Source organism: Thrips palmi, unplaced genomic scaffold (genome assembly GCF_012932325.1).
Source record: "Thrips palmi isolate BJ-2018 unplaced genomic scaffold, TpBJ-2018v1 HiC_scaffold_18, whole genome shotgun sequence".
NCBI lineage: Eukaryota > Metazoa > Arthropoda > Insecta > Thysanoptera > Thripidae > Thrips > Thrips palmi.
Window position 1 is genome coordinate 10,758,672 of NW_023144627.1, and position 57,860 is coordinate 10,816,531.

General features: G+C 56.0%; 2 protein-coding genes and 3 non-coding genes across 6 annotated transcripts; 1 reads left to right on the forward strand and 4 right to left on the reverse strand.

Moving 5' to 3' along the window:
- Nucleotides 1-14,552: 14,552 nt before the first annotated feature.
- LOC117645115 (aminomethyltransferase, mitochondrial) lies at nt 14,553-18,993 on the reverse strand. Its single transcript, XM_034385034.1, has 4 exons — nt 18,825-18,993; nt 16,233-17,244; nt 15,781-15,927; nt 14,553-15,130 (listed from the first exon to the last, which is right to left on the reverse strand). Exons 2-4 carry the CDS (start codon nt 17,242-17,244, stop codon nt 14,925-14,927), a joined length of 1,365 nt encoding a protein of 454 aa, XP_034240925.1. The 5' UTR covers nt 18,825-18,993; the 3' UTR covers nt 14,553-14,924.
- Nucleotides 18,994-22,723: 3,730 nt separating this feature from the next.
- Nucleotides 22,724-27,105, reverse strand: LOC117645045 (E3 ubiquitin-protein ligase RNF115). Of its 2 annotated transcripts, none has more exons than XM_034384935.1 (8): nt 26,914-27,105; nt 25,988-26,104; nt 25,693-25,790; nt 25,497-25,607; nt 25,251-25,411; nt 25,031-25,146; nt 24,762-24,943; nt 22,724-24,671 (listed from the first exon to the last, which is right to left on the reverse strand). In XM_034384935.1, exons 1-8 carry the CDS (start codon nt 26,989-26,991, stop codon nt 24,512-24,514), a joined length of 1,023 nt encoding a protein of 340 aa, XP_034240826.1. In that variant the 5' UTR covers nt 26,992-27,105; the 3' UTR covers nt 22,724-24,511. The 2 variants fall into 2 exon arrangements, with proteins under 2 accessions (XP_034240826.1, XP_034240825.1); XM_034384934.1 differs by having other exon boundaries at nt 25,497-25,616.
- Nucleotides 27,106-44,143: 17,038 nt separating this feature from the next.
- On the forward strand, nt 44,144-44,216 carry Trnav-aac. Its single transcript has one exon. It is a non-coding gene; the product is annotated as a tRNA-Val (tRNA).
- Nucleotides 44,217-44,551: 335 nt separating this feature from the next.
- Nucleotides 44,552-44,624, reverse strand: Trnar-ccu. Its single transcript has one exon. It is a non-coding gene; the product is annotated as a tRNA-Arg (tRNA).
- A 4,521-nt stretch (nt 44,625-49,145) lies between these two features.
- On the reverse strand, nt 49,146-49,218 carry Trnav-aac. Its single transcript has one exon. It is a non-coding gene; the product is annotated as a tRNA-Val (tRNA).
- Nucleotides 49,219-57,860: the final 8,642 nt, after the last annotated feature.

A 57,860-nucleotide genomic window follows, 5' to 3' on the forward strand; every position in this document is an offset into this window, starting at 1 on the left:
CGCATTACCAGGGCTGTGGGGGCGGCGCCTGGAGGGGGAGAGAGAGAGAGAGAGAGAGAGAGAGAGAGAGGCCCTCCCCTCCACGCCCCCACGGCGATGATCACAATGGAGACACGTTTTCTCTCTCTTAGCGTCGCACAGCTATTTCATTTGTGGGCGCTTTTCGCTCGGGGCAGGCTTTGGCCTTTCATTCGATGTTGTGCGGTTTCGAGGCCGGCCCACACAACCCGCCCTTTCCCCGGGCCCGCAGCGCTAGCGCCAGCAGCCCCCAGCGGGGCCCCGCGGCAGCAGCAGGGCCCGCTCGACTCCCTTTCAACTTTTTCCATCATCCGCATCCATCGCGGGCCGTTTAGCAGTGCTGCCAACGCCGACAGCCAAAAGGCGGTATGAAAAATTTACGCCACGTCCCCGGGAGGGACCGGGGTAGGCCTCCTTCGGTTTGTTGTTGCACTAATGTCACAGGGGCACTAAGTTCGCGGGTGTCCTTTTTTCATAGGTGCACTTATTTTACAGGTGCACTAATTTTGCTGGTGCACTAATTTTGCTGGTGCACTAAGTTCACACTAGGTGCACTTATTTCACATGTGCTGTGCATTAATTTTGCAGGTGCACTAAGTTCACGTGCACTTATTTCACAGGTGCACTTATTTTACAGGTGCAATAATTTTCTAGGTGCATTAAGTTCACAGGGTGTATTTATTTCACAGTGGCGCTAATTTCACAGGTGCGCGCAAGTCTGCACCCCGCTAAGCCACCTGGGTCTTCCTTTTTCTCTCTTTTCCTGTTCGTGGGTTGGTAATGCGGAAATTTGAACCCTGCCGGCCCTGCATCAGCATGCTGATCCTCCTCCTTGCACAATGGGCCCATGCGTGGCGTGGCGTGGCGTGGCGTGGCATGGCGGGGCCCACGTGTGGCCCACGCGTGCGGCGTGATTGCGGGCAAGACAAAGCGCGATGCTGATTGGCTGGCGAGCCGAGCGCCGATCACTATCGGCAGTTCACGCTCGCCGCGCCGTGACACTGTACGCTGTCCTGCTGTCTTCGTCGCTCTCAGGCGAGCTGTCGTGCCCGAGCGAGGGTGTGTTTCCCGTACGTCAACATGACGCAAGTTTGCCGTGAAACGTGAAAAAAATTCTGCAATGTCTGGGAAAATGTTTTAAATATTGACGCTGTTTTTACTTGCTCGTGGTTTTAATTTTTACCCATTCCCACTGCGTGGCCCGTTCGGGTGGAAATCTGTTGACACATCTGGGCGTCTCGTGTGCTAACACAGGGCCCGAATCAAACACATGATAGTACCAGATAGTTCCGAGGGCAACCCAGTTTTGCGCCCTTCTGTGATTCTAGTCCTTCCTTGAACATATCACAGATCAAAGAGTGTCTGGAGCCAAGACACCGGGTGTCGTGTTGCTGGTCCCACCTAAAATAGAAGTGTCAGAATTGATCCACCTTCGTCCCCTTTTTGTCCCGGGATGAGGGACTTCAAGGCAAATCCCATATCGCAACGAAGTTCCTTCGTACTGAGTGAGATTCTTCTGCCGGTGTCCTTGCATTCGTCGCACTGGTGTGTCTTTGCTCCGCGGTGGGCGAGGATGCCCGAGCACACTGTGTTAACTATTTTCGCTGTTTTGTCGCGTTAACCGTTGGTGTTGTGCCGAGGGGGAGGGAGGGGTCGGGGGAGTGTCCTCCGCTGCTCATTTCGTGACAGTCGCGCGAGGATTCCACAACAGCTGGTGACGAGACAGAGCCGGAGCAGCGGAGCAGCGGCCCTCGACAAAAGAGGAACAGAGGAGCGGCAGCCCGCCGTGTTTTTAATCTATTCTCCACGGTCATATTTGTGACGCGAGCGCGAACACCAAAGTCGAAAGTCGGAGCGGAGCAGCGATGATCAACTTGATGAATTCCATCCCGCGGCCCAAACTCATCACTGTGCCTGCTGCTCCTTTTTGCGCTTTTTTCGCTTGGTTTTGCTTTTTTTGGTCCCCCTCGTCTGCCTGCCTTTGCCGCGCTCGCACACATTGTGGATGCTCAGTCGTCGTCGTATCGCGTTAGAGGCGGAGAGAGAGAGAGAGAAAGAGAGAGAGAGACAGACAGACAGACAGACAGACAGACAGACAGACAGTCAGACAGACAGACAGACAGACAGACAGACAGACAGACAGACAGACAGACAATTCAATCAATTCAATTCAATTCAATTCGTATTTATTAAGAAAAACTTAAACAAGGCACTTACAGATAGAAACATTAACATAGTAATAAACTGCCTAAAAATAGAAAAAGACAACCCCTAAGCATGACTGCTTGTCAGGGGTGGATTTACTGTCTTTCTGTCATAACAAACAATAAAAACAAACAAACAAAGACAGACAGTCAGACAGACAGACAGACAGACAGAGACAGAGAGAGGGGGGACGCTTCTCCCCTTTTGTCGTCCTGGTTTTGGTTTGGCTTTCTTAAGCCGCCCTCAAGACTCTCTCTCTCCTCCCGCGGCAACGTTGTCGGCCGGACAATCGCGTGTCATCGAATTAGACGCCTCCCGCATTCAAATCTCCCGCCCGGCCGACCCGGGGCCGACCTGGCTTTGGCTGGCTCTGGCTCTGGCTTTGGCACCGCACTGTAAGCAAGGCAAGCGGGCCGCCTGCGAGCTCCGAGGTAGGCCGGCCCGCCACGCCTGGCCGTGGGCTGCCGCGCCTGCGTTGCCTACTCCGCGTTGCGCAGGGGCCAGGCCCTGGCCAGGCAGCGCCATTCGTTTTCCAGTGCCCGTCCCCCTCCCCTCCATCCCTCTCCTCCCCCTCCCCTCTATCCCTCCCTGAGCGGGGCGGGCCGCGCGGCGTGTACTTTTCACGTCCCTGTGTTTATGCTGTTAATTACGGAAAAGTGCCTCTTTTAGCAACAAATAAAAGGCGGTCCCTGATTAACGCGCGGATGAAAGCGGGGAGGGGGAAGGGGGGGGGGGAAGGACGGAGGAGAGGAAAACGGATGTAGCGGAACGGCGAGAAGGAAGGGCGTTCCCTGAAATCGGAAAGGGGAGAAAAGTGCGCGGCAGTTTGAAAACGATAGGTGGGACAGAGACAGACAGGCAGACAGACAGACAGAAAGACAGACAGACAGACAGACAGACAGACAGACAGACAGACAGACAGACAGACAGACAGAGATAGAGACAGATAGATGATGTAAAATACGGGGAAAGGGAATTAGAAAATCCCAGCAGGGAGGCTGAGCTCGTGGAGAACACGGCCGAAACGGACAACAATAACACAAAAAAATGGGTATGAAGTCACTGTAGGGGGAGACATAGTAGAAGAGAAAGAGAGAGCGAACACCTTCCGGCGGGAGCGCCACACAAGAGAAAGAGAGACACTATGCACCTTCTGGCGGCACATCCCTCCCTCCCTCCCTCCCCCCCCCCTCCCTCCCTCCCTCTCCCTTCCCATCCGGACGAGTAAGCCTGTAGGCTACTATGTGGGTCAAACAATGTGTTGGAGCGTGGGGCTTTGTTGCACTGCTGCTCCTGTATGCATTTTAATCGATGAGGGGGGGAGGGGCCCCCGGGGGGAGGGGGAGGGGGCTTGCAGTGCAGTGGGAAGGGCTTGCTGAAGTGAGCAGATTCGTATGATTAAAGAGAAACCACACTAAAAAGGGAGAAGGTAAAGTGTAAGAATCCAAAAGAATACTCACCTGCAGCGTATGCCAGCTACGGTGACAACCCTGCTAGTTACGTCGGTACCTTTGTCTCGAGTATGAAGAGGGTGAATAAGAAGCCCAGGGCCTGTTCGCGGAGCCCCCGCCCCGCCGCCCGCCCCGCCCCGCCCCAGCCCGCTCCGCCCCGCCCCGCCCCGCCATTCTTACGGGAAGCTCTCTCCATTTATGTTTCCGTCATTCTTTCCATTCTGTTCTCCACATTATTATTCTCCCTTATTTCGGCGACGAGTTTTCTGAATTAGATGAAAGAGGCGACATCAGAAGGGGCACGTTGATGCTCTCCTTGATACACCAGCCGCCCCGCCCCAGCCCCCACCCCCGCCTCGCTGCCACCTTTGACGCCATCTTTTGTTTCTGCATCCCTAAGACCATTATATCGCGCACCCCAAGACACGCAACAAAACAAAAAGAAAAACACACAGAACAGGGATACGAAGCCAGATCTCGTTCTTGGAAAATATTCGTACCGGCGAGAACTGGACGCGTAGGCAACCCTTCCAACACTGGTGCCTGTCGAACGAACTGTTTTGCCTGTGGCAACACTGCCCGAGTGGAGTCCGGCCGCTCGGCGTCTCGGCGTCTCCAAGTTGGTTGGGTCCAGGCTGCGTTCCATGTTCCAGAGCCGGGCGCTGCTTACCATTGTGTCATCGAGTTCTACAGTTCCGGAGTTGGCGCGCCTGATCGGATACACCAACCTTCCGTGGCAGCCCTGCCTTCGGGTCGCGCCTCACAGTGGGCCAGAAGACCGGTGGAGGCGGCCAAAACTACAGACGCGTTTTAAGCTCCAGAGTCGCTAAATGGGACTCGAACCGAACGTGTGACCCCTCCAATGGATTCCTCGTTCGGAGAGCAATCCATTGGTGGGATCACACGTTCGGTTCGAGTCCCATTTAGCGACTCTGGAGCTCAAAACGCGTCTGGAGTTTTGGCCGCCTCCACGGCCCTCTGGCCCACTGTGCGGCGCCAGCGCCACTGCCGGGGAACCGGGGAGAGCAGGTGTGCCAACGCTCAAGTAATACATTAAAGCGCCGTCGGATTATAAAGTGTCGGACAATGGAACGGCCCGGCCCGCCTCCGCGGAGCACGTTAAAATATTGACTGTAGATCGACTGCCGACGCGAAGCGCCAAAGTCGATTATTTTATCACTGTCGCGGGAGTCGGCGGAGGCGGGGCAGCAGGAAGGGGCACTACTCTAAAGTCGGGAAGAAAAGAACAAGGGCTCAGCTCTGGCTCCTATTCGCTGCTTGCGTCGCCTGCTCGCTGCTATACACCCCTGGCTGTACCTAGCCCCGCCCCGCCCCGCCCAGCGCAGCACGGCGCAGCGCTGTCAACTCGGGACAATGGCATAAGTCGCTGATTCTTTCTGCTTCAGAAACCTTGTATGAGCGTCCCGTGCCGTGAGAGAGAGATAGAGACAGAGGGAGTCGCGAGACGCGCGCCAGGACGAGGCGAAGAAAGGGAGTACCGGGGCCGCTACGGGCGTGCTGGCACTGTGCTGGCGCTGTGCTGGCGTGCCGGGGGTGCGCGCTGGGGCGTACCGCTGCAGGTGTCGTCTCACCTCGCCCTCGCGCGGTCGCGGGCAGGCTGCACAGTGGGCCAGAAGACCGGCGGAGGCCGCCAAAACTCTAGGCGCGTTTTGAGCTCCAGAGTCGCTAAATGGGACTCGAACCGAGCGTGTGACCCCACCAATGGACTGCTCTCCGAACGAGGAATCCATTGGTGGGGTCACACGCTCGGTTTGAGTACTGTTTAGTGACTCTGGAGCTCAAAACGCGTCTAGAAGTTTGGCCGCCTACACCGGTCCTCTGGCCCACTGTGGGCTGGGGCGTGGCTCGGCGGCCGGGTGGCAGCGTCGACGGCGGCCTCGGCGGCGCGGCGGCACGGCCAGGCACGGCGCGCACGGAGACGCACCGACGGCTTGCAGTGGAGTGATTGCGCAAGGCGCTTCAAGGTGCACACCAACACCAACAGCACCACGCCGTCCGTGTTTCCGATCGGGACGGGATGCTTTGCCCTCACACACTAGAACTATTTTAACTTTGGGCCGACGCTGCAAACTTAGTTTTGTCGAAACGACTCTAACAATTAGTTTTACTTATGTAGACGTTTGATCAATTCGACTAAAATATTTGCCTATGTCCCAGCTTAAAAATGTCAAAAAAGTCTGGAATTTCTTCGTTGACTCAGCTGCAAGATCTTGCGAAGCCAATCCCTCTCGCACTCATGGGGCCTGCCGCTCCACCCGCGTGTGTGCGAGGGAGAGGAACACAGCGGACAGCCCGGCCAGGTGCAAAAATCGTCTGCAGAGCGACGCGCTGCCTGGCTGCCTGGCTGCCTCGCCTTCCTCCGGCCGGGGTCGCGCCTCCGGCTACACGACTCTCACTTGCGATGACAAGCATGCAGGAATTAACGTCACATCAATCTCGGTAAGTAGAGCCCTCGCCTCGCAGGCGGCCAGGCAGGCAGGCAGGCTGGCGGCCAGACAGGCACGGTGCGCGGCGGGGCGCGGCGGGGCGCGAGGTGCCTTGCTGGCGTCGCTGCAGATTCATTCGTTTCTGCCTTGACGGCGTTCGCTGTCGCGTTCGCTTTCGCGCTGGCGCTCCGCTCCGCCCCGCCCGACCTGCCCGACCTGCCCGACGCGGAGCGGACAACGACAATGCGCGAATGCGACTCGCTTCTGACTTCATCTGAAGAGTGGATGGCCGAGGACGCGCAGAGCGGGCAGGACGATGAACGGGGCGGAACAAGGGCCTAACGAACAAAGGGGGAGCGCTTACGGACAGCTCCATCTCGGATACGGCGATCGCGACATGGGGACTGTTTGTCGTCGTCCGGAGAAAAGGTTTTCTCAATTTAAATGAAAGACATTTTTTCGAACAATGGGTAGGTGTGCGTGGATAGAGAGTGAGAGGGAGGGAGGTAGGGAGGGAGGGAGGAAGGGAGGGAGGTAGGGAGGGTGCGAGGGAGAAAGGGAGGGAGGGAGAGAGCCAAACCGCCCCGCTGTATATTTCGACTCTCTCACTCTCTGACACCCAGTTTAGTCCTTTCGAAGAAATCTGCATTTTTTCGAAGTAGTGTGAGCGCGCGACCGTTGGCACGGTCGCCACCCGGGTTAAAGGGCCCAGGGCCGGACTGGCTAAGTCAGGGCCCCGGTCGCAGTGTGACGTCAAGGGCCCCCTTTTCCGATATGCGTCCATTGTTTTAAATTTACTAGCCAGGGGAGGGTAAGCCGTGTTTGGTGACTTTGAGCGGCCACTGTCAGGCCCGGACTGGCCCGGGCCGCGGGGGCGCGATCGCGCCCGGGGCCTCGCGCGAAGCGCGGGGCCTTTCGGCCGCGGGCCACGGGGCCTTTCCACCGCGGGGCCTTCTTGGCCGCGGCAAAGTCGCGGTCTTTAACTATTTACGTACTTAAATCAAAGGGGTACCCATTTGAAAATTTCTCAAGATTTCGCAGAATTTTGCGTCAAAATTATGCTGGATTCCGCGAGATTTTGTTGGTATTCCACGAAATTTCTGCCGATTTTACGCATGATTTCGGCAAATCAAGCGCATTTTTTGGCCAACTTTGGTCCCAAAATCGTTGCGGTCAAAGGCAAAATCGTTGTGGTCAACGTCTTCCCGAGACAGGGCATGAAAGAGTGGGGTCTTAAGAATACTAGAACGTCGAGGGAGGCCTTTTACGTCAACTAGATTGGACACAGTGGCCGCCCAAAGTCAGCAAAATCAGCAAATTTCCGAGACTCGACCACTTTTTGACCAACTTTGGTCCCAAAATCGTTGCGGTCAAAGGCAAAATCGTTGTGGTCAACGTCTTCCCGATACAGGGCATGAAAGAGTAGGGTCATAAGAGTACTAGGGCGTCGAGGGAGGCCTTTTACGTCAACTAGATTGGACACAGTGGCCGCTCAAAGTCACCAAACACGGCTTACCCTCCCCTGGCTAGTAAATTTAAAACAATGGACGCATATCGGAAAAGGGGGCCCTTGACGTCACACTGCGACCGGGGCCCTGACTTAGCCAGTCCGGCCCTGGCCACTGTGTCCAATCTAGTTGACGTAAAAGGCCTCCCTCGAAGCCCTAGTATTCTTATGACCCTACTCTTTCATGCCCTGTATCGGGAAGACGTTGACCACAACGATTTTGCCTTTGACCGCAACGATTTTGGGACCAAAGTTGGTCAAAAAGTGGTCGAGTCTCGGAAATTTGCTGATTTTGCTGACTTTGGGCGGCCACTGTGTCCAATCTAGTTGACGTAAAAGGCCTCCCTCGACGTTCTAGTATTCTTAAGACCCCACTCTTTCATGCCCTGTCTCGGGAAGACGTTGACCACAACGATTTTGCCTTTGACCGCAACGATTTTGGGACCAAAGTTGGCCAAAAAATGCGCTTGATTTGCCGAAATCATGCGTAAAATCGGCAGAAATTTCGTGGAATACCAACAAAATCTCGCGGAATCCAGCATAATTTTGACGCAAAATTCTGCGAAATCTTGAGAAATTTTCAAATGGGTACCCCTTTGATTTAAGTACGTAAATAGTTAAAGACCGCGACTTTGCCGCGGCCAAGAAGGCCCCGCGGTGGAAAGGCCCCGTGGCCCGCGGCCGAAAGGCCCCGCGCTTCGCGCGAGGCCCCGGGCGCGATCGCGCCCCCGCGGCCCGGGCCAGTCCGGGCCTGAAAGGGCCCAGGATCCCGATATCGCCGTCGCAGCTGTTGTCGTCGTCGGCGAAGACGGTGAAGACGACCGGGGGAGCGGCCAGTGGGGGTGCTTCGCCTTCCGAGGGAGCGGCAGATGCTCGCCCTCCTCGGGGAAGAGCCGCGCTAACGCTCACCGCGATCATAGAATCAGTCAGCCGCTCTGTCGTTGAAGACGCACGAACCAAATGTTACACATCATGGCGGGAAACTTAACAACTGACGATCGGACACAGGCGATTGCTTTCTAACTAGTTACAACGTTAACCTAGGTCGCCACCGCGAGCGCGCGGCGGCTCGGCGCGCGCAGCGCCATCTCGCGGCGACTCGCGGAACCTCGTCCGCGCGCGAGGCCACTTTGAGCGGTGACAGTATTTTGAGCTCACTTTAGAAAACACTTCGTTATTTACTTACTATCGTCAACAAACTAAATAGTTTGACCTTAACAATGCTCTTGAAGACGTCGCAAGGTTCTTACAGAGGGCTTCCGTCGCTTCCGTTTTCCGACACCACAGTTTAAGTCTCTGACGACTCAGGTCGTACATCAAATTCAAATTGGTACTCAATTTGAATGGAGAGGTGGCTTGTTTGCAAACGTTGACGACAGCATTGGCCTCGTTACCCACTGGCTCTTGCCAGCGAGGGTCAGTGCGAGGTCGGGTGGGGCGGGGCGGGGCGGGCAGGGCGGGGTGAGTCTGCCGGCAGCCTCGTGACCTTGCCGTCGTCCTCCCCTCCCAGGCTCGCACCGGGATGCATTTACCGTCCCATTATCGGAAGCCCCAATCAAATTAATGCACGATTTTCTGCTGATGGCCCGGCAAGGGGTTGAAGGGTGGGGGAAGGGGGGGGGCAGGAAGCAGCATGTTGTTTGTGTACGCTCGCCGCATGTGGCCCGTCACCGAGGGGTGGATTCGAGTACGGCGTCCACGCGCGCTCTCTCTCTCTCTCTCTCTCTCTCTCTGACACACACACATACACACGCACACAAACACACACACGCACGCACACATCAACATGCACACTCTCCCCTTTAGCTCACTCCTCGGAGGGTGACTCCAACAAGATTAATCCTGGGTGGCCGCTATTAACATGATTCATCCTGAGCTCACACGGCACGGCGTCACACAGCGATGTCGAAACGAGTGAAATAAAAACGGATGGGATTTGTTTTCGCTCTTCAGGTTCTGTGATTACATGAGTTAGGTTTAGGACGGAAAGCTAATGCTACTCGGAGTGGGTGTCCATTTCTGTGAGGACCAATCGCGGCGCCCCCAGGCCAGGGCACGGCAGCCTCTCTGTCTCCGTCGCACTCATGGGGCGTCCCGTAGGGGTGCGAGAGAGACAGAGTGACGAAACGGCCAGGGGCGCCGGAAGTGGGGTGCAGGGTGGGCAGGCTGCCCCCCCTGGAATTTGGCAGGGGGGGCATCGCCCCCCCCCCTGGACTTTGGTGGGAAGCTGCGAAAATCGAGCCTAGGGTCAGTTGGAGCAATTATAGGACACGGGGTAAAAATGGGACAGCATATTCCAAGGGGTACCCGACTCAAGATAATCATTGCGCGTCTAGTTGGTAACCAGTGAAATAATCAACATCATCCAATGAAATGACAATCATACTTGCGGGGATTCAATCACTTTTGACAATTTTTGCGAGACCACTGCTCCAACTATCAGCGGTCAAAGCCTTCCCGAGGCGGGGCATGAAAGAGTAGGGTCTTTAGGATAGTAAGGCGTCGAGGGAGGCCTTTGACCGCAACTAAATTGGATGCAGTGACCGCTCAAAGTCAGCGAAAACGATGATTTTTTGAAATTCTTTCACTTTTTGACCATTTTTGCGAGACCACTGCTCCTAAACTATCAGCGGTCAAAGCCTTCCCGAGGCGGGGCCTGAAAGAGTAGGGTCTTAAGAATAGTAAGGCGTCGAGGGAGGCCTTTGACCGCAACTAAATTGGATGCAGAGACAGTTCAAAGTCAGCAAAAACGGTGATTTTCTGAAATTCATTCACTTTTTGACCATTTTTGCGAGACCACTGCTCCCAAACTATCAGCGGTCAAAGCCTTCCCGAGGCGGGGCATGAAAGAGTAGGGTCTTTAGAATAGTAAGGCGTCGAGGGAGGCCTTTGACCGCAACTAAATTGGATGCAGTGACCGCTCAAAGTCAGCAAAAACGATGATTTTCTGAAATTCATTCACTTTTTGACCATTTTTGCGAGACCACTGCTCCTAAACTATCAGCGGTCAAAGCCTTCCCGAGGCGGTGCATGAAAGAGTAGGGTCTTTTTAAGCACCTTTTTTGGTGGGGGAGGGGGGTAATTAGGAACGTAGGATTTAAAATTGTTTGCCCCCCCTGAGGAAATACACTTCCGGCGCCCCTGGAAACGGCGCCGTTCGCGGGATCGCACGGCCGCACAGTGGGCAAGAAGACCGGTGCACAGTGGTTTAAAATGCGATTTTCGGGGGAATAAGTCCTAGCAAGCGTCTCGTGCGACCAAATGCTACCAGAATTGAACTGAATCATCTGTAGGCAATAGGCAAAGACCAGTTCAAAGGAAAAAGTGGTCCGATAAAAATTTGATTTATAATGCTAAAATAATGAAAAAAATAGCAAAATTAGAAGAAAAATGACAGAATTGACAAAAAGTGCAAAACTAAAAAATGCTCAAAATACTTAGTTTTAACTTCTAAGCCGCATTAAACCATTTTGTTACTAAGAAAAACAAAATATTTGAAAAGAAAAACAATTGCACTGATGTATTTTTCATTTTGAATGGTGCACACCAGAAGCGATTATCCCCAAAACTAATCAATTTTGCACGTTTTTGTGGTGTTGGTCCCCTTGCGTTTCGTGTTGCGGACGAGTGCGGAAAAGTTATCATCGGGGCATCTTAATATACATGTAAGGGAAGCGCCTCGCACCAATAACTCCGCCCCATCGGGCCCCATCGATGTCCGAAACTCCAAAAGTGTGTTTTTTAATGTGTTGAACGCATTTGTAGCAAAAACCCGCCACCGTGAGCCAAACCGCGAACGAAATGTTGCGCTATGTGCTGCTTTCCTTTGATTAATGATGAAACGAAAAGAAAAACACGCCAACATACCAGTACCATCGCCCTGATTGGAAAAATAAGGGTAGGAAACATCTAAGAAAATTAGGTGAATTTGATCAAAATACAAAAGACTAAAATCAAACCCTTCCCAGTGGCTCCCAGCGTCATATAAGAATCTATAAACGTCATTTTATATTGTATTGGAGTATTATAGTTCGTGTCCACCCCCCAGAATGCCCCCCACGACACTTTTGAAAAATCGCTTTATTCCCCCTAAAACAGGATTTTAAACCACTGTGCGGTGGAGCGGCCAAAATCCTAGACGTCTTTTGAGCTCAAGAGTCGCTAAACAGGACTCGAACCGAGCGTGTGACCCCACCAATGGATTCCTCGTTCGGAGAGCAATCCATTGGTGGGGTCACACGTTCGGTTCGAGTCCCATTTAGCGACTCTGGAGCTCAAAACGCGTCTTTGGAGTTTTGGCCGCTTCACCGGTCTTCTGGCCCACTGTGGGCCGGTCCCCGGTCCTGTCCCATGGAGCTTGCGGTCGACGAGGTCCGAGGGTTGGGGCGTTCGCGCTGCCCCTCGCCTCGAACCTCCAGACCGCCCCGCTCACAGCGCAGCACAGAGCACAGCGGCGTAAAGGCTGCCGCTGCCCGCTCGCCCCGCCTTCAGTGGCCTTCAGCTCGCCGTCGGGCCTTCAGGCCAGCCACTATTCCGACGACCCGTTCACGCAGCGTTTGATGCATTCACAAACTCGGTTGCTTTGCCGATCAAGCGGCGCTAGGCGCTTCCAGCGGGCTGCTACACTGCTTTGGGCTTTGGGCTTTGGGCTTTGGGCCCTCGGTGTCCGTGGCCTCGGCCCCGGGGACGGCTCGGCCGCACAGTGGGCCAGAAGACCGGTGGAGGCGGACAGAACTCTAGACGCGTTTTGAGCTACAGAGTCGCTAAATGGGACTCGATCCGAACGTGTGACCCCACCAATGGATTGCTCTCCGAACGAGGAATCCATTGGTGGGGTCACACGCTCGGTTCGAGTCCCATTTAGCGACTCTGGGGCTCAAAACGCGTCTAGAGTTTTGTCCGCCTCCACCGGTCTTCTGGCCCACTAGCGCCGCCCCGGCAGGGATGACCCCTTTCCCGCCAGGCACTTTGTTCCACCAGTGTACCAACACGATAAAGCGGAAATCCCGCGCGTAGTGGATTAGCTACAAAATAAATAAACAAAATAATAGTGAGAGAGAAGAAAAAAAATGGGCAGAGATGCAAATGGAGCGACTGATGGGGTTGCTGTGAGGCCTCTGGCCGGGCCCGCCAGAGAGCAGCACTCAATCACTGTGATTGAATGGGATGCTGAAATGAATAAAATGAAGAAAATGAATAAAGCGAAAGGGCGGCCCGGCGGCAGCGCGGCAGTGCGGCGAGCAACTTTTGGCGAAGCCAATTGAATTACTTTTGCACGGCAGTCTCGAGGCTTCGCTAGCGCCGCCAGCGCGCACGCACGCGCCATCACATTAGGGGCCACGTCGAGAGATCGACATCGAGAGATCGACATGAATGGGGAGAGGCAGTCAGGTTGTCGATGTACGCGGCGCCTGCCAGCCAGTCTTGGCTCGCCATTTATGTTCAATTTTATAAACAGGAGCCAAGGGCAAATTCCAAAACAATTCCTTTCCGCCGTTTCCTTTTTTAATTTTTTTTTTTTATTTTTTTTTTGTGCATTGTGCTTTCTAACGTGCTCATATGGCGTGAGGAGAGAGAGAGGCGAGTGATAATGACTCCGTCTCTGTCGCGCTGCTTGGGGAGTGCGAGCGAGTTGATTAATTAGATGCATCCTGGTGGTGACGCGTGGTTGGCGGGCCGTTCAAAGCAAAACACAAAGCCCCCGGTGCACACTGGGCCCACTGGGGGCCTTTTGCCCCTTTTTTTCCGGCCCGTTCGCCGAAACCGAATTGGAGCGTGTTTCTTTTCCTGCGGCTTTCCGGGCCGGCCGGCCAGCGAGTTGCGCTACTCCGCTATTCCGAAGCCGAATGGCACTGAATGGGGGGACGCCGGGCACGCCGCGGCACGCCGAGCCGGGACGGGACGGGGTACAGTGTAGGAGCGGAGCGTGTACTGCCCGGAGCGAGGCGCGCCGCGCGCAGCACGGACAGACCTCAGCTGCGAGGTCCTAATGAAAATCTGGTTTCCCTGAATTAACACGAGCCGGGCCGGGTGGGTGGGGCGGGGCGGGGCGGGGCGGGGCGGGGCGGGGCGGGGCGGGGCGGGGCGGGGTGGGCGCGTGGAGGGGCGTGGTCGGGCGGCCGGAGGGGCGGGGCCTGTGGCGCCACGGCGTGCAGCTTCCTGCACTTGGTGGCCTGCACACCGCTGCAACGCGCTGCAACGCGCGCGCTTGCCGACGCCGTGCCCAGCGACTGCACCAAGACCTCACTAACGCGCCAAGGGTGCAAAAAATATGTATCTAACTAAAAATCACAAGTTTATTGATTTTTCTTGTTGCTAGGCAAGGCAGAGTGCCTGGTAAAAATTGATGTTAGAAAAATAAAAAGGAAAAAATAACCAAAGAAAAAGGGGGTTAAAACAAATTTAGAATATGAGAGTTCTGAAAAAAGAATTCCAGCGACTGCCAGGAGGGTCATGTCTCAAACCGCATCACTGATATTGCGTACAGTTTGCTGCAATTTTTGGCGGGACGGATTAAATTGCCTGATTTGGCGTTTATCCGGGTTGGAGGCGATGGAAGTAAGGCAGCGCCGTGGTGAAAGGGGCGCTGCGGGGAGGGGGTGGGGGGAGGTAAATGGGTTGAGCGCTGTGCCGTGGTATTCACAGCGATGAATAGCGGAGGGAGAGAGAGAGAGAGAGAGAGAGAGAGAGAGAGAGAGAGAGAGAGAGAGAGAGAGCGAGGGCTAGCGGCATGAATTAGCCTTCGGTTTCAGAGCAAGAAGGACAAGGATAGACGGACAGACAGACGTGAAGGGGGACCACCCGAGCGTGCACAAGCTTAATTAGGGGTAAAGTATCCCCAGCTTAACCAGCCGACTCAATGACGCTAAGTCGTCCTGCTAGGATAAACATGTGTTTAGGGAATGATTAAGTGCAAACACCAAATTTTCTTCTCTTTTTTTAGAAAAACATATAATGCAAAACGGTTTTACGCGAACATCAAACATCACTCGCATGAGACAATCCTCTTATTTTTTCCGATTCGGTTTAGCTTAGAAACTTAGAAATAATCGACTATGTACAAGGACTTATTCTACGCGTTTGTTGACTTAGAATACAAAAACAGGTGGCGGGGGTAGCAGTCCGGTGTGGCGCTGGCGGCGCGAACGCAAAGTCAATCAGAAGGAAGAGAGCGAAATGGTGCACTACGGTCCACCATTCGCTACTAGATCACAGACGATTCAGTCGCTCCCGCACTGTTAGGCTTGAGGAGCAGGCACTTGTTGGCGTGGCCGGGCGGGGCCGGGCGGGGCGGCCTCACTTGGGCGGCATGTAGTAGTGCGCCTGCACGAAGGGCATCTTGGTGACCTTGGCGCGGACGTACTTGTTGCGGACCAGGAGGTGCACCTCGGTGCCCACCTTGTTGTGCGGCGTCTGCACGTAGCCCATGGCGATGGAGTGGCCCAGCGACGGGGACGGGCAGCCCGACGTCACCTCGCCGATGGCGTCCTCAGCCTCCTTGCCTGCCAGACGGAGAGGAAAATCAATGTCGGATCATTTCGGAAACGGCACCCTCGCACAGTGGGCCAGTAGACCGGTGGAGGCGGCCAAAACTCTAGACGCGGTTTGAGCTCCAGAGTCGCTAAGCAGGACTCGAACCGAGCGTGTGACCCCACCAATGGATCCCTCGTTCGGAGAGCAATCAATTAGTGGAGTCACACGTTCGGTACGAGTCCCATTTAACGGCTCTGAAGCTCAAAACGCGTCCAGAGTTTTTGCCGCCTTCACTACTCTGCCTCTGAGACAGCGCGATATTTGGCCGCGGGGGAGTCTTTTCTGACGTGGAGTATCGCCGGCTCGGATGCCCATGCCATATCGGCCGTGAGGTATTCACACACACTCATTCTCTCTCTCTCACACACACACACACTCGCGGTGATAAGCCGCCGGCGTTATAAAGACTGCAGCAGCTTATCGGTGGCGTGTCGCAACGTTCGGGCGTCCGTCCGTTCGGCATGGGCCGCAAACAATGTCATCAACATCCGATCCGTCCGGCCGGCCGGTCCGCCGATACGGTCCTCTACGTGGACGTCGTGGACGCTTCGGGGGCGTCGCGTTTCCACCTTGGACCTCCGGCCAGGCCAGGCCGAGGGCCAGGCGGACTGCCCTGTACCTTTGGCGTAGATGGCGGTGTGGCCGCGCGCCGGCGGGCCGCGCTCCACGGGCACCAGGCCGACGCGGCGCCGCAGCGTGCCCTCCTTGAGCTGCTTCAGGATGACGGACGCGCCGGGGAAGTCGGCGGCCTCGCGGCGTCGCTTGGCTGCGGAATGGAGGTTGGCGTTAGCGCGCGTTGAGGCAGTCGCACAGTGGACCAGAAGACCGGCGGAGACGGTCAAAACTCAAGACGCGTTTTGAGCCCCAGAGTCACTAAGTGGGACTCGAACCGAACGTGTGACCCCACCAATGGATTGCTCTCCGAACGAGGAATCCATTGGTGGGGTCACACGCTCGGTTCGGCTCCTGTTTAGCGACTCTGGAGCTCAAAACGCGTCTAGAGTTTTGGCCGCCTCCACCGGTCTTCTGGCCCACTGTGAGTCGTGGAAGCAGTGCAGGTCAGGGCCGTACCCACGAGCCAGGCCAGGCCGGCCTCCACGGGCGTGGTGGTGGCGTCGATGTCGCTGCCGTACAGACAGAGGCCCGCCTCCAGGCGCAGGGAGTCGCGCGCGCCGAGGCCGGCCAGCTGCACCGCGGCCGTCTTGGCGTCCAGCAGGGCCTGCGCCACCTTCAGCGCGTGCTCCGAGGCCATGGAGATCTCGACGCCGTCCTCGCCGGTGTAGCCGCAGCGCGTGACGCGGCACGGCACGCCGGCCACCTTGGCGGACACGGTGCGCATGAAGTAGAGCTTGTCCAGGTCGGCGCCCTCCAGCAGCGGGGCCAGGGCCTTGGCGGCGCCCGGGCCCTGCAGCGCGAGCAGGGACTGCTCCTCGGGCTCCATGAACCGGAGGGTGACGTCCTTGCCGGCGGCGCGCAGCCTCTCCTCGGCCTGCAGCATGAGCTTCTGGTCGTGCTGCCGCCGGCCCGCGTTGGACACCACGAACAGCTTGCCCTCCGACGTGCTGCACACGATCAGGTCGTCCAGGATGCCGCCCGTCGTGGGGTCCGTGAACACGGTGAGCGTGCCCGAGTCCGGCGCCAGGCCCTGCACGTCGGCCGTGGTGAGGGACTCCATGAAGGCGGCGCGGTCCTTGCCGTGCACCTCGGTCTGCAGCATGTGCGACACGTCGAACAGCGAGGCGCTGCCCGCGGCGCGGGTGTGGAGGTGCGAGTCGCCGATGCTGACGGCGCCGTACTGCACGGGCAGCACGAAGCCGGCGAAGGGCACCATCTTGCCGTTGTGCTCCACGTGGAAGTCGTAGAGGGCCGTGCGCCCGGGCTGCGTCGGCGGCGGCAAGACCGACGACGCGTGCCGCTTGCTCTTGACGGCGTAGATGGCGTGCAGGCCGCGCCGCGGCTGGCGGGGGGCGGCGGGGGCCGCGGGGGCCGCGAGGGCGGGGGCGGCGGGGGCCAGGACCGCGGGGAGCGCCGGGAGCGGGCCGAGCACGGCGCCACCGCGGAGGCGAGCACACGACGCCAACATCTGCACGACAAAAACAACAAAACGTTCCAGTCATGTCCTCTGTGTTTCAGCCGTTCCCACCCGGAATCATCTTTCTTAAAATAAAACAAACTGCCTGCCAGAGATCCACGAGAATGTAAGTCCCGCGAGAAAGCCCGCCCCTCGTCACCAAGCACATCAATGAGTTGCATAACCAAGTTGTTTTGTTTTCAATCACTGTGCACAGCTGGGCACACTCGCGCGATGTGGTAACTTTAGATCGTTGTGTTTTTTGTTTGTCATTTTGGCGCGTGTTCTTTTTTTACTTTGAAATCTTTTTTCAAATCTTCCTTATCAAACCTTCCTCTTCTGCAACTCATTAAAAATGATAACACGTGCTTTGCTCGAACGCCCCGGTTGGAACACGAGTGCCATTCTCTGCGTGTGTGAGTGTGTGTACAGTAGGCGGGGCACACAGTCGCTCCAGCCGGCCGCAGTGGGACTGGCACTAGGTCAACACACTGCAATCTGCCTGCATTTCTTACCGTCTCCGATTCGAGTTCAACAGCCCCGGTCTTTTTCTAGCCCGAGTCCGGCTAAATCGAGATTACCCTAAGGGGGGCCGACGGCGTGGCTAATCGGCTAGTCGTAGGCCGACGATCCCACCGCCAGTGCCACGCCACTGCCAACGCCACGCCACTGCCGACGGGCGCGCGATTGCGGCCTTTCCATTTTACTTCCAAATCGCACACCGCGCAGGCCGCTGAAGCCACATCTGGCTGACGCCGGAGTTGACACACAGGTACACCCGTGTGTACACACACACGGACGCGGTCCGCACAGTAGGTGGTTGCCGAACTGTTGGAGCGAGATAACGCGGGACGGCAACGCGATTTGAAATTCACGGGCAAGGCCTTGCCGCTGGTTGGCTGCCGGCGGGGCGCCGCGCGGCGAGGCGCCAATGGGAGGCGAGGGCGCCACGCGCCACGCGGCCTGCCCGTGCCGCCAGCCCGGGCTGGCAACGCTTGCAACGCCATCCAGATCAATGAAATTCCACCCCGCGCCCTCCCAAATTTTGTCGGCAGGTGCACTGTAATTGTTCTGTTGAATACTCTCTATAGTATTATAGCGAAAATTCTCTATGTATATTATGGTGGTGCAGCTGACATACCATTGAGAATTCACTGTACCTTATAGATATGTTGATGAATTTCGTTCCACCATAATATGGTGGTGCTGCCTTACGTTGCGAGGTGAGTCAATTCCACCTAGTACCCTCCACGGAAATAACAAGTGCAGCATCCGGACGAAAAGCGAGAGCAAGGTGCCTCACAAAATAAAAATCGCAACTGCACCCAAAAACTCAAAATTTCAAATTAACTTCGACCATAAGGTTTTTCAAGCAAACGCAATTGGCACAGTGATCAAATCGGGCCGAATTATTTCTTTTGTCAGGAACCCCAGAAGAGGAATTCTATCCTTATGCCCAAGTTTCCTTCCACCACATGCCTCAACCTGGCTCAAATCGGCTCAAATTCAAAACCGAAATCCGGCCCGAAAAAGTGCACCACTCGTCTTCCGCCATGACGCGACACCGCAGTGGTGCACACGCACTCCCTCACCTTCGAGACGGTATCAGCTGGACTGGACGGACAGTGGCGGTGCAGCTGGGCGTCGGGGCGGGGCGGGGGTCTTGCTTCTCGCACTCCGCGTCGTCTAAGAGGATGTGGATCCGCGTCGCGTCGAGGCTTCGGTCCGTTTGGAGCGGCACTGGCGGAGCGCGGAGCTGGCGAATGGCGCGGACCGGCGGCGGGGACCTCGCCAGCTGATCGCCGGGGCGCGGGGCGGCGGGGGCCAGGGCAGGCTGGACGTGTGAGTGTGTGAGAGTGTGTGTGTGGGCCTATCACGAGAAGACCGGCTGGGTGAACTCCCGTAGGTACACGGCAGCGCGGCTGCCGCTGTGATAAGGACTTGTTGTTGTTGTTTTGCTTCACTTCTTGTTTCGCGAGGGGAATCGTTGCTCTGTGTCACCTGGAGACGAGGCGGCGGCGCGCCGGTTGGAGTCCAATGTACACTCTGCGCCGACCATTTTTCAATGTTTTTATTCTGAAAAACTGACTGATTTGATCGAATGTGCAAGCGTGAAGTGGAAGGTTCCTCTCGCAAGGCGCCCGGCGCACACGGGTCACCGCGGTACGCGTGAAAAGTTCGGCGGTGTTTCGGCGCCCCGGCAATGCCATCACACCGCCCTGGCGGCGAAGCCATTTTCCAGCGGCATTTTCCAGGTTTTCCAGGATTTCCTGTTGCGGCGCGGGAAAGCGCGCTGGAGTCTGTTGTTGGTTGGAGGCACGACGGCCACCTCGAGGCTTCAAGGCCGGGCGCGGCTACTGTACGCCGACTACTGTACGCCCCGCGCCAATCGTCGCGCCACCGCGCCCAAAACAGCATCGCCGTCCTGGTGGCCGCCGTGGCGCACCCACCCGGCGGCGCCGTCCCTCACAAACAACACATTTATCAGTGTCGACACTCCGATGGCCGCGATGCCCACCGAGGCCGTCGTCATCGCGGTGCACTCCGGGCTGTCTCCTCCTGCACCTGCCGAAGCAGGACGCGAAGCTGGCCGCCGCGAAGCTGACGGCGGTCTGGCGGTCCAGCCCGCCAGGACGTCGAGCTGGCCCCCACCATGGAGACGGCCGCCTGGCAGGATGGGCAAACAAGCTGGCCGCACTATAAATAGCGCGTCGCTGCGGTGGCGGCGCGTGTCACCAAAGGAAGACTGGGGCGGCGAAAACAGGCGAAACAAACATGGACAGTGCCGCCTAACCTCGCCTAACCTAATCAACCCAACCGTACCTCACCGCCCTCTTCACCCTGCCAAAAAAATCGCGCTTGGAGTTTGGAAATCCGCGAATCCGCGGATCCAAGGCCGTTGCCAGCCGTCAGCAGGCTGCTGCTGTCCAATCCAAACGCCAGGCTGCTGACTTTTGGTCCACGCGGCGCGACGCGGCGCAGCCAGTTGTTTTGCAGAGCGAAATCACTGAGGAGTTGTTAGTGGTTGAAGCGAAATGGGAAGCGCTCGACGCGCAGAGAGAGGGAGAGAGAGAGAGAGAGGGAAAGAGAGCGAGAGAGATTCGTGGGAATACACACCTCTCTGTCCCCGCCCCGTCTTCCAATGACTTCATTTCGTCTCTCCCCCACCCCTTCCAGCCCGCCCCGCCCAGCGCGGCCCTCCGAGACCCCCGCGGAGGCATAATCACAGCCAAATAATCATCTTCAGCGGTTTTAATCACTCTTCCCTCTCCGCGGACCCCCTCCCCCTCCCCCTCCCCCTCGCCGCTCTATTCAGCGCCACGCTTTGTTGCTGCGGTGTGCTGGCCTCCCATAACAGCATCATCCCCGTGTTGGCCTAATGATGTGTCGTGAGTCGAGTCTGGGTGACGCGTCACGCGACACGCCTCACCCTGCCGTCAGATTCCGAACACTGCTTCGTCGCTCTGTCTCTCTCGCACCCCTACGGACCGCCCCATGAGTGCGAGAGAGACAGAGCGACGAAAGCAGTGCTCGGAATCACGGCTGCCCCGCCCGGGCAGCCCTGCGTGGCCCGGGGGTGACACGCCCGCTGCTGCAGACTGAGTCCAATTCGTCGCTCTGTCTCTCTCGCACCCATGGGGCGTCCCGTGCAGGTGCGAGAGAGACAGCGGCGAAAGCAGTGCCTCGCGAGTAGACGAACAACCGGTTCGAGTCTGGGAGGCGCCTGCTGCGTGTCTGGGTAGGCAACCCTTCCGACGCAGCTGCGTGACGGGATGGGACTAGCCATTACCATTACCATTAAGGGCTAGACCACACATGATCGTATGCCATTTCGGGGCGTTGGCGTCAGCCAGCAGGCTGGTTCCGAGCACTGCTCTCTTAGCGCTGTCTCTCTCGCGCTCATGGGACGTTCCGTATTGGTGCGAGAGAGACAGCGTCGAAAGCAGTGCTCAGCCTGCAGTGCCATGCATGCAGAGGATGGAGCCCCTCTGTCTCTCTCGCTCCCCCTCATCGACGCCACCGCGCCACCGCAACGGAGGTACTAATCGATTTCCAGGCTTTGAGGAGCACACCGCATCCCCCCGGGCCACCCGGGCCCCTCGCGAAGGGTGAGTGGGAAGGATGACGGCAGTGAAAGGAGAGAGAGAGAGAGAGAGAGAGAGAGAGAGAGAGAGAGAGAGAGAGAGAGAGAGATGGAGGGAAAAAGAGAGACAGAGCGCCCGGCCGCACCGCCGCCGGAGCACGAAAATTAGGATGAAACATCACAAACGAAACGTCTGGCCACAAAAGCCACGGAAAACCGAATAATATCCGAGAGCAACCACCACCGCCACTGCGAGGCACTGCGAGGGGTAGCAGGCAGGCAGGCAGGGGAAAAGGGAAGGGAAGGGCGGAGGGCAGACAATGGCGAGGCTTTTATTGTCTTGCGGTCCGTCCCGGGCCGTCCAGCGGGCCGATTACGAACGGGGTGTGTCTCTCTCGCACTCAAGGGGCGTCCCGTAGGACGGTAGGGTTGCGAGGGAGAGACAGGACACCCCGCCCGGAATCAGCCCGCAGACCTGCTTTAGCTCTGTTTTAGCTTTTAGCTCTGCTTTGGCCTCGTTCCACTCGTTCCTGCTTCCTTGTCTCGCTTTTGAGCGATGGCTGGATGGCTCCTGCTCGCCAGTGGCGTGGCAGCGTGGCCGCCCCGCCACTGTGATCGTGATCCCCCTCAATGCTCTGGCCGCGGGAAATGGCGGCAAAATGGCAGCCAAATGGCGGGATGGTGTCGCGGCGGGGCTGCCGGCGGGCGATGCCAAAGAGGACCCCTTTCAGTCCGCGGGCAAACTCGATGGCTCGTGCCTCGCCCTTCACCCTCCATGCCTCCAGTGGCCCAGTGGAACCTCTGCAGGTGAGAGCATCGGGATGGAGAGTCCCATTAGAGTCACAGGAAGACCCGTGGAGCAGACTCCAACTTGAAAGCTTATAGGGGTTCGAAGGCCCGACAGAGCGCAGCACCGTCGACCCCATTAAGTTGTCGCTTGTTGTCCAAGGGATTTGTAAATTCCTTCGCTAAGCGTTTTACGCTATTACGCTTATCGGGGTTGAGTTTTTTATGCTCAAGTGAATTTTAGAGAGCTCAGACGACACATGTTTCGGCATGTCAGCGATCTTTAGTCGGCGGCGTCGTCTGCTCTCCCATGCTCCCGACGATGTGACAGTACCGTGGACAATCTATTCTCGTAGTTCCAAGGGTGGCCACCACGCCTGGGCAGGCGGCGCTGAGCTTTGCCTTCGAACCCCTATGGAACTGTTCTGAACTTTCGAATGAGTCCAACTCGTATGGAGATTCCCCACGCGTCAGCAAGACAGACTCCCGCTGCTTGTCGCTACCCCGCGCAGCCAGAGACTGCTCCCCCTCCTGGAGTCTCTCCGTCGCTACCCCGCGCCCCAAGCAATCGCAGCGTAAAGGAAAAAGGGAAATGAATGACAGAAAGAAAGAAAAGCCCGATTGGTTAGCAGACCGCTTTAATCATCATCAGGGGTAATTTTTTTTTCAATATCAAGACTTTTTTTCATAATGCAAGTGAGACAAACTTTAACGTCAACCACCAACAACAGTCTGCACATCGGGTTTCTGACTGAATAAGAATCCTTCAAGCAAAGGGAAACCAACTTTCAGGATGTCTGAATGAGCGGACTGTTGTTGCTAGACAAGTAGACAAGAACACCAACAAATAAATTAAGTTTACTGTCTGTAGTGACAGAAAAGCACACAAAACCTAAAGCTACTTTCCTCCCAAGCCTTCAGATTCAGGTCCTCTTGCATATCACATTCCAGTACTTTAAATTTATTATTATTAATACAAATGAACTCAGTCTGCACAAGTTTTCAAATGAAGGTTTCAATTTTCTTTCAACACCCAAATTAAATTAAAAAAAAAAAACAGGAACGTAAAAGAATGATTCCCAGTATTGAAACTGAACTTCTTTTATAAAATAGAGAAGAACAAAAAAAATATAAAAGAACGAGTACCAGCATGAAAACCCAACTTCTTTTTCTCACAAAATCCATCCAGAGGAACATTCTTGGGGTACAACTTTGCAGATAACAGCAACTTTTGCATGAAATCAATAGGCCATCAATTTATGATAATTACTAACATTCATATTGATTCATAATGCTACAGTTCTGTTCTTGTAAAAAGACAAAATGCAGAGACCACATTTAAGATAATTACAGAACAGGAAGAAAAGTACCTATAAATGGAAAATGGAATGGAATTAGATTAGATACAGAAACATTTCAGCTCTTCAATTTCCATGCACATTTTCAGGGTCAAATATCACTATTACAATAATTTTGATCACAAACGTGTTTTCTCATATCGTCCAATCAAAATATAAAAGTGATTTTCACATCTACAGGAATAATCCAACAGCAAGAAAAGATCAAGTAGTGCCATAAGAAGAAGTCTTTCTTCATGTAGTCAAAAGTGATCTGAAGTGCCAGCAAATGGTCTTTAATGGATGATTCACTCAAAATATAAAAGTGAAACATGGCCTATTATTACAAACAACAGACCAGCATAGTTTACAAGTCTGGACACGGCAAACTACAAAATAACATAAAAATGACAATACAATCACATCATCAAACCATTCCAGTGCAAAAATGTAATTGCAATGAAAACTCAATAATTTATCACCACCAACAGGCTAGCCGCCAGCTGACATTGTCTTTTCAGAAGACAAGCTTTTCAGCACTAAAATAGGTAGTCAATCATTTGGGTAAAATAAACACATTTCACCCTTTGATTATGAGTAAGTTACAATATTTATCTTGACTTGAGGCATATATACATCTGTCAATTCTGTTATAAAGCAATTCAAACTGAATCACAATAATGCAAACCCTAGGAATAAGTAATTTAGGAAGTTTCATTACAAACTTTCCTCATTTCTCAAAACATGAAACCAAAATTAGAAAGTGTTGAAAAGAATTTTATCTAGAAAACCATATCAAGAAGATATATGCTCTTCCTGACAGCAATTGAACTTACTGGAAACAAAAAATCAACCTGTTTACATATAGTCTGACCAGCAGAGTACAAGACAATAGGCAACAACACTGTTTCCATTAAATTACACGCTTTGAAACAACTATTGTGCTTTGTTGTGACTTACAATCTGAGCTTAAAAATTTCACAAAGTTGGTGCCAAAAGAAATTTTTTTACAACAATCCATAACTCTGGTCGTCTGTGGGACACATTAGTGATACAAATTGATAATCTTTACCTAATCCACATCGAGATCATCCATGTGTGGAGCTTGACTGTTTGTACCACTCACATCTGTTGAAGTGCTACCAGCGGGGCCTGCTAGGGCTGCCGCAACCTCATTCATTGCTTGACCCATTGAGGAGGGCTGCCCACTCGAACCCGACATGTTGCCTAGCCTAGAATAATAGAAGAGAATGACCTCATTACGATAAGTTCAAACAAACGGCAAATTAAGAGAAGAGTTTGGGAACTTAATTCTGGAATACCTGGACCGTATGTTATCAAATTGCTGATTTATGTGACGTAGCTGATCTGCCCGACTTTGTGATACAGCAGGGAAGTGAGCAGCAAGGTTCCTAAGGGTCTCTGACCTTCTGCCAGTGTCTTCTGTTGTGGCCTGCTCTGCCTCTGAGCTAAGGGGTTTCCTGCAGACTGGGCATGTACCATGCTGGGGGAAAAATGAGAGTCAGGACAGTTTGAACACACCGTGTGCTAGAATAGTTGCGCTTTGAATGCACATTTCAATGATACTTACCAATTCGAGCCAGGGAATTATGCAACCCTCATGATAAACATGGGTGCAAACCAGTTGACGAACAGGCTCATCCAATTTGAAATTTTCCCAACAGACTGAACACTGAAGTGATGTGTCTACAAAAATTATGATGAGATTACCACTTATAATCTGACAATGAGTAAAGCAAATGCACAGGTCAGAATGTGCTTGTTGACAGACAAGTCCGTTCCCCACTTACCAACTTGTTCCTGTGAAATATAAACCACAGGAATCTCTGAAATTTTTTCCTTGGCTAGAGGTGGTGGTCCAGTGGATTCAATCTGGTTCAATAGCTGAGTAACAATCGCATCAAAGTTCTCTCGTCCCCACGCATAATCTCCAGGATTACCCACCAAAAACCTGTACACATTTCAAACCAATCAATTATAGAGTAAGTTACACCAATGATTTTGTGGAGCAAGCTCAACTAAAACTCATAACTTACTCAGGACTAAAAGCTCCACCACGGCCTACTTGCAGATTGCCATGAGTACCCATGTCACCATTCAAATTCATCACAAAGAGGTGCATAAGATTTTCAAAAGCATGTCGAGGTCTGGTGTTCCTGACAAAAATAGTCAAACATGAGAAAAGAACAAAAGATGTAAGTCCCAGAGACACTCAGTTGGATAATCTTTTACCTTCTAGTTCGTCTTTCTCCATCTCTACCTCGACGCCGTCTTCGGTTCTCCAAGGATGGTTCTCCATTCATCCCCATGAGAAAAACATCTTGGAGTATCTAAATATGGAACATTTAAAACATGACACTTCCCAACAACACAGACCTAAAACATCATGGAGGATCTAAATAAGCAACATGTAAAACACGTCACTTCCCCCCACCAAAACCAAAATAATAATACCCTTATTCCAACCCAAATTACTCGAAAAATGTAAATAGAACAAATATCATTGAGAGATAGTGAGAGATCTTACCTCCCATGGTTGGACCACATCAAACTCATCGTCACTATCATCAGCTTGGTCTCCTGCAGGTGAAGATCCATCAAGGGCCTCAATGAATCCAGAGCAACATCGAGGACATGTATAATCCTGAAAAATAATTTATTTGTTTCAATATCATGGAGGCTTTCAGGGAAGGAGACAGATGCTAGCATATGGAAGAAACTTTCATTCAAACTATCATTAAAATATCTTTGGGCATTGTTTACATTTGTTTCAATGAGAAAGAACATGACATTAAATGAATGATACCAAAATAAAAACATAAGACACAAGTAAAACATGTGCTTCTTTTACTTGGAAAGAGGGAGCTGCAGTAGAATCCTATATGCGAAAGATGATAGAGCGGACTTTAGGGTAACAAAGTAACAAAAAAAAAACATCATTTGTGTTGTGATGAATACAGAAAAAAAGGCAGGGGATTTGAGATTAGGACTAGGTTCAGCTGGAAAACTATTAGGGATACATGAGTATTTAGTTTAAAAGGCAGACTTGGTAAACATAAACAAAATAATGAAAGGTGAAATTGGCAAAGGCCTAACCTAGAAAAAAAATGGTCCTTTGACAGTGAGTGTTTGACGTGCTCGCCAAATTTGATACACCCCGATGGTGTAGGTGAAAGGCGAGGAAAAGAGGAATGGGTTTTGCGAAAAGTGGGAGAAGTATGACACTTAGAGGGTTATCAAGGCTGCTTCCTTCGATAGCAGGAGCCATCACATGATTTTGGCCGCATAATCTCAACGTTACAGGTAAGCATAGGAATTTTTACTGGAGCTAACGTCAAAGCAAGTGGCTTTGATTGTTAGCATCGTTATCATAATAACTTGAAGGGTGAGGCGCAATGCCCATCACAAAGGTGTAGGCTTGTATATAAATAGACCTGATAAAAGTATTCTTACCGGTAAAACGCTACCAATTTCACAACTACATTTATGGCAGAAAAATCGGTTGGGGTCTTCAACGACTGCCTCGGCCATTTTGAACGTCAAATCGTTTTCTAGGGATCCAAGATATTTCCAAACATTACAAATAGAGATAGACGTGATAGCTGACTGCTAGCCCAAATCCCAAAACGGTAACGGTGTGAAGTTCGATATCTCGATTTCTCCTGGCTATTACCAACCCTTATTCAAATCCAAAGTTATGCATGTGCATCGCAAAACGCTCAAATGTCCAGCCATTTTATTTATTTTGTTACAAGAACAGAAAACACATAATGTTATATCAAAACTGTGAGTTTTGTGAGAGCGTGTTGGTAAAAAAAAGTTTTTATGGCGTTGCAAGGTTTGTGCAGGTTGAATCGAAGGGACAGCTGATGTCGTCAGTCGTCTATGTTTCACAGATAGCCAAAATCGAATCACGAGCACGTGTCAGAATATTGACTTCTGGTCTCAAGAATGAATTGGAAACAATTTGTGTCCCCTTCACTACCTTTACTCTGCTGTCATGGTCATTTCGTAACTTACGGTGGTGCTGCCCCTGGCGGCGAACGGCGGAACTTGCACTTTCCGTCTGCCGCGCGAGAATTCAAATACCGCAAAACCGAGCAGTGCAGGGGACTGGTCACTTTGTACGGGGAAAAGAACGAGGAATCTTCTACTACGAAAACTGGAGTAACTTTTCATTTCCCACAACGGCACAACATACATAGAGAGAGGGGCGGAGAGGGGGGAGGGGAGCAAAAGCGCTGGGGAAAGGTGTATCTGGAACCAATCTGAAAAACTTAAACGCACATCAAACTATTTCTTTTTTCAGAAAAAGTAAAAAAGCAACGTAATTTTCCTGTCGGAAAACAAAAACAAAAGAGAGGGTGCTACCCTTGGTGGGTGCTGGCGTGGCGTCGACGAGACGGTGAGTGGTGCTGCTGGTGTCTGCTGGTGTCTGCGGGTCTGGTCCTCGTCCCAGACGATGTCGCCTACGTGACCCTAGCAGGTTGCGTGCCTGGTCTCCTCGAGACGGCCCGCCACGCCATGCCACGCCCCGGAGCCCCGGCCGGGCAGCCTCGATTCGTCCGGCGGGACGCTTTGGGCGGGAAGGACCGAGGGAAGGACCCGCTTCCGCTGCACTCGTATACGTGCTGGAACCGCCGGGGAAATAGTTCTTCGTGAGATGTTCGCAAATCACGAGAGAGAGAGAGAGAGAGAGAGAGAGAGAGAGAGAGAGAGAGAGAGAGAGAGAGAGAGAGAGAGAGAGAGAGAGAGAGAGAGGAAACGCGTGCAGCACGCTGATCAAGTGCGTGGCGAGGCAGCCGTGCTTGCCGCACGCAGCACTCAGGCGAGCGACTCCGACGCTGCCTCTCTCGCACCCCTACGGGGCCCTACGGGACGCTCCACCAGAGCGAGAGAGACAGCGACGAATGGAGTAGCGAGGATAACGCGGAAGATCTCGGCCGCGGATCGCAAACGAGCAAGCCATGACTTTGAGGCTGGCTACCTCTGGCTCCCCGGCTCCCCCTGGTCTGCTCCTCCCGGTCTGCCACCTCACTGTGCTGGACTGTGTGCACTGTGTGCGATGCGAGGAGTGATGCGACGCGACGGACGCAACGCGTAGCAAGGCGGTGCGTGGAGGAACGCACCGCACGCACGTGTGGAGCGTGCACGCACGCCGGCGCGAAACCACCAGCATTCGTGTGCCAACCTTACATTTCTCCTGGAAATAGTTTTGATGCTCTTTTCGTCTCTCCCACACACGCCGCTGACTTGTTTCATTCGGAGGGATCGTTAACTCCTTGCTACTGTTGCGCTGAAGCAACGCCCGCAGCGACCCCGGCGCAGGACTCCCGTAGACCAGCTGCTTGAACATGTTTCCGAATTTTTGAAAGGGATTTTCAGAGGGCGCCTAAAGTGGCGCTCTAAAGGCGATGGCTGTCTTCACCGGTGGCAATCCTGCTCCTGTTCCGTTCGCGCAAGCCCGACGTGTCGTCCCTCGTGTCGCGTGCCGCGAAGAGGACCGCGTGGCCACTCTAGCCTCGCTGACGCCGCTAACGCTGGCCACGTGGACACCTAGGTGGCGTGTCCGCTTTTTGTCGCCAGCCAGCATCACCAGAATCTAGAGCCGCGTGGTCGCTTCGTTTGTCTCTCTCCGTCCCCGTCGTGAAGTGCTTTCGGGCGGGACGCGGGAGCGAGCGAGAGGCACGCTGCCCCCTCCCCCTCCTGTCCGGCGCCAGCTCTGGCTCAGGTTCCCCCACCACTGGGACATGTTCGGTATCGTTCGCCCCGCCCTCAGGGAAGAGGCGATAGGCTGGTGGAAAAAGTCCGACACGCGACGCTGCAGGCGCGGGTTCGACTCGCGGCCGGAGCCTTCTGAGTTGACCGTATGATGAACATTCCCTGCTAATTTGTACCGCTCCAGTCCGACTGTTCGTGGGGATGGCAACGATCTGAGGTCACTTCTCTTTTCGCTGTTTGGAGTCCGAGGCACATCTATCCACCGCTCCAACCGGGTTCGGAAAATGCCTTTTTCTTCGGGGTCTGGCGTGAAGGGTTGCCCGCCACGTCCGGTCCCCTCCGCTCGGGCCCCTAGCAGTCCATCCCCTCAAAGAGGAAGAACGGGGTTCGAATAGTCTGCGTAGTCACGTCCAAAATGCGAGGAGATAAATTATCGCGATCTGCTGCCTCAACTAAGGCCCAGGGCTCGGCTGTGGAAGAGAGAGAGAGAGAGAGAGAGAGAGAGAGAGAGAGAGAGAGAGAGAGAGAGAGAGATGGAGAGAGAGAGAGAGGGGGGGGGCACGCCCGGTCATTTCGCTTGAATGAATAGCTCGGTAGCGCGAGGCACGGCGGGGCCCGTCGGGGCATTACTACCACTCATCTGCCGGAGCGTCCGCGACCAAGCGCGTGGCGTAGCGTGGCGCCAAGCGCAGCGGCAAGCCGTGGCCAAGCGCCCCCAGGGAAATCAGCTGCCCGGGGCACGTGGCGAAGCAGGCGAAGCAACGCCCGGCCTCGGCACGCCGGCGCACGCCGCTACCCTCTGCCCCGCTCATCAGCTGGCCAGCTGGCCTCGGCCTGTGCCGCCACGCCTCGGTGACTCCGTGACACAGTTGGCCTCGGCCCCGGCCTCGGACAAGGCCTGGGGCACGGCCTGGGCCACGGCCTGGGACACGGCCTCGCGCACGGCGCCAGTACCAGATTCCCCCTGATTGGCGACGCGGGCGAAACTTGGCCGTCTACTTTGCAACCCTTTCCGTACCTGGTCTGCTTTTATGAGCCATTACGTGAGTTACTGCCACGCCGCGGCCCCGCCAACTTTACAAGACACGCTGGCAGGGCGCGTATGCCAGCCGGGCGTAGCCAGGCCACCCACGCACAGCGCCGCTCAGCGCCGCTCAGCGCACAGCACGCGGCCTTGGGAGGGCTTGGCGTCGCCCTAGCCTCGCCCAGCCTCGCCTAGCCTCGCCCAGGGGGCGTCGGGCGTCGTCAGAGCGTGCGGAGCGTCTGCCTGCTTATTGTTAATTTCGGAAAACTCGCCGGAAGGGGGTGGGGGTGAGAACACTGGGGTGGCATTAGCAAGGCCGTGGGAAGGGGGGGGGGGGGCGTGAATCTACGCGCCAAATAGGATTTCTCAGAGACTGAAGACGGCGATGATGAAGAAGGCGATCTCGTTCTTCACAGTGGCGTTTTTCTCGCGCCGGTCGAGGTAACTGAGGCCTGAAGCGTGATTCAGTGAGCCGCCGTATTACAAGATAAATTACAGCGGCGCGATGTGCTCCCCTGTTGTTGTTTTTGTTGTTTCGCGAAAGAGTTGCGGACGGGCCGGAAACAGCCTGGCAGTGCGCGGCCGGGCCGAGGCCGGGCACGCTGCGCTGCGTGCGCCCCGTCGGCCTGCGCCCCCGCTCGAGTAGAAAACTTTTGTTCGCCAACTGTCTACCTTCGGCCGTAATTATTGTCGGAAACGCGATACTGATGTAGTGAAATAAAAATGGGGCAGGAAATGCGGGGAGAGAAATGCAGCGTAACTCTTCGACTCTCCTCGGGGGTATACGTAACCCGCTCCAGACCAGCAGGGTGCTTTGCCCAGCTTTGCCAGCGTATCGGAAAAACAACTGCAGAGAAAACCCAGACTCGGGGAAGTTCTGAATTTATGCGATCCACGGGTACCAACTCCGTTAACAACTCTGAAAAAAAAGGCAGAAAACGTAAAGGCTGCTAGATTCTCTGAGAGAAAAAGGCTTGTCTCGACTAATGAAGAAGAAGCTAGTGAACCAAAACGACTGGAGAGGCGCCCTCACGGACCCCAAGCCTGCAGCGACCCCGGCCATGCCTCGGACCAAAGTGATCTTGGCGTCTAATCGGCCGTGAAGACGTGATAGTGTCCTGCCTGGAGCGCCTGGAGCGCCTGGAGCGCCTGGAGCGCCTGGAGCGCCTGGAGCCAGCGCCACTGGAAGAGGGCGGTAGTACGTGATGCTGCACTGTCCCTGCAGTTCAGTCGGAGGGAGGGCCGGGGGGATGAACGGGGTGGGTGCTTCCGAGGTCGGTTTGATTTTGACTGATCACGCAATAGTCTGCCCGTCTGCCTTTTCTGTCTCTGTCTGTCTGTCTGTCTGTCTGTCTGTCTGTCTGTCTGTCTGTCTGTCTGTCTGTCTGTCTGTCTGTCTGTCCGTCCGTCTGTCTGTCTCCCTGTCTGCCTGTCTGTCTGCATGTCCGTCGGTCCGCTCGTCCCCGCAGACTTCCGATCGGCCCCTGTCGTTGCGTCGTTCCGATCCGGCTCGCTGGAGTGGACAAACACACGGGGTTTACGACGTTGCTTGAATTTTAATGGCACTTGTCCGTGCCCCGCCCCCACCCCACCCCCTTCACGTGGGCTGCCGCAACCCCCGCAACCCCGGCCTCAGCCGCCTCGCCGCTGCAGGGCGCACAGAGCGCACGGAGCGCCGCACAGTGGGCCAGAGACCGGCGCAGGCGGCCAAAACTCTAGAAGCGTTTTGAGCTCCAGAGTCGCTAAATGGGACTCAAACCGAACGTGTGACCCCACCACTGGATAGCTCTCCGAACGAGGAATCCATTGGTGGGGTCACACGCTCGGTTCGAGTCCTGTTTGGCGACTCTGGAACTCGAAACGCGTCTAGAGTTTTGGCCGCCGGCGCCTGCACTTCGGCCCACTGTGCGCCTCGACCCCCCCGGCGAGCAGCGCAGCGGTCGCGTTGACTCACGGCGGGCTGCTGCAGCAGGCCGCGTCGCACCAACGTGCTGCCAAACCGATCAATCAGAAAGCCAAACCGCCGAGTTCTCCTCCTCCGCGTCCTGCGTTGGCTGTGGTTAAGTTATCGGGGCACCGGGGGCGGGGGGGGGGGGGTGACAGCTTTAGGGGACGCGCGCCACCTGTGCCCGCTGTCGCGCCGTCGCCGTGCCCGCCCCCTCCAAGCAGGCCCTTCGCGTCCCCACCGCGCGTTAGTGGGTCGCTTGCTTTCCCCTTACCCCACGACGGCCACCTTTTTCGCGTGCGCCATCGGTCAGAGCGATGCCAACAACATCACGGAGACCAAAAAAGAGAGAGATAGAAAGCAGTGTGATGGAGTGCGAGCGAGAGGGATGGACGTAGAGGCGCCGCGCCAATTACGGCCTGCAAGTGCATGACCCTCTAGCCGGAGTCCTGAGCGCCTCTCACGCCGAGGACGCCCCCACCCCCTTCTCAGTTCTCACTCACGCCGCGACGCGCCGCCGCGCCGCCACGCCGCCACCGGGTTTAGACTCCGGGACTTTGAGCGCATGGTCCCTTGCAGTGCAGTGACCCCACAGGTCGACAACCCTCCACCGAGTGCCGCGCCGTGCCGTGCCACCCCCGCCGATGCAGCATGCGCAGGTGCACCGTTCGCAAACAATAAAATGGAAAAAAAATAAAAAAAGAACGAGAAGAAATTTTCGCGAGTCGTCGCCCTCGCGCTGCTGCCTTGTATTTTCCAGCGGTTCAGCTTCTAAAGTTTGCCACCTGCGACGGTCCAGCCCCGCCCCTCCGGGCCCCGCCGTGAGTGGCAGCGCTGCTCGCGGCCGTGGGGTCCGGAGGGGTGACTTTACGCTTTTATGCGTCGTAATGTATAATCTAACGGCGCTCCGGAGCAGCCTGACCCTCCCCGACGCTGCGTGCGCTGCCGGGCCCGGCGGCCGGGGCTGCTGGATTTGCGGCGGAAGTTATGATGAACGAGCCCCGGGGACCTTGCCCAAGTCGAGTGAAGGCTGCTGCAGGGCGAGGGGAGCTAGCCAGCCGAGGTGAGCCCGGACCGCCACGAGAAGGCCGTCGCGCAGTGACCGGTGGAGGCGGACAAAACTCTAGACGCGGTTTTGAGCTCCAGGGTCGCGGGACTCGAACCGAGCGTGTGACCCCACCAATGGATTCCTCGTTCGGAGAGCAATCCATTGGTGGGGTCACACGTTCGGTTCGAGTCCCATGTAGCGACTCTGGAGCTCAGAACGCGTCTAGAGTTTTGTCCGCCTCCACCGGTCTTCTGGCCCACTGTGTGTCGTTTCGGTCAGAAGAGTGACCATGGGAGTCCAGGGGGAGGTCCTCCCTCGCACGGACACAAGAGACGCGCGTCAGAAATTCCTCTCTCGATTTTTTTTTTGCGCGAAAGGAGCGCGGCTGATACCCTGCTGCTGGTGGTGCTGCTGCTGGTGCTCGTCGTCGCCGCCTCGCACCACGCGCCCCGACGCGCCCCGCCCGCCTCGCCCCGCCGCAGCGAGCGCAAAACGGCGTGCAAAGTTTGGCGATTGCTTCGGCCGGCTCAGGCTGCGGCGAAGACGGCGAATAAGAGCTGGGGAAACAAACCGAAAGCAGACACTCCGACCCAAAAGTGACACAAAATCAAAAGGACTCTCGAAAAACAGAAATTAAAAGAATAATTGTCCTTACCTTTTTGTGAATCCGCCGACTCGCGAATAAACAGAGCCAGCCAGCAACAAGGCCCGCCGTTACGGCCAAGGACTTTAATTAAACGAGAGAGAGAGAGAGAGAGAGAGAGAGAGAGAGAGAGAGAGAGAGAGAGAGAGAGAGAGAGAGAGAGAGAGAGAGAGAGAAGGAGAAAGGGAAAATGGCAAGTTAGAATGGAAGTGTATAGGGTCGCAGGGCTGGACGAGGGGCGGGTCGGCGGCGGCGAAGGGGTTGTTGTCCGTGGTGGCGTGGCGTGGCCGGTGTGGTTGTCGTGCTGGGGAAGCACTTTTCCCGCGGCTGTGGTCACTCGCGTCTGTCTGGCAGCGATCGGCGACTTTTAATGAGCATTCGCCAACAAAAGGCGCTGAGCCGGCATGCTTTTCGAGTTGTTCATTCCGCCCAACATTGTAACACGGTGCTTCTGCTTCTCGCTGTCACGATGACCCGAACTTGCCGCCGCTCCCTCTCCAACAGCTCTCCAGGCTGCTCCAGCTTGGCTCCAGTGGGGTGAGCACAGGGTGAGCAGGCAGAGCTGCAAAAGGACCAACTTTTGACAACTTCCTCGAGATGCCCTCCGGGGAAGGCCACGACGAAATGGGAAGCAGATACCCCGGGGCACGCCGAGGGGGTCTACATCGTTTGTACGACCTCTTTTTGTCCGACCTGCCGAAATTCGTCCGACCTCCTTCCCGCTGTTACATTTTTCTACGACCTCTTTTTGTCCGACCTTACCACCGCCTCAGCCCCCTGCCCCCTCAACACTCGACAAACAACACATGGTACCCACGACGGAGTCATATAAATTTTGGTTTAAAATAAAACGTAAAAAATTTGAACCCTACGACCCTCTCCCCCCCGCAATGGGGGTTCGAGCCGCCTGCTTAACTTCGGTGTTCGGATGGGAACCGGTGTGTCCAGGCTTTAAACTGCTACCGCATAGTTCAGCTTCTGTAGGACCGCTATTGCCTTCTTACACATGAAGGACCGCCTTATGAGGGCAGCCGACGATCGTAGGGTGACAGAGATAGAGAGACAGAGAGAGGCAGACAGAGAAGAGGTTTGGTGGGAGCTTCTTGTTTTCGTAGGGTTGGTTGTGTACCCCATGGTACCCCCACTGTCCGGCGCTCCCGTACCGAACATACAGCGTTTTAGGCCAGCTTCAAAGGACTTATCATCGCCTCCCCGACAAGTCGAGGAGGCACCACCCGCAACCACACACCGGGTGGTCTGGATTGATGGATCGAATACTCCATCGCTCCAGTGCCGAGGCCAACCCGCCGAAGCGGATTGCTTTTTAGACACCCACAGCGGAGTGGCCAGGTGAATGTGACTCTGACCACTACGCTATCACGCTGTACGTCCGGCCGAGTGTTGGACGACGGGTTTGAGTTGCAGTGGGAGGAAGGCAGTCGAAAAATGTAATGAAATGGTGAGATTCGATCCCCGGACTCCGTCAATGGGATCTCACGACTTTACACTCTCGGCCGCCACGGCCCATGATATGTGGAGCGGCGTGAGGTGGGTTCTTAACGCTACAGGACTCGACCGACCCGGTCAAAATTTCGCAAGAAGCTGGGGGAGTCGAACCGCCGACCCTTGCACTCGGAATCGACGCCTCTACTCTCTGGACCACCACGTCCCACGCTCGGCGTGGGTTCTCGTTCACAGGTTTGAACCGCACTGGGTGAGGCAGTAAAATTAAATGGAAATATTTGTTAGGAGTCGAACCTCCGGCATGTGGGCCTGTTGCCCACGGCTCCGCTCTGATGGCCTCAAACCACCACCCATAGGATAGCAAGTCGAAAAAACTTTAGTGACGCTGGTATTCGAACGCCGGCCTGCGGTAACTCGGTCCCTCGTCTCTAACCTCTCGGCTACACCTGTCATAGGAACAAAGCTTCCGTGCAGTTTTACAACTGCTGTGATAGCCGAGAGGTTAGAGACATGGGACCGAGTAAACGCAGGCCGGCGTTCGAATACCAGCGTCACTAAAGTTTTTTCGACTTGCTATCCTATGGGTGGTGGTTTGAGGCCATCAGAGCGGAGCCGTGGGCAACAGGCCCACATGCCGGAGGTTCGACTCCTAACAAATATTTCCATTTAATTTTACTGCCTCACCCAGTGCGGTTCAAACCCGTAAACGAGAGCCCGCTCTGAGCGTGGGACGTGGTGGTCCAAGGAGTAGAGGCGTCGGTTCCCTGTGGTAGGGTCGGCGGTTCGACTCCCTCAACTTCTTGCGAAATTTTGACCGGGTCGGTCGAGTCCTGTTGCGGCAAGAACCCACCTCACGCCGCTCCACAACAGACGGGCCGTGGTGGCCGAGAGCGTAATGTCGTGTGATCCCGATGGCGGGGTCCGGGGATCGAATCCCATCATTTCATTACATTTTTCGACTGCCTTCCTCCCACTGCAATTCAAACCCGTCGTCCAACACTCGGCGAGACGTACAAGCGTGATAGCGTAGTGGTCAGAGTCACATTCACCTGGCCACTCCGCTGTGGGTGTCTAAAAAGCAATCCGCTTCGGCGGGTTGGCCTCGGCACTGGAGCGATGGCGTATTTGATCCATCAATCCAGACCATCCGGTGTGTGGTTGCGGGTGGTGCCTCCTTGATTCGTCGGGGAGGCGATGATAAGTCCTTTGAAGCTGGCCTAAAACGCTGTATGTTCGGTACGGGAGCGCCGGACAGTGGGGGTACCATGGGGTACACAACCAACCCTACGAAAACAAGAAGCTCCCACCAAACCTCTTCTCTGTCTGTCTCTCTCTGTCTCTCTATCTCTGTCACCCTACGATCGCCGGCTGCCCTCATAAGGCGGTCCTTCATGTGTAAGAAGGCAATAGCGGTCCTACAGAAGCTGAACTATGCGGTAGCAGTTTAAAGCCTGGACACACCGGTTCCCATCCGAACACCGAAGTTAAGCAGGCGGCTCGAACCCCCATTGCGGGGGGGAGAGGGTCGTAGGGTTCAAATTTTTTACGTTTTATTTTAAACCAAAATTTATATGACTCCGTCGTGGGTACCATGTGTTGTTTGTCGAGTGTTGAGGGGGCAGGGGGCTGAGGCGGTGGTAAGGTCGGACAAAAAGAGGTCGTAGAAAAATATAACAGCGGGAAGGAGGTCGGACGAATTTCGGCAGGTCGGACAAAAAGAGGTCGTACAAACGATGTACTCCGCGGACGGCGTCTGTGTGTGTGTGCGCGTGTGCACAGTAAATGTCTTACGGTGAAAGGCTGCACCAACATAATATGGTGGAGATTTTCTCCATAATACCAACGAAATTCGTCAAAATCTCTATAAGGTACAGTGAATTCTCGATGGTATGTTACGAAGCTGCACCACCATAATATGGAACATTGTCACCATAATATGGAGAATCTTCACTGTAGAACATTTAGAGTGTGTGCGTTTGTTTAATAACTTCTCGCCACCGGGGCCCTGAATGCGTGCGTGAGGCAGTCAGGCGAAAACAAAGCCACAGTTACACATGCTGACTCAGAGCGAAGTCCCGCACACCCCGCGTAGTGATGGCCATCTGCACCCGGCGATGGGATGGCCGTTGTTCGGTGTTCCCGGCAAGGTGGTCGATCCGGCTTCCGGCGCGGATTGTAGGTGCAGCGTCCCCCCAGCCAAGTCCCCGCCGGTCGTCTGGGGCCCGGCCAGTGGGGCGGTCGCCAGGCCGCGGACGTGCCCGCCATGGCCAAGGAGGCCGGCGGGGCGGACAGGGCGCGGTCGGGCGCGGCCCTCAAAGGCAGAGGGGACCGACCCCGCCAGAAGCCCCACTTGATTTTAGCAGCGTGCGTGTGCGTGTCTGCGTGTGCGTGGAGTGTCAACGACGGCGCGACCTCATAGGCCGACGCACAGTGGGCCAGAAGACCGGTGGAGGTGGACAAAACTCTAGACGCCTTTTTAGCTTCAGAGTCGCTAAATGGGACTCGAAGCGAACGTGTGACCCCACCAATGGATTCCCCGTTCGGAGAGCAATCCATTGATGGGGTCACACGTTCGGTTCGATTCCCTTATAGCGACTCTGGAGCTCAAAACGTGCCTTGAGTTTTGGCCGCCTGCGCCGGTCTCTGGCCCACTGTGCGACGGGGTCCTTGGCAGTGTGGCGGCCGTCGAGGCCGTCAAGGTCGTTCGCCAAGGTCGCCCCGTCCGCCCTGCCATCCCGCGATTGACGAGTCCAACGACTCGGCGTATCGCCTTCGCAGCCACCCCCCGTCAAGCCCCCCGTCAAGCCCCCCGTCAAGCCCCCGGACCGCCGCACCGCCACGGCCGGCTGCTGGGGTTGCCTACCTCCCCCTGCCGTGCCTGCCGCCGTGCCTGCCGTGCCGGGAGTGCCGGGGCGGAGGCAGCAGCGGGGCGCTGGCGGTGCGGCGATCAATAGCGCCTCCCTCGCCCCCGCCTCGCCCCCGCCGCTGCCGTCACCACCCCCGCGGGATTTCCCCCGCCCCCGCCCCCTCCCCCGGTGCTGCCCCCCGCTGCAGTTCTGCAACGCGTGGCTCCCTCGAATTCCAGGAGTGATTAGGTCACACAAAGTTTCCTCCCCCTCCCCCTCGGCGTCGACCCTCGACCCCAAACTCTTTATACCCACCCTTACGGCCTTACGGCCGCCCCGGCCAACTTACTTTGGACCCAATCCCCGGCCGCATCCAGAATGAGCAAGCGCCATCAAGCGCAAAAAAAAATACAACAACGAAAAAAAAGCAGAAAGAAAAGTTTCGAAGTGGAAAAATGTAAAAACAATTATTCATCCGCAGGTGACACGCGTGGGACGGGCGTAAAATATTCGGATGCGACGGGACGGAATTTAATCTGCGGCCGTTTTAAATCTGTCTCCTGGAGGGCGGGATTAACATAAGGGTCGATTAGGGAGGGTTCGGCCAATTCCGAGTGGAGTGGTCCAAGAGAACCGAGGCGGGGAGGGGGGGGGGAATTTACGGCCCCCGATACAAATTTAGCCCTCATGCAGTTTATTGATTCGCTGAACGCGATGGGGAGTATTATTATCGATTATTATGGAGAGGACAGAGTCCAGTCTTGGACCTCGAATCGCAGGGCGGGACAACCAGCCAGCAGTGTAGGGCATCGAGGGCTGCGAATCACAGTGGGCTTTTCCTCTCCAGGGTCGCGCGGGGGCGACCGGCTTGTGTTTCAGATTTATCTTTCTCCCCATTTGTATTTTCTTTGCAGTTTCCTCCTCGTTTGGCGCCGTTCTATCCAGATTCCCCTCTTCTGCTGCATGCAGCCTCGGCTCACTCACGCCGCGCCTGGCTGGGCCCTTTGGTCTCGGTCTACACTCGGCGAACACGGGGACGGGAAATCACAAAAATAGCATCAAGGGGAAGAAAATGATGAACTGTGTAGGAGTAACGTAGTGTTCCAGAGGCCGGCCGACCCGCACGGCCTGCACTTAATGATGTGCGCTCGGCTACCTCCATGATGGTGGTCGCCGCCATGCCGACCATCACCATGGACGCGGCCACCACGGACACGGCCACCATGGACACGGCCACCACGGTCGCACCACGGACGGCCACCACGGCCGCCGCGGTCGCCGAAGTAAGGACACGATGTCCGCTAACGGGTCCGACTGCGGTTTCCATGTCCAGGACGGGCACCAGCAGCCATTCCGGTGATTACTGGAGCAGCATGGCCACGGCATGGCATGGCCACGGAGCGGAAGGGGTGGGATTTGCTTTGTGGCCGCCGTGCGCGCCGTGTCCCTGTCTGGTCCTGGTCCGCCAAAGTAAGTACACTCGGAACAAAAACCGGCGCCAGTCTCTCCGCGGACCATCGTTTTGGCGCGGAGAGCACGTCGCCGCTTATAACGCCAACTTTGTAATAAAGGCAATCTCGCGCCGCAGGCCGCAGGCAGAGAGCGTCGCTCTGTCTCTGTCGCACTCGTGGGGCATCCCGCGCGGGTGCGAGAGAGACAGCACGATTCTTCGGAGCCAGCCGGCGGGGGCAGCGTCTGCATGGCGCAGCCGAGGCACAGCCCTTACATTACTCAGCATTACGACTCTGGGGAGGGGAGGTACCGCACTACCATACCAACGGCCGAAGCGCGTTCGGGAAACTGCATTCGGGTTGCTGCTGCTTTAACTCCCCAGCGAAGTGGAGGCGTACAGTGGGCCAGAAGACCGGTGCAGGCGGACAAAACCGGGCGTGTGACCCCACCAATGGATTGCTCTCTGAACGAGGAATCCGTTGGTGGGGTCACTCTTTCAGTTCGAGGCCTGTTTAGCGACTCTGGAGCTCAAAACGCGTCCAGAGTTTCGGCCGCGTCCACCGGTCTTCTGGCCCACTGTGCCGCGGCCAGAGCGCCGTGCAGTGTAGGCAGCACAACCAGCAGCCACGCACGCGGGGTGCCGACCCCGTTCCCCGCAGGCTGAATCCATGCCACTCTCCGCCTCTCGCACTCTCGGCGCGCCCCGGTCGGGTGCGACAGAGACCGACGACGACCTAACACTCATTCGGAATGGCCTTGCTGCTGGACCGTCCCCTGATTGCCTCTCGCGACACGGCGTTTCGCGCTGACGCCGAAAATGTTGGTTCAATTACGAGACTGGATTCGGATTCGCTCACGCGACGTCGGCGCCCACGGCCGCACTAAAAGAAAAACGGAATGAAAAAGTTGGAAAAAAGGCCACTGCGGCTCGTTTTCCTTCTTCATTTTACATTCTCGTTTTAAGTCTCGTTATTTCCGCCCAAGGTCGTCGCAGTCAGCATTTAGCCTCGTGTGAAGGTCGCCTGAAAGAAGCGGACGTTCTTGTAGAGAACGGAAGAAGCGAGGAAGCGAGAGGGAAACAAAAACTCCGAATCCGGCCCGCCAGCAACGTTTCCCAGAAAAAAATAAATAAATAAATAAAAAGTTGGAGGTAGTGGAGATAGAAATCTAACGGTGGACTTTTGGGGATAAATCGTCGCTCTGCCGCCGCCCCGCCAGAGGGTCCCGTGATCCAGGGCGGATCCAGGGAGGAGGAGGGAACCACCCCTCCCCTCGGAGAGTGATTCTTAACCACTCTCCGCGGAGCAGAGCAAGCAGAGCAAGCAAGGACGAGCAGCGCGTGACGCAGGACAATGTGGGTTATTTCGATAAATTATTCAAAATGAGAATCCCGCCCGGAGCCGTCTCGGGAAGCCTCTCCGGAGGGGTTGCGCCTTCGCGGCCTTGCTTCGGCAGGCGTCGGCATTCTTCGGCGTTCTTCGGCGGCCCTGAAAATCGGCTCCGTGTTGCCAGCCTCGGCGGCTCGGCGGGGCGGTTTGGGGACTCGAGACGCGCCGGGACATCCATTTCGCAGCAGGGGGTGTCTCGACCAGAGTGGTGGCGGGGGAGGGGGGGGGGGTAATCCGAGTGCGGGAAAATCGTTTGAAATATTGAATTTGGCGCCGGAGCAACAGACGGCGGGGAAAACCCACGGGAAACCCTCGGGAAACCCCGCTCGGGCGCAGGCAGTCAGGTATGGGGTTTCTCCGAAATGCGGTAAACCTGGTAATAACCACACCAGCGGCGGGAAGGGCGGGAAGAAGGAGTAGCCGGGACGAGTGCCTGTCTGCGGCATCGACGTGGGAGTGGTGCAGTTGTCGACCGGAACACTACGCTTATCGCCTTATCCACGAGTAAACGCCGCGGTCAACCTACGATCCGACGTGAGTCACAGCTATCGTGGCTGGACAAACACCAATAAAAAGTTTAAAAAAAGGTTATTTAAAAAAATAATTCTCAAATTTTGAAATTGATCTATTTGAATCAATGTGTGGGCGGGTGCGTGCAGTCGTTAAGGGCCCGCTAAAGGCTCGGCGGAGGGCGCGTTTGGAGCCGGCCGGAGGCCCGCGAGGCCTCCGCGCGGCGATACATGTGTCTCGATTGCGCCCAAACGCGTTGTCGGATCGAGTTGAAACTTTGCAGGGGCACTCGAGATGAACCAGCCTCAACGCCAGCCTGTTCAAAAAAATTCCAAAATTTTTAGTTTGGCTGAAATTAGCCGAAAACTGCCCCGGGTCTTCCAGCCAAAATACGGGAAAAAGCGTTCAACAGTGTTGTAGCCACTAGCTCCAATAAGAAGTTCCTGTAACCCGGTTTCAATACCTTGAACGGTGTGGCCGGAAACTGTTAAACGCCGAACGAAAATCGGGACTTAGCCGCTGGAGGCGCGCCGAGTCCCGGCAGGCTAGGCCGGGCAACGCGAATCAAAGGACCGGCCCCGAAGCCCCCGCCGCCCCTCTCGCACCCCGCCGGCCCTGCACTGCACCGACGGGCTGCACTCGGCCATCTGGGCCGGCGGGAGCCTACCTGCCGGCCTGCGATGCCTCGATGCGGTTCTAGCAGAACGTCAGTCCACAGGCTCCAAGTGCCAAAGATTGGCCCATGATGACACCATTTTCAAAATCAAATCCAAAGCGCGTTTCAAAGCGCGCTGATCAGTTCTATACCTATCAAGATTTTCCTATGCGTTACCGCCAAAATTGCCGTAGAAAGATCCCGTTTTCACCCAAATTCCTAGTTTCTTCTGCTCATTACGGCACCATTCTCAAAATACCCTTTTTCTTCAAAATTTCAAAATTTAGTTCGAGCGCCAGTCCCTTTTGTTTGACGATAATGGGGTCCGGGCTGGGTCGGGCTGGGGTCCGGGGCCACATGCCTGGGCGGCCCGACCCTCGAGCAGGTCAATTGCCGCTGCCGAACAAAAGGGACTGGAGCAGAAACAAAATTTGGAAATTTGGAAGAAAGGGGGTATTTTGAGAATAGTGCCGTAAAGAGCAGAAAAAACTAGGAATTTGGCTGAAAACGGGACCTTTCTACGGCAATTTTGGCGGCAACGCATCGGAAAATTTTAGTAGGTATAGAAACGATCAGCGCGTTCTGAAACGCACTTTAAATGTGATTTTGAAAATGGTGACTTTTCCAGCCGTTCTTTGGCCCTTAGAACCCGTAGAGGCGGCTGACTCGGGTTCGGCTGGGACCGCATCGAGGCCTCCTCGCCGGAGCTCTCTGAGTAGCGTCCGCATTGCAGCCGCTGTGCCTTCTCTGTCACTCAGGTCTGCCGCTACCAGTGCGACAGAGACAATCAATGCAAAAACACTTGGTGCGGACGCGCCCCGACGGGCAGGCAGGCGCCGGGCCAGACGGCCGGGCGCAGACAAAGGGAGCCCGTCGGTGCAGTGCAGGGCCGGCGGGGTGCGGGAGGGGCGGCGGGGGCCTCGGGGCCGGTCCTTTGATTCGCCTAGTCGGCCTAGGCTCGGCGCACCTCCAGCGGCTAAGTCCCGATTTTCGTTCGGCGTTTAACAGTTTCCGGCCACACCGTTCAAGGTATTGAAACCGGGTTACAGGAACTTCTTATTGGAGCTAGTGACTACAACACTGTTGAACGCTTTTTCCCGTATTTTGGCTGGAAGACCCGGGGCAGTTTTCGGTTAATTTCAGCCAAACTAAAAATTTTGGAATTTTTTTGAACATGCTGGCGTCGAGGCTGGTTCATCTCGAATGCCCCTGCAAAGTTTCAACTCGATCCGACAACGCGTTTGGGCGCAATCGAGACACATGTATCGCCGCGCGGAGGCCTCGCGGGCCTCCGGCCGGCTCCAAACGCGCCCTCCGCCGAGCCTTTAGCGGGCCCTTAAATACGAACTGTCTTGGACGCACTGCTCTCAGTGCTCTGTCTCCCCGTATTTGCATTGTGGCCGACGCCCCCCCCCCCCCGGCCGCCCCTGCGCAGCACACCGGAGCGCGGTTCTCTCCCCTCGCTGGACCACAAAAGCGCTCTTCAAATAAAAAGGGGAAAAAACGTCAAGAGGAAAATATGCGTTTTAGGAGAGGCAAGGTGTTTTTTTTTATTTCTTTCTCGGTTTATCATTGCGAATCCCCGAGCCCGTAGGCTCTTATTTTCAGCTGAAGATGCAGAAATGCAATCATGATGGCATTTCGCGAGGCGTTGAGCCCAGGCCTCGGTCTAGCCTCGGTGCAGGCTGCGGACTGTCCGAGGGGAGGGGAGGGGAAATGTCCACGTGCTGGGCTAAGGCTAGCTAAGGCTGGGCAGGTAGCACCCCCCACCGCATCTCTCTCTCTCTCTCTCTCTCTCTCTCTCTCTCTCTCTCTCTCTCTCTCTCTCTCTCTCTCTCTCTCTCTCTCTCTCTCTCTCTCGCTCTGTCCCCTCCACCGTCGAGTCCCCACCTTGAGCTCCCCACCGCCTTGCCGGCCCAGGTCCCCGGTCCACTTTCCCCGTGCGCGCTATTATTATACTGCACGCCCGGTCCCTGATCCCATCGGCGATTCCGTGGTGTAGCGGTTATCACATCTGCCTAACACGCAGAAGGTCCCCAGTTCGATCCTGGGCGGAATCATTTTATTTCTGTATACTTTCACGTGTTTGTACAATTTTTTTTGGACGTGGCATCACACAAAGTGCACGCGAAATTTTTCTCCAAAGTTTGTGTACGCACCAATGAACTCTCTAGTGTGTGCACCTTGAATGTTTAAATATAGGCCTTGTCACAATTTTTCTTCATCGCAACGAATGTACAAAGTTGCAAATGTACAGTCACGTCCACACCAAAATAAAAAAAATATTTTGTTAATAATTTTAACTGTTTTGCATGTTTCTAATTTTCGAACGACCAGTACGAACGAAAACGTATCGTATTATACAAAAACGCGCGTGAAAAAAGTCACGTGTGGATACCCCTGGGGGGACTCGAACCCCCAATCTTCGGTTTAGGAGACCGACGCCTTATCCATTGGGCCACAGGGGCTACGTGGCGGGGAGACCGGCTAGACGCCAACACCATCCGAGCGGCTGACGCGGCGGCTGCCGTTCGAGGACGTCTATCAAAGTACGCGGGTTTTAGAAAACAAGTGTGGAGGAGTGGCCGCCTGCTCGGCTGCTCGCTCCGCTCCACGTGAGCGCGAGAGAGAAGGAGAGAGGGAGGGAGACGGCGCGAGGCTACGCGAGGCGGTGGCGCCATCTGTTGCTGCGTGCCGCGTCGTGGCGCGTCGTGCCGCGCGCGCCGAGGTGACACCCGACGCGAGGCTAGCCCCAAGCCAGCGACGGCGCGACAGCGCGACGCACGCGTCGTCAGCAAGCGGGTCAGTTTCGAGATAAACCCGCCGGACGCCGCGGACGGCACTGCAACAACATGAGCGACATGCAAATTCGGATGATTCAGTGATTACTCACCGGTATCGGCCGTGCGGACACACTGTGCGGACCGCGAAGGGCGAAGCTTGCGAAGCGGACTCGGGGAATTCCTTGGCGGGGCGTCCTTCGCTGCGCCAGCCAATCTCCACTGCCAGAAAACAGTACAGAAAAAGAACGGAACGTGTCTGGTCAATAATTCGCCTGGACCGTCTATACCTGTCGTCAGGACTTCTGTACTAATTTTCCGTACCCGATTACTACGAGTTCTTGTGGAACAAGTACGGACGTTCCGTACTTTTCTCCGTACTTCCGTACTATAATTGACTGTGCATTTTCCGTACAAAAGTACGGGACTTTTTACAGTGTCAAGACGACTTTATTTTTGGCAGTGTCTGGAACCGCCTCCTGGAACCGCCTCCTGGAACCGCCTCCTGGAACCGCCTGGAATGCAGGGCATTGGAGCGAGCCGCGCCCACGCCGGGACTGGAACCAACTGGAACTACCGGCGCTGCTTGGCGCTGCCTGCGAGTAGCCTCCACTGCAAATGGTCGCCATCCTCCGGACACTAATGCCCTTGCTCGTCCTCGTTGCTAATTCCCAGATTACGGAGATGGGCTCGGTTGGCTCGGCCAGCCGCCACGGTCAAAAAAAAATGTTCAACGACCAAAAAGTTATCGTCGACCTTATCTTCTTGTGTCCGAAATGGAACACAGCGCCAATCTGTCGGTATTTAATTAATGATCTCGGCTTCTGGACGCTGAAATCGAGGGGAGCGGGTCGGGGCCGGGCAGGCCGGGGGCAGAATTTGAATTCGAGGACCTAGGTTCATCCATCAACGAAATTAAAACCGGCCGCTTCATGATGTAGCGAATCTGGTAGTCGCTGTGTGTGTGTGTGTGTGTGTGTGTGTGTGTGTGTGTGTGTGTGAGTGAGTGTGTGTGAGTGTGCGTGTGAGTGTGTGTGTGCGCGCGTGGTGAACGTCCGGCTGGGACCCTCCACACAGCACACACACACTCACACGCAGCCAGCAGGGAACTAATCCAGTACACATTGATTTCATTTGGCACTGTATCTATTTGCCATTGGCTAGCATCGGCTGCCACTGGCTAGCATTGGCTGGCTGGCCATCAGCCAGGCCAATTAGCCAATCGTCGAGGAGGACACGTGCCGTTTTGGCGTTTCCTTGTCACTCTGCGCGGCCCTGCTACACCGCCAGAAACGAAGATCGATTTCCATTCCGACCGCGGAATCAAAGTCCAGTTTTCTAAAAATTTAATTTATTTTCGGTCTGATTTGTGGCCGGGGCCCAGGAGCGACCGAGACGACACGAGGGAAGGCGAGCCAGACAAGCCACGTCCTATCTGATGATGCGGTGCACGTGTGTTTTACTAACGCCACGCGGTGGAGAGGCTTTCGAAAAAAAAGGGAGGATAGAGAAGCAGAAGAAAAAGACCCGGTGCTTCAACGGTACGTGTCGACGTGCCCGTCAACGCCTTTGCCGCGGAAAATGGTACCGAAAACTAGCCAAGACTTGGCTGCTTTTTCGGCTCGTGTGCCTCTGTCTCGGTCTCGCGGAGACGCAGGTGAGGCCAGGGCGATATCACGATGCCGGCAAAACTGTCAAACACTGAGACACAGGAAGACGGATTGATCAATATCATTCTGTATTCGTGTCCATGCGCGCAGCAGCTACTCTGTGTGTGTGTGTGTGTGTGTGTGTGTGTGTGTGTGTGTGTGTGTGTGTGTGTGTGTTTCTCCGTGGGAAAGCCGGTGGCGCCCATAGAATCCATTTTGTTTTGTTTCTCCAAGGAAGTGAGAGGGTGGGCGAGAGAGGGAGAGAGAGAGAGAGAGAGAGAGAGAGAGAGAGAGAGAGAGAGAAAGAGAGAGAGAGAGAGAGAGAGAGAAAAGAGAGAGAGAGAGAGAGGAAGAAAGAGAGGATAAGAGAGACAGAGATGGGAATTGGCAAAGGACAAGCGGCGGGAAAGGGGCTCAGCGGGAGAGACAGAGAAGCACTTGACTCGAACAAAAGGACAAACCAAACGCAACGGGGGCGAAGCAGTTCCGGCTGGGTTGAGGCATAAGGGGGTGTGGCTCGCAAGGGCGGAACCAGGATCGGGGAGGGGGGGGGCAGGGACTAGGGGGACAAAAGGACCTCCTTGGTGGCGCCTGGCAGCAGGATGCTCTTGTCTTGCTGGCTAACGGACTTGGTGTCATTGCTGCGCCACCATTTGTCCCAAACGTGCGATCCATCTCCAAAAGGGTGCACGGTGAGGAGGCCAAAATTCTAGACGCATTTTGAGCTCTAGAGTCGCTAAATGGGACTCATACCAAACGTGTGACCCCACCAATGGATTGCTCTCCGAACGAGGAATCCATTGGTGGGGTCGCACTCTCAGGTGGAGTCCCATTTATCGACTCTAGAATCTAGAATTTTGTCCGCCTTCACCAGCCTTCTGGCAAAGCCACTGGGAGCTGCTGTGGGGTTCCGAAAGTGTGGACGAATCCACGCCCCGCTCGGCAAATTGTCGGCATGAGTGCAATTTCGTGGTTCAGCCACGAAGAGGACTGCGAGGTTCGCCGCCTCGTGAACACGAAGGGACACACGAAGGGACACACGAAGGGACACACGAAGGGACACACGAAGGGACACACGAAGGGACACACGAAGGGACACGCGAAGGGCGACAAGCGAGTGCCGCGCCGTGCCGACGCCCTCCGTGTTGAAGCCGGTCAAGTTGGCGACGCGTTGTCATACGCCTCGGTCACGTGACTACATGACTCAACGACACGACACGCCGTGATGAAAGCCGGGGTCACCTCGTCTGCACGACCGCCAACATAAAGGGACCCAGAAAAAAGGGCATTTTATTATATTTTTGCAACCAAGTTTCTTGTGCGGATTTCCGAATTATTTTGCGTCAATATGACACAGGCGAACAGCCAAGTTATTTGAATTTCAACCTTCCGCTCCATACTGACCGAGGACATGCTGCTCGTTGGCTTCCAGCACACTGTACCACGCACAGTGGGCCCGGAGCGGCCAAAATTCTAGAAGCGTTTTGAGCTCCAGAGTCGCTAAGCAGGACTGTGTGAACCGAACCCACCATTGGACTGCTCTCCGAATGAGGAAACCATTGGTGGGGTCACACGTTCGGTTCGAGTTCTGTTTAGCGACTCTGGAGCTCAAAACGCGTCTAGGATTTTGGCCGCTCCACCGGTCTTCTGGCCCACTGTACCGCGGCACCCAATGCTGCAGCCACCTCCCTCAGGCCGGGCCGGCCGCTGCTGCCCGCAGATGATGCACCTGGTTGTGCAATCCCCGCGGGGCCCTGCGGGGAGTCTCGTTGAAGAAGCGCCACCGGCGAGCCAAGCCCTACACCATCGAGTGGAGTGAGAGAGATGCACCTTACGTCTTCTTTTCACACGTCGGCGGCCGTTACAACCAACGCCTCTTCCTTGGGGGATATTTGCCGACGCATGGCCAGTCTGTGTGTGTGTGTGTGTGTGTGTGTGTGTGTGTGTGTGTGTGTGTGTGTGTGTGTGTGTTGTGTGTGTGTGTGTGTGTGTGTGAGACGCCCTTTGCCTGGCCCCTAGAGAGCATACAGCGGATAGTAATTACTTCCTGCTGTACGCGCTGAAAGCGTGCGCGAACACACACACTCACACACACACACACACGCACACACACACACACACACCATAAAACGCACAGGGCGTCATATCAAAGAGCATGTGCTGAGGGTTACTCCTGCTTGCTCCTGCTGCTGCAGATGAAGATGATAATGCTGGCCATCTTGATGGCGGTCTTGATGGTGATTGTCCCTGGTGAAAATCCGGCGGAAATTCGGCGCGGCCTTGGGGCTCCGCAGTGTGGTGGTAGTCGGTAGTTCCAGGATAATTTGATTCCGCGCTCGGCTGGGCGCAGTGTGCTCCTACCTGGCAGACTCGGCAGCCTCGCACCTCATATCGTTCCGGGGTCACGGCGTGGCCGCAGGCAGAGTTCACTCGAGTACTACACAGCTAGCAACATTTTCAATTTAGCCTCCGCTGAAAATTGGGTTAGGCTCCTCGGCTGCAGTACGCACTGCCATTCCACCCGCGTGTGTTTTCTTCAGAGCCCGCGAAAAAAAAAATGTGATTCCGCCCAGGATCGAACTGGGGACCTTCTGCGTGTTAGGCAGATGTGATAACCGCTACACCACGGAATCGCTTGACATGCACCAGCAGCGGGGCTTGCCTTTGTAGCCAGCGAAACCTTGCCTGCGCCTGCCCGCGTTTCGTTTCGTAATGGACAGTGGCCCCGTACAAGGGCGGGGCAGGGTGGGGCGTAGCGGGGCGTGGCGGGGCGTGGCGGGGCTTGACCCGCTCCACCAGGACGGCGTGCTGCAGCCCCGCGAGACACGACCGGATCCTATTTCGTAGAGATTAATCCATTTTAGGCCTCGGAGACTCCTGTCTTAGTTTCCCACGAGAAAACTTCCGCCTGGTTTTTTGACAGTGTCGGGGCTGGCCGCGACGGCGTTGGCCTGCGTTAGCGCACCCGTGCCCAGGCAACCTTGGAGGGTCAAGCCCTTCCAAGCAGCTGGGCCCTGTTTAGCGCTTCGAGGGTAGCGTTCGAACCGGCGTGGCCCGGGCCCCAGGTGTCTGCACGGGGAATTGGAAACGAGGATGACAAAGACACGGCAACCACGGACTGTTTTCATTCGGCAACCAAATTTCAGCACGCGTGAAAAAATTGATCCATGCACCTTTACATTTGTTGTTCAGTTCAGATCTGACTGTTGTGAAAGGTCCTCTTCGGTTCTATTTTTCCCAGTGGAGGGAAGGGCTCCGCTCCGCACGCAGCCACACAGCACGTGCTCGGCGGGGAAGGGTGTGAACTCCACACACCACGCTCCACAGGTATATACGACGCCGCGCGCGTCGCGACGCGGGCTTCTCGGTTTTCGGCTTTTTAATGACTTTCCTCACCGCGCACGCGGACGTTTGTCATTGGCGATCCACCGGAGATCGGACAGGCCAGGGGAAACCGCCGCACCGTGCATGATGGAGCGTCCTGTCCGCGATGCTGTGCCAGGGCTGTGCCAGGGCTGTGCCCTTTCGCGCAGCGCTCTCTCCTTTTGTTTGTCTTCGGCGGACATTGATCAGCGAACAAAAACAAAATTTGAAAAAGAAAAGAATTGTGACGCGTTGTTGATTGTGTCTGTCGGTCGGGTTGCGGAAGGGAGCAGTACAACAGGCGTAGGTGGCGGGCGATGATGATTGTGCTATCGGTGTGACGTCATCGGGGGCGGGGCTGCCGTTGGCTGCCGGGGCGCGCCTGACAGCGATCACCTTCGGCCTACCTTCGGGCCCTCGTCAATGTCACCAACACAAACGCAGAGTGTCACACACACACACACACACACACACACACACACACACGAGAGGGCGCCGGCGTCACCAGCGCCACCACACACTACCGCATCTGCCGCGCGCATTTCAAGGGCAAATAGCACCTGGGTACACAGCAAATACAGTGCCGATGGCAGGTACTGCTGCACAGTGGGCCAGAAGACCGGTGGAGGCGGCAAAAATTCTATAGACCCGTTTTGAGCTCCAGTCCAGAGTCGCTAAATGGGACTCGAACCGAACGTGTGACCCCACCAATGGGTAGCTCTCCGAATGAGGAATCCATTGGTGGGGTCACACGTTCGGTTCGAGTCCTGTTTAGCGACCCTGGAGCTCAAAAAGCGTCTAGAATAATTGCCGCCTCCACCGGTCTTCTGGCTCAAGGCGTGCTGGGATACTGTCGTCGTACACGTACTGAGTAGTGTATTTTCGATAGAAGCAACGCTATACCAGGTCATTCGCATCCATCGGTGGCCCTGCTGCTCCAAGGCTGCTGTGCTGTGTCGGGTGCAGCACTAACCAGAACAACAACAACAACAACAACAACAACAACAACAACAACAACAGTAGCTCTGCAGTCTGACGATTCCGAACATAGTGGCCACGTCTCCTTCGCACCCTCCGGGGCCGTGCCGCGAGAGCGAGAGAGACGGCCTGCCAGTGGACCAATCAGGGCCGGCGGCGTCGAAATGAGAGGCGCCGATTGGTCTAATAGGGTCCTTTCGTAACGCGAGCCGCACCGCCGCCGCGCCCTGGGCGGGTAATTTCGGGGACGACAGAAACGTCAAAAACATCAGAAAGCAGCCGACCCGGGCGAACGACCGGCCGGGCCGGCCGACCGGAGAGGTGTCCGGGAACATGTGTCTTAACATGCAGCATCGATTAATTCGGGTGGAAAATCAGGCAAGGCGCCTGTGGGACACACTGTGGGACACACTGTGGGACCGCGACCACCACGGTTTATTCATTCCAGCAAGCGTAAACGGTGAGAGTTTAGTTCAGTCACGTTGTGCTAAACACGGGAAAGCGTCCAAATTATGGAGATGGCGGTCACAGCAAAGTCAATAATAAGTTCGTGATAAAACTCCACAAATAAAGTTGTTTTGTGTACTTTCCAATTTTTCCAACGATTTTTTCTCTCGCAGTGAGTGGACGGCTCATTCAAACGTCCGACTTGTTATTTTCGAACGTATACCGCTATGCGATGGGCGATATCCAACCAGACCGCCACACCGCGCCAAAGGCGGCCAAAGGCAGCCAATGCAGTCAGGGCCACTTTCTTTTCTAGTGTCCCTTTCATCGACGCCGTGCTCTAAATTCCTTGGCGAGTGACCTCCAGGCTGCGGGCCCCTTGCCCCCTTTGTCCTCCGCCGTGCGAAACACACTGTAATTCCCTTGAGGTGAGATTAATTAACGCGATCGGGGCGTGCGTGACGGACCCGGCTCGCTATTCGCAGTTCCGTCGTGCGGATAGCGAGCCCTGAGCGCGCCGTTTTCATTATTCGCAGAGCGCTGGTACACTGCTGACCTATTTTTTTCTTTGTGTGTGTGTGTGTGTGTGTGTGTGTGTGTGTGTGTGTGTGTGTGTGTGTGTGTGTGTGTGTGTGTGTGTGTGTGTGTGTGTGTGTGACGGACCAGCCAGACCGCGTACTAAAGGGGGCGCTACCGGACATAGGCACTGAACGGCGCCCAGCGGACCGGACGGGCGGACAGACAGACAGGCTGACTGACGGACAGAGAGACAGACAGACAGACAGACAGACAGACAGACAGACAGACAGACAGACAGACAGTGCTAAGGGCGAGGCGTGACCCTTGCGTAACGCCCGCGTCACCTCGCAGTATTTATGCCTCTCTGCGTTGTGTCGGGCCGCTCGCTCGACGCGCTCGACGCGCTTGACGCGCTCCATGTCCTCCAGGATCAGCTCGATGACATTTCCGCGTGACTCGTTAGGCAACGTCCATAAACGCACGTAACACGTAAGGCGCCCGTAAAACCAACCAACCGGCCGGTTCGGTCTGACTGTGTGGGAATGTCCGTTGGGATGAAACCTGCATCCTCATCCCGCGGCCCGCAGGGCCTAAAGACCCTCGTCCTCGCCGAGTAGGTTCAAAAGCAGTGTCCCCGGCAGCTCCCCGAAAATCCTAACCCTATCAAAGTGGCGGGTGCATTGATTTAAAACATTATAATTTGTTGAGTCGGCGGCCTCTTTGATGCGCTCTCTCTCTCTCTCTCTCTCTCTCTCTCTCTCTCTCTCTCTCCTCCTTCGTTTTCGGGGACTGGCCGCACGCGGCTGGCGGGGCGGCGCGTGTGAGGAGCCTGCACTACAAAGGCACCGCCCCGGGCCCACGGAGCCCCACGGAGCCCCACGGAGCCCCACGGAGCCCCACCGGGAGGGCGAGGCGGCCGAAGCAAGAACAACCCCCGCAGTTCGTGGCGCGTAATCCCCGGGACTTAGTCGAGATGATGGGGATGGGGACCGCCAGGTAAAAACTTACAACGTTTAGAGGGCGCAAGCCGCGCAAGCGGTGCGGCGGCGTGCAGTGCGGGGGCGCACTGCACACCCCGGCACTGCTCACCCGCACCGGGTGAGCCGAGTGGCGCAACGGGTCCAAACCGCATTGGGAAAGCCACTCCTAAAATGTACAAAGAATTGCTGGGAGTCGAACCCTAGCCCCTGCGCGTGATCATGATTTCCTCGGGATGCCACAGTGTGAAGCCAGTAGTGGGACTATCGACGTACTTTTCTGAAACAGCGGCGGCTGAGCGCGCAGAGGCGTTGATCCGCCACTTCAGGGGCTGGGGTTCGACTCCCTGCAATCTTTTACATTTTAGGAGTGGCTTTCCCGGTGCGGTTTGGGCCCGCTGCGCCACTTGGCTTACCCGGCGAGCCACGGTGGCCGAAGGTGTTGAGATCTCTGATTCCTATACTCGGATCGAGCGATCGAATACTAGCTTCCCGCTCTTTTTGTCTGACTATACGGTTCGGACCAGCGGCCTCAAATGTTCCCCTTCGCACATCATCACCCATGGGCCGTGGTGGCCGAGAGCGCAGAGGCGTCGGGTCCCGACTGCGGGGTCCGGGGTTCGATTCCCACCGTAAAGAATATTTTGACCAAGCTTGCATCGCAAGAAGGCGGTTCAAGTATACAAAATCGGGCGGCGTCCAGTGTGCCTCTCATAGCCCAGTGGTTCCGCTGCTGGGCAGGGTGACGCAGACTCCTGAGTACCAGTAGCATGGCCCCTGAGTGGGAAGGGGGCCGGGAACGAAACCCGACTACTGCGAAAGGTGGCAGCCTGGCCTACTATGAGAGGACTCCTCCACATCACAGATGACGTGACCAATGACGGGGCCACTGCGGTTTAACTCTGAGGTTGCTCCTGTGATGAGATGGGGGAACCACTGGTCCACCAAGCCAGCGGGGAAGAGGGCCGGTTCGCCGGGGTGCCCTCTTTCGCTGAAATTTTCTTTAGTGTTCATTTTTCTTCTGTTACTCTGAATACATTTTGTGTTAAAATGTCTTTAGATTGTCCTGCATCCAGTCTTGATTGACATAGAGAGTGAGCCGCGGGTGTTTAGATCAATTGAGCGCCGCCGAGTTGCTCTCTAGCTGCAGCCTGACCGCGTGGCGGTGTCAGTGGGCGGACAAAACGGAGGCCGGACAAAATTTTCAGCCGATTCACGGGCAAGTGAAATTTGGACAGGTCGGAAAAAATAAGGTCGGACAAACGACATACACCCTGGCATGGCGGCGGCTTGCCTCGGGTTGGCCTCCACCCTTAAATACCCGTGTCCACGGCGACGCCTTTTGAGCGGCGCGGCCGGCGACATGCAGTCACGCACCGCCAGCACCGCCAGCACAGCCTTCTCCTGCAGCAGCAACGCGCAGCCACACAATGGACGGGGCACCTGAGCAAGGATGGCGGCAACGGCAAGGATGCGTCGAGGGCGGAGCAGCGCGGCACACTGTGCGCGGCACCGCGCGGAGCATGCGGACCCCGTTGAATCAATTGTGCGGCACGCCATGCATGCGACGAAGGAGGAGGAGGAGGAGGAAGAAGAAGAAGAAGAAGAAGAAGAAGAAGAAGAAGAAGAAGAAGAAGAAGAAGAAGAAGAAGAAGAAGAAGAAGAAGAAGAAAGACATATTTCTACCTGCTTTGGCGGCGGGGCTTTTGGTTTCGTAACGGCTAATCAAGAGGTGATTACCAAGCGGTCCACACACACGCGCACGCCATGCACCGCCGACGGTGACACACACACACACACACACACACACACACACACACACACACACACACGGGCCGTCTTGCCGGCCCTCGTAAAAGGTATGGAAATCTTTGAGCGAGCGAAAGGGGCGCGAAGGACGCGGCCGAGGGGGGGGGGGGCAGGTCTCCCGAGGGTTGGCGTCGTTTCCCGGCTCCTTTCTGCCCGTTTTCGCACCTCTCGCCGCATCCCTATGCAAATTCAATTACATATTCCTGAAGAGCATCCCCCCCCTCTCTCTCGCTCTCATATGGCCCCCTCCCCGCCCCGGCCTCGGCGGCACCGAACCGCGTTTTTATCATTTTCCGAGTTATTCCGCCGTCGAATGTTTTTGGCACCGGAATATTTGAATGATCCGCCACCGCTGTGTTCGCCGTCCTCGCGGGGGGGGGGGGCGCCCACACGGCAAAGCCGTTGTAATTGAAAAGGAATCCCGCGTCTTCCTCGCTGCTGCGCTGCAGACTCATTCCGAGAGTCGTCGCTCCGTCTCGCTCGCACCTACGCCGGAGGCCTCGTGGGCGCGAGAGAGACAGAGCGACGAAAACGACTCTCGGAGTCAGTCCGCTGCTACACTGTGTCGGCTCAGCTGCGCGCTCACGCCCACGGCGCGTCGCATCGCGGGGTCGGTCGGCCAGGTCGGCCCGGCCGGTACACAAACGGTCCTCAAAAGGTGCCGCCTGCTCCCACGCCGCCAACGGGCTCTCTGTCTCTCTCGCACGCCCGCTTAACGCACCCCGTGGGTGCGAGGGAGACAGCGCGCTGCCCGGAATGAACGCGCTGGTCCACGCCACGCGGCCACGCCCCCAACCGCCCGACGCTTTCAGTGGGCCTTCGGCTTCGGAAGCGCTTCGGAAGCATTCGGCTTTCGAGCTTTCGAGCTTCCGGAAAGCGGTCAAAGCCTTTCATCTTCGTGCCGTGGGGTGACACGCCGTCAGGTCGCCAGGAGGGGGAGGCTCTTTGCCGCCGAACGTGTGGGGGCGCCAGACGCAGCCAGCGCACAGTGGGCCAGAAGACCGGTGGAGGCGGGCAAAACTCTAGACGCGTTTTGAGCTCCAGAGTCGCTGAATGGGACTCGAACCGGACGTGTGACCCCACCAATGGATTGCTCTCCGAACGAGGAATCCATTGGTGGGGTCACACGTTCGGTTCGAGTCCCATTTAGCGACTCTGGAGCTCAAAACGCGTCCTGAGTTTTGGCCGCCTCCACCGGTCTTCTGGCCCACTGTGCAGCGCCCCTCTGGCTGCCACCGCCGGGGCCGTGCGAGAGCGACGGGGAGCGTCAGCCTCCATCCCCGCCCCTCGCGGCGAGTGCGACGTTTCGGACGCGTCACCCGAGTTCGGAACACCTGAGCCAACCCCGCGCGCCGCGGCCGGAGGGTCGGTGGCGGTCAAAAGTCGAAACCAGACACAGACCGTCGGCCCGCCCGGCCCGTCGGCGTACTCGCGGTGGGTGCCCCAAACTCGGCGTCGAACTCGCAGCACCACGCCGTGCCCCGCTCCGGGCCTTGATCCCCCTGATCCAGCCCAATCCAGTGCTAATCCAACCCGCCCATTAGCCTCGACCTCCATCGCATCGAGCACTCGAGGGACTCCAAGTGAGCACCCAGCACACATCATTCATTCCCGCGCGCTTCGAGCACCATCACTGGAACCGTTTTCCCGCGGGTCTGGCCTGGAGCCTGGCTGTCGCTCCGTCTCTCTCGCACCCAGAAGGGGCGCCGCACGGGTGCGAGAGAGACGGAGCGACCGTTTGGAATCAGCCCGCTGGAGCCTGCTGGAGATGAATGGAAAAGCGAGCAGCCGCTCCAGGCTGCGCCGCGCTCGGCATGATGATGGTGGCGCTGACCCCGAACACTGAACACACTCGGCCGTTTCAAAACCCGCTAGAACACCGTGGAAAAAAGGCGCTCCAACCGCCTCGGCTGCGCGATGCGCCTCACAGTGGGCCAGAAGACCGGTGGATCGGCCAAAAAAGTCGCTAAATGGGACACCAACCGACCGTGTGGCCCCACCAATGGATTCCTCGTCCGGAGAGCAATCCATTGGTGGGGTCACACGGTCGGTTCGAGTCCTAATTAGCGACTCTGGAGCTCAAAACGCGTCTAGAATTTCGGCCGCTCCACCGGTCTTCTGGCCCACTGTGCGCCTTCTGTGTCGATCGTGGTCGGAGGATCGCGGTCAGAGGTTCGACGACGCAACGTTGCACTCTCGAAACCTCACTCGCTCAGATGATGAGGTCTGCTCACAAAATTTTTACCCAATGTTGCACGATTTTAATGTGATTCTGAAAACTAGTCTGCGCAAAAAATTTCAAACAGCGTGTTTTTTATTTTGTTTGAAAGATGGCTTTAGCTGGGGTCTGTCTCCAACCGTGCCTCGAAGTGTAACGGACAAGACACTGATCAGTGTGCACCCCGCGCAGTACAGTACGCTAAGTGCCCCCTCCTCCAACCTGTTCTTACTTTCCCATGACCTTGGTTCGACTACCAGCGCGGCCGGCGCAGCCCGAAGGCACGGTAAACAAAGCGGCCCAGCGTCCAATAACTAGATTATTACACGGACCAATCACAGGCCATTAGCTCGATACACGGTAAAGCGTGGCGCCGCCGCGTCGGCGGAGTGAATGGACGCGCCGTCCCATTGGCTGATTGCAAGCCGAGTTGTTCGAGTTGTTGGCGGGAAGGCCGATTCGAACCAAGGCGCGCGGGCCGTGATGGCGTTGATGGTTTCCTCGCTCGTGCCGCCGTTTTATTAGCACGGTGTGCGAGAGAGACAGAGCGACGAAAGCGACCCTCCGTCCACTCGGTGCGAGAGAGACAGTCCGGCCGACTCGAGCGAAATCCCTTCATTGCGGGCTTTTGGCGCGAGTACCGTTGCAGCGCGTTGCTGCATCGTGTCTGCGGCCGAGCTAGCTGCGCACAGTGGGCCAGAAGACCGGTGGAGCGGTCTTGGAGCGGCTTTGAGCTCCAGAGTCGCTAAATGGGACTCGAACCGACCGTGTGACCCCACCAATGGATTGCTCTCCGAACGAGGAATCCATTGGTGGGGTCACACGTTCGGTTCGAGTCCCATTTAGCGACTCTGGAGCTCAAAACGCGTCTAGAATTTTGTCTGCCTGCACCGGTCTTCTGGCCCACTGTGCGCCGCCAGCCTGCGCTAGGACTGGGCCGATGCCAGCCGCAAACCACTCTGCA

Coding starts and splice junctions, on each gene's coding strand:
- LOC117645115 (XM_034385034.1), bottom strand. CDS start 17,244: ATGTTGGCGTCGTGTGCTCGCCTCCGCGGTGGCGCCGTGCTCGGCCCG. Junction 15,928..16,232: donor CGGCCTGGCCTGGCTCGTGG/GTACGGCCCTGA, acceptor TCCATTCCGCAG/CCAAGCGACGCCGCGAGGCC. Junction 15,131..15,780: donor CACCGCCATCTACGCCAAAG/GTACAGGGCAGT, acceptor TCCGTCTGGCAG/GCAAGGAGGCTGAGGACGCC.
- LOC117645045 (XM_034384934.1), bottom strand. CDS start 26,991: ATGGCCGAGGCAGTCGTTGAAGACCCCAACCGATTTTTCTGCCATAAA. Junction 26,105..26,913: donor AAATTGGTAGCGTTTTACCG/GTAAGAATACTT, acceptor ATTATTTTTCAG/GATTATACATGTCCTCGATG. Junction 25,412..25,496: donor GGTGGAGCTTTTAGTCCTGA/GTAAGTTATGAG, acceptor AAATGTGTACAG/GTTTTTGGTGGGTAATCCTG.